The following is a 72,089-nucleotide window of genomic DNA, read 5'->3' as shown; positions in this document are numbered from 1 at the left end:
ATCATACTTCCAATTTTCAATTTGGCAAAAATTGTAATAACCGATGACCTTGGATGAAGAATTTCAATAATAATTTTGGCCAATTTGCTTCCAAATTTAAATCTATCTCCTTCTGAAGCCAAAAATGTCAATCTTGTTGTATCCAATACAAATTCTAAAAATGTAATCTGCTATAAATGTAATCATCTTGGCCATATCTCAAGTTGTTGTCCAATGGCAATACTCGCAAATGGAAGAAACCTACAACCCATCTCAATTATGTTGGAGCTAATGACACAATTGATGACATGGGATTTTGATAAAGTAGCATTTATGAGCAAAAATCCAAGCAAAGAAGATGATATTTCTAGTAAAATTTCCATTCATGCTTTATTGAAAATGAAATGTAAAATTCTGCATGACCATGAAATGATTGTTTTGCACGACAATGGTAGCACTCACAACTTTACTTCAAAAAAGGTAGTTAGGAAATTATACTTGACTACAGGTCCATCTACCTACAAAATCAAAGCTGCATTCTTAGGAACTCTATAATGGAATTAAAAAATGTGTGGGGGCTAGAAATTAACATTGGACCATATAAGGAAAAGCATAATTTTTTGGTTGCACCTTTATAATCTGTTGATATGATATTAGGCATGCCATGGAGACATCGATTTAATCTTGTATTGATTATGATACTCATTCGATGCATATCCAGCATGCATGTCAATCTCTTTTTCTAGAAGGACTAACCAAAAGTGAATTTCTTCCATTAATCAGTCACACTCAAGCTAAGTGTGCTATTTGTAAGCAATTAAAAGCATTTCTTGTGCTCATTAACGAAGTCAAAGCTGTTAAGTCTAATTTAACTACAATATTTAAAAAAATTATTAATAAAATTTTTTAATTGTTTTTCCTCTAACTTACCTCTTCAACGACCACCTTCACGACCCGAGGATCATTAAATAGATCTCATACCTGGCAGTCGACGTCCCTGTAAGGCTCAACCAAATAGAGCAAAAGAAATTCAAAAAGAAGTAGAGGAATTATTGAACCACAAATTAATCAAACCCGCCAGCTCTCCTTTTGGAGCACCTGTTCTTCTAGTGAAGAAAAAGGCAATCAACCTCCTTGTAAGGCTCCTTATAGTCACAACCAAATAGAGCAAAAAGAAATTCAAAATCAGGTACAGGAATTACTAAACCATAGATTAATCAAATCCACCAGCTCTCCTTTTGGAGCACCTGTTCTTTTGGTCAAGAAAAAGAGCCAAACTTATCGTATGTGCATTGACTACAAAGCTTTAAATAAAATCACTATCAAAAGTTGATATCCAATGCCTTGTGTAGATGATCTTTTAGATAAAATTCAAGGGGTAACTATCTTCAGCACAATCGATCTTAAGTCTGGCTATCACCAAGTTCACATGGCTCCAAAACTGACATTTATAAAAGTGCTTTTAAAACTCAATTTGGCCACTACAAATTTTTAGTAATGCCCTTTGGCCTTACTAATGCCCCCACAACTTTTAGTAGAATGATGATTCAAATATTTTTGAAATTTCAACATTGTGTTGTTTTATTTTTTGATGACATACTTGTGTTTAAAAAAAGTGAAAAAGAGCATGGAGAGCATTTATCTTTAGTTTTCCATTTGTCGAAACAAAATCCGTTATATGTAACCCAGAAAAGAGTGCATTTTTCCAATTAGAAATTGAATATTTAGGTCACATTAACTCTGCAAAAGGTATACAAGTTGATCCGAGGAAAATTGAAGCCATCAACACATGGCCTAAACCAAGAAATCAGCATGAAGTTCGATCATTTTTAGGTCTATTAAGTTTTTTATCGCAAGTTTGTTCGTAATTTTTCATTACTTGCTTTGCAACTGTCTATGTTATTGAAGAAATGTCTTGTTTTCTGTTGGGGTGAAAGCCAACGACGTTCTTTTAATTTGTTAAAGCATGCACTAACACATGCACCTATCTTACAACTTCTTGATTTCAATATACCATTTTTCCTGGTTGTTATTGACGCTACTGGTTCTAGTATTAGTGTTGTATTAATGCAAGATGATCATCCAATTGCACATTCTAGTTGCAAATTCAAACCATCTGAATTGAAGTATAGTACTTACGATAAAGAACTCTTGGTTGTCGTACATGCATTAAAAATCTAGAAACGTCATTTAATGGGTTCTGAATTTTTAATAAAGAACTCTTGGCTGTTGTACATGCATCAAAATTTTGGAAATATTATTTAATGGGTTGTGAATTTTTTATAAAACCAAATCAACAAAGTATTAAACATCTTCTATCTCAACCTCAAATTTCTAATAGACATATCTAATGGGTCTCTTTTATTCAGTCTTTTCATCCTTTAATTCAATACCACCTTGAATAAGAAAATATCATAGTTAATGCTTCCAGCCATAAACCTTCCATGAATAATATTTAAGTTCTTTCTATGTCTTCTCTATATCCTATGAAAAATACTTACTTACATAATCCTAATTTTCATTATGCTTGGTTGTGTTCATCACAAAACCAATGGATTCCTATTACTAAATTTTTCATCTTTGATGGATTCCTTTTCTATGAGAAACACTTATGTGTTACTCAGCCTTTTCACAATTTTGTCCTTCAAGAAATCCATATTCCACCTTACATGGCTCATCATGGTATAATTTCTCCTCTTTAAAATCTAACTAAAGATTTTTATTGGCCTTGTATGAATCCTAATGTTTCTTCCTTTGTTTTTGAGTGTCTTATTTGCCAATAGATTAAAAGACATCACGGTAAACAATATGGACTTTTAATGCCTTTGACTATCCTTAACTGCCCTTGGGAGCAAATCTTAATGCATTTTATTACATGTTTACCAACCATTTCTACTCAAAATAATATGCTTTGGATTGCTACTGATAGTTTTAGTAAACAAGCATGTTTTATTGCATGCAAGAAAACTCTCACTACTTCACAAGCTACCAATCTTTTTCTTAAGCATATCTTTGTACACCATGGTCTTTCTAAAGTCATTGTCTGTGATTGTGATCCCCATTTTTGTAATAATTAATGGGTGACTTTGTTTTCTAATCTTGATACTAAAATTGATTTCAGTTCAACCTTTCATCTTGATACTAATGGGGAAACTGAAGCTACCAATAGTACCATTCTTGATTTAATTCATGCCTACACTATCTCTTCACCAAGCACAATATGGGATCAACATTTACATCTATTACAAATTTGCATATTATAATACATCTCATTCTACCACACACAATGCACCATTTGAAATTATTTATGGTCGTAAAATGCCACACCGACATTTTGTTTAACTTAGAAAGTACCAATTGTTGATGATATGGTGCATAATCATTCCACTATGGACCATTTAGAGTTCTTCATTATATCAATGCTAATGCTTTCAAATTAGAATTACCTGCACATTGGAAATTTCTATAAGTCTTCTCCGACAATTTCAATGTTCACTTTTTGATCCTATTTATAACTCTCCACATTTGCTTGAAGATGAGCATGAAATTCTAATTCCTACATCTATTATTGATATTGACTATATGACCATCTGTACTAGCAATCCTTATCCCTGCTATCTTGTAAAATTTCAAAATCATCATGTTGAGATTGCTTAGTGGATGCCTACACGTGCTTTACGTGCTTATCCAAATTTGTTGACTCCACATCCACCCACTAGCAATCGAGGTCAATTGCTATCCCACCTTGGGGGTATGTTGCCAAGAGGCACCTACACGAGGGGATAAGCGCCTTAAATGGTTCTCCATCAGTGCATGGCACGTTCTTAAGAGTGAATCGTGCATGTTGATGGGATGAGTGCCTTAAATGGTTCTTCGTCAGTGCGGGGCACATCCTTAAGAGCGAATTATTTTCCTATTGGGCGAAAGGTCAATGGGGACACCTATCCTTCTCGGGCATGAGACTTGAAGGTGTGAACGTGGATGAAGCCGTCTGTGGGTGATGCCATGACATCCACATCACAAGTATTAATGTCTACGTGTTTTAATTAGTTAATGGAATTCCAACGATTTTATGCTTTATTATGGCTAGCTGCTTTAATTTAGTTAATTATTTTACTACATGATTTTTTGAATTTTTGACAACTGATGTGTAGAGCAGATAAAAATTGGATATGCACGGTACACCAAAAGTTAATCCAAATAATTCTTCCTTGATTTATTTAATAAGACACACTGCCATTTAGCCTATGGCGTGCACACAACCCTTTTGTAAATATTTATTGATATTCTAGATTTAAGAGAGATATGGTGAATATATTTCATAAATATTTTATGGCTCTAGATGCCAGTGGGTTAGGAACAACTTGCAACCATCAATTTAGTCAACTCAAACTCTTTTCACCTAAAGAGTGATGTAAAGGGCCAACTTTAGGCAAAGTAAGATTCAATTTAATATCATAAATATGTACATGGAAAAGCAGCCCACTCCATGTATGGGGGAAGATTACACCAAATTGTGTGTCGTTCAATTTTCTCCACTTTTTATTTTCTCTATTTTGAATTTTATTGAGTGGTGCAAGTCTTTTTGTGAGAAAAAGAGAGAGGGAGGGAGCTTCTTTTGTTTGCTGAGTGATTGCAGCTATGTGTGCATCTCACATCCGATCTGCACAATAATGTAGGTGATTCCACATTTGGGACATCTTTGGTCAACTTTATTCTCATGGGATTGATTCTATTTTTGAGAGCTTTGGGTGGATATGTGACTTCTCGCAAGTCAATAGGCAACAGTTTCTCAAGACTGAATCATGCCTCGCCCACTACCTCTTCCTAACATCATGATTGGTATTAGGTGTGATAGCCCATAAGGATTACATTCCCTTCTTTGTCATAAGAGATATATGAATTGGCGTAATCCTCTTCCTCAACTAGCTCTTCAACATAGGGCATTGGGGCATCATTAGGATGGTGAGTTATGATCAAGCTAGGTGGTTGTGGGATGTCAAATGGGTTGATATCGGCTTAAGGAGTTGCTAATATATGGTTTGGTGGAGCAAGTAAAGCCAACTACTACTTGTTGATTTGGTATACTTCCCATTCCAATCAATAGAGTTTGGGCTATCTAAACTCCTATACTAGTGAGCAAGTCTATGTGATCAAGGAGCTTGAGTTGGACAAGGTTTGTGACAGTGTCATGGGATGACCTTGATGTCCCCATGTTCAACAACATTGCTAAAAGTCTTAGTTCCTTGATCCTTGCGAGCCATGAGTTTTGCTTCCAATTTCTCATTTGTGAGTCTTGCATAGTCAAAGTGTCCTATTGTAACTTTCAAAGACTCCAAGACTTGTCATGGAAGAGTAGCAAGAAATGAAGCCTCATTCATTGTGCTTGGCTTGTGGTCTTATGTTTCTCAATTGACTAACTCAATCACTCGATCAATGAGAACCTTGAGTTGTGTGGTTTCGAGGATTGAGCTCCAACTATATTGGACTCACAGTTTGATGCAATAGTAGTTGGATTGGGCCTCAAGTTCCTCTCCTTTTTGGTAGTTGGGATCACCTTATTACTTCTCAAGCAAAGGTTGGTGTCTTATTATGTATACTAGTGCTAGGTAGTGAGTGTGGTGGATGATGGTGGATGCATGTGAATGATTGCAAGTTTGTGTATGTGTAGAAGAGGGTTAGTGAGTGTGCCCTAATAGGTGGGTGAACTAGAATTTGCACTAGGGTGAGTGATTGTGAGTGTGATAGCTAGTGTGCATGGTGCAGGATGTGTGCATGCAAAGGTTAATGCGGTGCGTGTAGGGAGTGGGAATGCTAGGGCTAGTGACTGCACAAGAGACCTATCTACGTCTTCAAGTGCAAATGAGGGCTCAAGCACAATAATTGATCCCAAATATGCTAACATGATGTGCACAAGTACCTAGTGCCCAAGAGGTTTTAGACATATGTGTGTGCGACTAACCTAATGTGTTTACATGACTAACCTAGTGTATATTTAACCTACAACAATAACCCAAGTGTATGTACTAGATAAGTGTGTGATTATCCTATTGTATGCGTGAAACTAACCTATTGTGAGTAAAAGATTAACTTATTTGTATGACTACCCTAAGTGTAATCTATCTTGTAGTGTGACTAACGTAACATAAGTGCGATCGTGACAATGTGTTTTACGGTGTGACTAAACTAATGTGTGGATCATGAACTTAAACGGTCAACTAACTTTAAAAAACGTGACTAGCCTAGCGTGTGTGCCTAATCCTATTTGTGACTAACCTAGTTGAGTGACTCACTAACCTTAGTTGTGTATTACTACCCTAATATGTGACTGACCCGGTTACCGACGACAAAATCCGACTTGAGGACGATAGTTGACTAGCACCAGTCAACGAAAAGTGGTTGACCAATTGGTAGCGACTCGACAGAGACTCGGTGATGGTGGTCTATCAACTCGACGATGATCATGGAGTCCGGACCCCACAATGGCTGAGGATAGATATACATAAGGGGCCCGCCATGCCCCTTTACGTGTAGGTCTTTCCAACCGGAAACGCCGGTTTTCAAAAGCGGGAAGTTTTTTCTCAATTTCTTGCATTAAAAATCTTAAGACACTCATACTTGTACAAAGACATACGTAGGCACAATGGAAGCATGGCTCAGAGCGGTGCAGCAACATGCATGATCGATACCCAAAGAGAGCAAGCCAGGCTACTATGAATCGCTCACTTTTAGGGGCCTTTTTGTTCTCAGGTTACCTATTCACATCACATCTCAGACCATCTAGATGCAATGATAGTTCCAAAGAGTGGGCGAGATTCACGCTGCTGCCAAGTAGCCTTAAGGAGTCGGGAAATATTGATGAGAAATTCTATGACAAAAATTATAGATTAGCTATTAGAGCAATTATTGCTTTTGAGTTATTGATGCAACGTGCTTGAAAGGGGTGTGGGAGGCCAGGGGGCCTCCCACTGTCAGAGTGTAACAACGGAAGCATCCAGAGAATGAGAATGAGAATGAATCAGAGACCAGAGATATGCGATGGACGATGATTATATATTTAGGAGAAGATACATGCTCTTAATAACAAGTGGTTCTCATGATATGAACCGGTACAAGTGGCTCTTCAATTTGGATTTTATGATCCATTTTACACCAACACCCCCCTTTGGATCAAAAAATCCATTAAAGGGGTGAGGTACATTATTGATCCTACTGCATTGCATGATGTAGTGCCTATATGGTATTGAAATGTACTTTTTTTTGTCTACTAAATAGTAGAGGTGCGAAAAGAAAAAGATTACAGTCGATAGCTTTATACAAGGTAGCTATGACTTTACATTGATTAGCTGGGATCGATAAAAAAATGATGGAATGTTGTGAGTTGTTGTAGGCTCTTCATTTTAAAGCGTGGCTTCAAGTCGTACACGCATGACTTGATGATCATTGTTGAATGTCAAGGTCGAACTTTTGCATCAACAGCATCACCAAATCTTCCCCCCTTTCGACCTTGACATGAGAAGAATGAATGGCTGCATGTAGAAGAATTCATTTGGGAAGGGTTGTCAAAAATGATCACCATCAAGGAGAAGATGTACGCCCATTCCACAAGTGGAGTAGTATAGCGAACATCCACTGCTACATGAGAGGCGAGATCGATGAGGGAAACCACATCAATAGGAACAGAGATGCCATAATCGTGATCAGCTTGAGAAGCAACATTCAAGACAGCAACAGCATTGTCATCATCCTTATGAATATCGGTAGCAGCAACAATTAGGTCAGAGTAAGAGGCACCAAGATCTGTATCAGCGTCTTGCACAAAATGATGCCAGGAGGCATATTCCACGGTGGATTCCGTGAGGTTTTACGGTGGATTCCGTAAACTTAGATGACCGGGGCTCATACGCAAAGAGGATTCTTTGTGCGAGAAGTTGATGGGGACGCCTGTCCTTTTCGGGCGTTTCATTAATTTAGTGTGTACATGGGTGATTCCATAGCGGATGATTCCGCAAAATGCATATTAAATTAATAAACGTTTATGAGTTTAGAGTGCGCACTCGTAATAAATTAAGGTTAGGATTTATTTCTAACCAGTTGATTTATTTATGTAGCTGAAGACTGCTAGGTATTCACTTTTATCGGTTTAATTGTGTTATTTTACTAACGATTGTGAATGCTTCAGTTGATGTGTAGAGATAGCAGCAGTGGCGGAGGAAAGCATTGGAGTCTAGTGGGTTTTCGACTTTTGGACTATATTTTGATAGGCGCCACGCCTATATTTTGTTATGTCTATAGAGACATCGATTATTTATTATTATTTTGTATGCGCTTATGCGCCTGGATATATTATTTCTATTTGGACATTGAGATTGGGCGTGCCAGACTCTTTGGGCACCGTCCATTAGCTTTATTTTCTTATTTTTGGTAGAAAGCAAACTCAAAAGCTAAAAGCTTGTCATATTTTTGTAATTGGGCTATTTTTGAGCGAAAAGATTGGAAATATATATTAAATACATGCTTTGTGAAGCGCTCACACAAGGCATGGGGGAGATTCAACCCAATTTGTCTCTTGTCTCATGTCGTGCTTGCTTTTACATTGGTTTTTGTGCTAAAAAGTAGAGTACTTTGTTCTTGGGGACCTTTGGGAATTCACTACGTGAGCTACCTGCGTCCGATCTGCGCACCAGTGGTATCAGAGCGGAGCAGAGATCAAGGGCTTCCAATCGCTACCAATCTCGGGCGAAGGCGGAGCTCCAGGAACAAACGGCCTCTACAGTCAATCTCGTCGCGAACCGTCGATACATGCAGACTTCTGGCGATCAAGAACCCCTGTTTCCACTCTCAGATCGCGAAGGACCACTCTCTGTCAGCGGAGGACCACTCCCTCAACTCCATGAACAAATCGTGATAAAACAGTGAGAAATCTCTAATCTTCTTCATTAAAAAGCTTAGTTTTAAGCTTGAGAAGCTTATAAGCTTCATAATCGTCAAATCGGTGGCAAGAGGAGGACCCCCGAAAAATCGCGCGAAGAAAAAAAACGGCCCCCCCCCCCTCACGATCAGAAAACGGCGCCTTCTTCTTAAGCTTATTAAGCTTAAGCTTAATAAATTAAGCTTAAGTCATCAAGCTACTCTCAAGTCAGACAAGGCAGAGAAGTCTGTAAACTCCGGGTCCTGCGCTCCAGAAGTCAAGTTCAGCAAGTCACTTGGAATCAAGTCCTGCAAGTTCTGCAAATCAGCTAAGTCTAGCAAGTTCACAACCCTGCAAGTCTGCTAAGTCTGCAACTCTGTAAGTCAGACTAAATCAGAACTGACTAACGCTCGAAACTCCTAGAAGACTTGTTCGTTTGCAAAAACTCAGAACTGGAAAGTTGTTCGCAGCAAGCTGTTTTACCTATTTGCAAGCTCGTTGAAGTACTTTCAGCAAACGGAGACAGAAATATTTTAGAATTTCTGAAAATTGAAGAAGAAAATACCCAAAAATACATAGCCTTGTAACCCCAAATTTGAGCTACGCTCATCCCGCTAACTGATTTTGAGTGAGAAAGGTTTGTTGAGTTTTACAGGATGACTACCCCACATATGGATGATCCTATGGCTGAAGACGATCTACCCGAGCCTACCATGGAACAAAAGCTGGATCTTATCATGCTGCAATTGGACGAAGAGCGAAGAGCTAGGCAAGCCTTGCAAGCGCAATTGACAAAGCTACAAGGAGCGTCCACTGATAAAGAAGAACCCCAAGCTGAAGATCTGATTCGCCGTACCATCGACGCCACTCTTGAAGCACAAACCATTCGCAAGGAATCCAAGATAAGTAAACGAAGTTTCAAGTTTCGCACTTTCAATGGCATAAGAGAAGGAAAGACTGTTTTATCATTCATTAGCCAGTTTGATGACTATTTCCATGAGGAAACTTATCCTGAGAATAAAATCAAGTGTGTTACTAATCATCTGATAGATAGAGCATCACTTTGGTGGACTGTAGTCCGCAAGAGCATAGAATGTCCTGCTACATGGGAAGATTTTAAGAAGAAGTTCATGCAAAATTTCCTTCCACCGCAATTTCATGAGAAGGCAATCAAGCAATGGGATTTACTTCAACAGCGCGATCGTGAGCCTATTCCACAGTATACAGAGCATTTTTGGAATGCACTCCTACAGTTACGCATGCTTGAAGACGTACCAGAGACGACACATAAGCGGAAGTACATGTCTGGACTTCTTGGACATTACTACGCTGAGGTGAACATGTTCAAGCCTGCTACCCTTGAAGATGCCATCTCCTTAGCTCACGACACTGAAGATAAGTTACGTGGAAGAGATCGACGACCACAGCCATTCCAAGCAAACGGTAATTATGGATCTAAACAATTCAATTCCAATTTCAGAAGGTTTAATCCAGGTCGTTTCTCATCACCATCTTTCCGCAAGAATTGGCCTAAACCACCTGCATTACCATCCACTGTCAATCCAAATCCTAAGCCTATTCCACAAGCAAATCCAAATATACCCAGACTCCCAGCCATTGCAAATAATGTGACCAAAGCTAAGCCCATCGTATGCTACAAGTGCCACCAGCCAGGCCATCTCGCAGCAAATTGTCATTCAAAGAAGCCATCAGCACATATCAACTACCTTGGAGCTATGGACGAGGACGAGCATGAGGATATGCCGGATTTCACTGAAGAAGAAGATGATCCTACTACTACTTCCGACACTTTACCAGGTATGCCTAATTCACATTCATTGTTGACTATGAAATGTATGGTGCATGGAAAAGAAAGAATTATATTGAATGATGACGGTAGTACGCATGATTTTATTTCAGCAAAATTGGTAAAGGAATTGAAATTGCATACTGTACCTACGCACTATCGCATAAAAGCTGCATTTTTAGGCACTAGGTACAATGGCACACAAGAAGTTCAAGATCTAGAAATTCAAATTGGTCCATATATTGAAAGAAGAAATTTCTTAGTTGTCCCATTACAGTCTAGCGACATTATTCTAGGAATGCCATGGAGACATCAACATAATCCCAATATAGATTATTCCACACACACAATGAATATTAATTTTCAAGGAAAATCTATTACATTATTTGGTATGCATGCATCTCATATGTTTCCACTGCTTTCGCATGCTCAAGCAAAACGTGCACTACGCAAGAATACTAAATCATATCTCATTTGGGTGAATGAATTGCACGCAAAAGAAACTCATATGCACCCTAGGCATAAGGAATTTCTTGCATATTTTAAGGACTGTTTTGCAGAAGACCTACCACCAGGTTTACCTCCATCACGTCCAGAAGACCATAAGATTGACCTAATACCTGGCACACAACCACCTTGCAAAGCCCCATATAGGCACAATCAAATAGAGCAAAAAGAAATCCAGACTCAAGTAGAAGAATTACTAAATAGAGGTTTAATTCGACCTAGCAGTTCTCCATTCGGTGCACCTGTGCTCCTAGTCAAGAAAAAGAATAATACTTATCGTATGTGTATTGACTACCGAGCATTAAACAAGATCACTGTAAAGAATAGGTATCCTATACCTAGAGTTGATGACCTTATGGACAAACTGCAAGGATCTTCTATATTTAGTAAAATTGACCTTAAATCTGGATATCATCAGGTGAGGTTAGATAGATCCGACATATTTAAGACTGCATTCAGGACACAGTTTGGCCATTACGAATTCTTAGTTATGCCATTTGGATTAACTAATGCACCTGCTACTTTCAGTAGAATGATGAACCGTATTTTTCTAAAATATCAATATTGTGTGATTGTTTTCTTTGATGATATTTTAGTGTTCAGTCAAAGTGAAAAAGAGCATTATGAGCATTTATCATTAGTTTTTCAATTACTGAAAGAAAATCAATTGTTTGCAAATCCTGACAAGAGTGAATTCTTTAAGACAGAAATAGAATATTTAGGTCATATTGTATCAAAAGAAGGAATTAAAGTTGATCCTAAGAAAATTGATGCAATATTGCATTGGCCTATTCCTAAAAATGTACATGAATTACGCTCATTCCTTGGTCTTGCTAGTTTCTATAGGAAGTTTGTACGTAATTTCTCATTACTTGCTTTACCACTGACCAAACTTCTTAAGAAAGGCATTGTTTATCAATGGACTGAAAACCAACAGAAATCCTTTGATTTACTCAAACGTGCATTGACCAATGCCCCTGTCCTACAATTGCCTGACTTTAACAGACCATTCTTTCTAGTTGTGACCGATGCTAGCGGATCAGGAATAGGAGCCGTGCTAATGCAAGACAACCATCCAATAGCATATTCTAGTTCTAAGCTGAAACCCTCTGAGCTCAAATATTCCACCTATGACAAGGAACTCTTAGCAGTTGTCCAAGCATTGAAACAATGGAAGCATTATTTAATGGGTTCAGAATTTATGATAAAGACTGACCAGCAAAGCATTAGACATCTACTTAGCCAACCCCAAATTTCTGACCGTCATATCAAATGGGCTTCATTCATTCAAAGTTTCCATCCTATCATTCAATACCAACCTGGAAAAGAAAATGTAGTTGCTGATGCATTGAGTAGAAGACCTGCAATTCATAACATTTCTATCATATCTTTTGATTCTTTGATTGCTATGAAAGACACATATCACCAGGATATTACTTTTCATTCTGATTGGCAAAAATTAGTTCAAAATAATTTCATTCCTGTTGATTCATTGTCATATAATGATGGATTCATGTTCTTTGAAAAGAGACTGTGTGTTACTATTCCATTCCGATCTTTTATCTTGAATGAAATTCATTGTCCTCCATATCAAGGTCATAGAGGTATCATTTCTACATTACGCATGTTAACTGAAGATTTTTATTGGCCGCATATGGATGCAGATGTATCTAATTTTGTTTCTGAATGTCTGATTTGTCAAAGAATAAAGAGACATCATGGTAAACAGTATGGATTATTAATGCCTTTATCTATTCCATCTAAACCTTGGGAACATATATCTATGGATTTCATTACTGGCTTACCAAATACTAAATCTAACCATGACATGATTTGGACAATTGTAGATAGATTTAGTAAGCAAGCATATTTCATTGCATGTAAGAAAACTTTAACAGCATCACAAGCAGCACAGTTATTTTTGAAAATAATTTTTACTAACCATGGATTGCCGAAAGTGATTATTTCAGATAGAGATTCTAGATTTTGTAATAATTTTTGGATTACACTGTTTGCAAATCTAGGCACAAAGATTGATTTTTCATCTGCATTTCATCCAGAAACAAATGGACAAACAGAAGCCACAAATAGCACTATTTTAGATCTTTTACGTGCATACACTATCTCTAAACCTCAAACATGGGATACTCATTTGCATTTATTACAATTTGCTTACAACAATACACCGCACACATCTACAAAGAAAGCACCTTTTGAAGTTATTTATGGACATAGATTATCTACACATGTTGCCTCTTTGTCTAATAGAATACAAAGTGCCGATGATATTGCTGTTATGCATAACACTATTTTTGATGAGGTAAAGGATATGATTGCTAAAGCCCAACAATCATATACCAAACAAGCCAACAAGAAAAGACAAGCCATGAATTTCAAAGTTGATGATTATGTTTGGCTTAGAATAGAAAAGCGTAGACTGCAAAGTGTAGATAGACATCCAGTAGTCAAATTAGCCCCTAGATTCTACGGACCATTTAGAATCATTCATAAGATTAATGACAATGCATTCAAGTTAGAACTGCCATCCCATTGGAAAATTCATAATACATTTCATATTAGTTTATTGAGACCATTTAGAGGACAATTACCTATCCACCCTGTCTATGAAAACCCACCTTTGCTAGAAGAAGAAACTGAAATACTTGAACCAGAAGCCATTATAGACACTGACTACATGACCACTAGAACTGGCCGAAGGTATTCTAGATATCTAGTAAAATTTAAGAACCATCCTGTAGAGGAAGCACAATGGATGCACGCTAGAGACCTAAATGCTTTCCCCACTCTGTTAGCTCCACATTGAGCTAATAGCAATTGAGGTCAATTGCTATCCCACCCCGGGGGTATGATGCCAGGAGGCATATTCCACGGTGGATTCCGTGAGGTTTTACGGTGGATTCCGTAAACTTAGATGACCGGGGCTCATACGCAAAGAGGATTCTTTGTGCGAGAAGTTGATGGGGACGCCTGTCCTTTTCGGGCGTTTCATTAATTTAGTGTGTACATGGGTGATTCCATAGCGGGTGATTCCGCAAAATGCATATTAAATTAATAAACGTTTATGAGTTTAGAGTGTGCACTCGTAATAAATTAAGGTTAGGATTTATTTCTAACCAGTTGATTTATTTATGTAGCTGAAGACTGCTAGGTATTCACTTTTGTCGGTTTAATTGTGTTATTTTACTAACGATTGTGAATGCTTCAGTTGATGTGTAGAGATAGCAGCAGTGGCGGAGGAAAGCATTGGAGTCTAGCGGATTTTCGACTTTTGGACTATATTTTGATAGGCGCCACGCCTATATTTTGTTATGTCTATAGAGACATCAATTATTTATTATTATTTTGTATGCGCTTATGCGCCTGGATATATTATTTCTATTTGGACATTGAGATTGGGCGTGCCAGACTCTTTGGGCACCGTCCATTAGCTTTATTTTCTTATTTTTGGTAGAAAGCAAACTCAAAAGCTAAAAGCTTGTCATATTTTTGTAATTGGGCTATTTTTGAGCAAAAAGATTGGAAATATATATTAAATACATGCTTTGTGAAGCGCTCACACAAGGCATGGGGGAGATTCAACCCAATTTGTCTCTTGTCTCATGTCGTGCTTGCTTTTACATTGGTTTTTGTGCTAAAAAGTAGAGTACTTTGTTCTTGGGGACCTTTGGGAATTCACTACGTGAGCTACCTGCGTCCGATCTGCGCACCACAAAAACAGCAACAATCATCAGGGCTGCAAGTGCAACATTAGCATCGTAATATTGATCATTATCAGATATTTCTTATTCTGCTTCATTTGTTGCAGTTACATTAGATGTCAGAGAGAAGGCATCAATCATGTGATCAGAGGGGTAGTTTGCATCTTCTTCGTCACCTTCTTTACTATGATAATTGATTGTGGTAGCATCAAAATTAAGAAAATTCAATTCATGATTAGAGCTAAACTAAATAGCAAAAAACTTGATGTGGAGCATGACATGCTTGAGGCCTTGGACACTTTAAAGGGGGGGATTGCAAAGAATTACCACATACAAAGGTTCACGTCATGGAGACACTAGTAAACAAGAAACTTAATGGACATTAGGAATGTTTTTGGAAAGCACCTATGGAGGAGATGCATGGTAGATGATGATACTGTGAGTAATAGCCTCCAACATGGACTTGCAACTTGCAAGAAGCAATTGAAGGTGCAAGATAGAAATAATATGTCCTAGCCAGTAGAGGAGATTAAAGAATTAATGATCCATGTAGAGCAAAAAACTAAATTATTCGAAGAAGTAGTCAAATAAATGAAGGCAAACACTAAAGAAAATACAAAATGGATAGAGGTGGTCAAAAACGAAAAGAAACTCCTACAAACAAGATAGAAGTTATGAATGAAACTTTGAAAGAAGAAGTTGGAATGCAAGCCTCGTCTTAGTTTGTGAGAACAAGGTCTTAGTAAGAGACGTGTGTGTTGGCTTTGGGGCTATGTAAATTGAGTATAAGAGCTTGAAGACATTGAAACGAGAGAATATGCATAAAACATGTTTTGATATTTAGTGCTTTGAGTCAAGTCCAACACAATAACTTGATCTCAATCATTTTATTTTAAATCAATAGAAACTAAGGCGTCTTTGGATTTTGGGCAATGACAGATTCGAACCACACAAACGAGGCACTCATCATCCTCCTTGCAAAGGTGATCTAATTTCTCTTGCATTTTCTCCTTCTTCTTCTTTTCAAGAACTAGATAAAGGATGTAGTGCTCTTTTGTATGCTCATGTTTGCCTTTGTGATTATGATAGCTACTACTTAATGAAGGGTTTTTCTTGCACCAAGAGTTGCCAAACCCATCATCGATCAGCTATAGCTGAGAGCATGGATGCATTGCCATGTCCATTTTGGAGACCCCCATTTGCTACAAGGCAACCAAAGTTTGGTGAGCCAAACGGAGGGCATGAGACTTCAAATGCACATCCAAGGGCTACAAAAATGATATCCATGATGCTAGAAAGAGTACTTACCACATATCTCTTGCACTTTTGTAAAAGTGGCAAACAATTCATTTGCATTATCTACCACGTGACCACTCTCATCGCCATCATGCAAGACAAAGTGAAAGTTAGGACGCAACACCAAACTGCGTCTATGAAAAACATCACATTGAAACTCACTTGGAGCAGGCTCATGTGATGGTGACATGGAAGTATCCAACATTGTGGGGTTGTGTCCGCCCACATTTACAAAGCCATGACCTGCATGAAACACCGTTAGTACCCTAATGCAACACTACAATTGTTGTGTAAAGGTGAATTCTCACTTGATGGCCTTGCATATGTGTGATTGCACATATCCAAAGATGCACCTAGCAATGTTGTAGGCTCAAGGACATGGGACATCAACATTCGCATTTGGTGTTTGCATATGTTTCCCTTCATTTACCCATGTGCACAAGCAACGTGCCCACTTGCAATCGGCATTGAGCATTGTATATCAAGCATTAGCCTTACTTTGGCTCTTGACCTTTGCATCATTCTTGTTATTGCCCCATACTATTACATGCTCCTTGGGAATCTTCTTTGCCCATTCATAATAGTTGACCACAACATCCATAATATTAAAGTTTTGCTTGAAACTTTGCCTCTTTGAGCATATATTAATACAATAAGAAAGAGTGACATGGATCAAGAAGCTATTGCAGGAGTCAATCCATGTGTCATCCATGCATTGTCTTCCTCCTAATTAAAAATTTGAGATTTCAAAATTCTCCGATAGGACTCGATGCTCTCATTAAGTATCTTAATTGGCATATGGAAGTAGTCTAGTGGCACAAACCCACATTTCTACAACTGCATAACCCAATGCATAAGGGTCAAAAAAACCATTTCCATGTTAGTATCACTATCACACTCAACATGTCACTTACTTACACATCCAAACCATTGCTCCTTAAAGCAAAGAATGAAGGCATCTTCAGATTTGTACTTCTCTATGAAAGAGAGAACAAGTGTAGAAGCTTCTTCCTAAATCGTGTTGGGCCCATCCCACATGCATGTGTTTGTGATGTTCCCCAAACTTTGAAACATCTCAACTCGAACTGATGGATCATGGATCTTTTTAATCGATTACTTTAGCCACCAATGTCATACATGCCATATGCAAAGATACCTCCCTACACGAATAACACTTTATGTCTTTAATGTGAAGTTTCAAAAGAAACAATAGAAGGAGATGGTAGCACTTACTTGATTGCTAGTATTTCTACTTGCACATCATCTACTATAAAGGCGTTTGGTTCCCAAGATTTGTTGTAGTCAAGGATTTCATTTCTAAGGGCCCTCAACCAAGCCTTTATGTCACTAGTACCCACATAACAAAGAGCATCATCAATCCAAATGCTCAACATACGTCATTGTTGCCATGGGTATTCAAGACCTCTAATTGCTAGGAGCAAATGGCATCTTTGTAGATGTTTCACAAGTGTAGTGCCAGCCATGGCACACATTGCCTTTTTGATCCACATGATGGATTTACACATGATTGATTCGACAAATTGTAGGCCATAAGTACAATTGTGAGACAATAAAGTGGCATTGGCAACCTACAAAACGACTCTCTAAAGAGACCCTTCTTTTTCTATATATGATAGATGGAGGACGTTCACATGCATCCTTGGGGTCAAAGGCACACCAATACTTGTGGATTTTCATTTATTTATAAGATACATGTTATACATGTACCTTCTTGATTAATATATTAGTGTAAAGAAACTTATGTGGTTCCGGTAAGGTAGCTATCAATGTTAGGTTGCAAGAGGCTTTGAGCTACATGATGCTTGGTCCATTGCTTCCAAAAATGCCACATTTCCCATTAAAGTTGTGCATCATCAATTTAACCGAGGGGCAGGTTTTGCTCTATCACATTTGTTTCTACCCACTTACACAATTTGTTTACCCCTTCACTTTCCAGTTTACCTCTTTATCTCACCTTCATCTTCTCCAACTTTACTCATTCGTCACCCTTACCTTAACCTATAGCTTTTCCTTCACCCTTTTGGGCACTCAATGATGTTTACTTGCATGTACTCCTCTTCCATTCCTAAAGGTGAAGGTCTATATTATGAGCCTTCTATGTTTGTGTTTTTTGTTTGGGTTATATTGTGTTTTTGTTGGAGTTTTTGTGTTTCTTCTAACTTGAAATTTTTTGTGTTTTATTATTCTATTCTACTTTTTCCAAAAAATCTCTATCTCTTGCTTCTCTTTTCCACAATGTTTTCTAACCTAGCCACATACATTTCAGAGCATGCAAGACATAAGTATGGATGATTGATCCCTAGATCAATCCAATCCATATTTTAGCATCAAGCATCTTATTCCATCACACAAGGAGAACCTCAACAATTGCACCATCCTTGGTCCCAACAACAAAACCAAAATGTTAGATGTTATTAGATAGACTTCTATCGTTTCAGAAGTTGCAACTCTTCATCAACTTGCTATTGGTCCAAAGGGGTAGTTCAACTTTGGGATGAATATTGAGAGTTAGTGTTGGAGATCAATGCTCCATCCCTTAGGTAAATACGTAGGTAATTATTGGCTCTTTGTGAGGCATCCATATGAGAAGAAGGTATTTATGACTAATATATTTACATAGTAGGTTGTGCTCTCAACACCATATGGTGGTGGAGTATAGCCAAATAGCTAGAGACAAACTTTAGAGGGCACTGATATATTGAGAGCATGGCTACATACATGTGTAGACTCATTACTACACTCTATTCTTATTTGGAGGGCTGCCACATCACAATTTGTCCCATTGGACTTCTTGGGAGTAGGTGAGAGAGGAGTGAAGCCTCGAATGAAGCGTATTTGAAAAAGCACACATGTAATGCTCTCTTTGTGGTAAGTTAGTTCCATGGCTTCTGCTAGTGTGATCCTTAGAAAGGTGGTTGCTTTAATGGATGGATATCATTGTCACAGTGGTAAGTTAGTTCCATGGTTTCTACTAGTGTGATCCTTAGAGAGGTGATTGCTCTATGGATGGATATCACTCACTCCATATCCCGGTTGTGCATGCTTCATGATCCCCTTCTCAATTTTTAAAAATGTAATACCACTTCTGGCAGTTTCTTAGACACCCTCACAACATTCCATATACGCAAATCTTAAGATCCATGAGTCGTCTCTCGGATTTGAACCTAATTTCTCTTGCAAACCACACACATACCTTAATGTACGCTACTTTAATCAATGTTGGACTCTTCCTTCTGTTATTGTAGTTCCATGTTCTTTTCTAGCCTTTTGGCTGCATGTGGTACTGGTCTCGGACATTAATTTTATTCACGGGGAGCGGGAAAAAAACATTTAAGCAGATGCCTCATGAGTCATCACCCAAAGGGATGCTGCTGCACGTGATGGTGCTTGGGGCCGAGTGGAAACCGCACGTGTGCGCAGCCTTCTTCGCCAGAGGCGCTTTGGCGCACCCGCTCACCATCACTCCTGCAGCTGCCCGTCTTGCCTCCTCGACCGCCGCATCTGAGTCCGCTTCGACGATCTCTTCAGAGGGCACTCGAAGGTCTGGACACTTGGTTGCTTTTGCGAGTATTTGTTTGTCTACAAGAAAGCAAACGCTTATACTTATCAGCCCCGCTGTAGGTATGCTATCTTGGGAGGTGGTTTCGCGGGCGTCTCGGTGGCATGGCACCTACTTCAGGTACTGTCGTTCTTAAAGTGCTCACTCATGGCTCATCGGATAAACAGTTTAGTGAACTTTTGAGAGAGAGAGAGAGAGCGCTACGTTGTCGTACGATTTCAAAAGGCCGGAGTGACCTGTAAGACCCAAAATATTGCTTACATGTCCATGAATGATGCTTAATTGAAATGAAAATGAAGTTGAACATGAAGCAACGCTTAGGGAGATATAAAAGAAAGAAAGGGCTGTGCTACTCTAGTATCACACGATGCCATCCAATCATGTTTCTCGTTTCTCATTTTTCACCAACTCGAAAAGCATGTTTCTTCAATGTTGTTGTGACTTTCAGCTTCCTCGCTTGGAGATCATCGTCCTCACACAGGCACCCATGATATCATTCTTACCAATTCGTCATATCGTTGAGACCAGTATGCTCTCCATCGTATGGGTATAGAGACCATCCATTACCAAGAAGAGTATGTTCATCGTCTCTCAAACCCTGCCCTACTCTTACTGTCAATAGCTTAGCCTCAAATGCTTGTGTTCTTCAAAATCCACATGCTCCATTCAATGACAAAAGATATTGTTAAAAGTGGGTGCAACGATGGAAGTGTGAGAATCTGCAGCACAAACATAAGAGGGAAGAGAAACACTATGAAGAAAGAAGAACATTGTAAAAGAACTGAGAATAGAGATGCTTGGGAAATGGAATCTATATACCAACACAAGAGATTGTATAGACCCAAGTTAGTGGTTTTGTGGGTACTAGCATTGGCTCCCTCTCTCCAACAAGATCTACAATAATGATGTATGTATACATAACTAGAGAAGAGAGCAATTGGCCAATTTATAAGCCAAAATCATGCATAGGTCAGCGAGCAATAATGATGTAAAAATGGTAGGTCGACCACCATATAAACGTTGGTTGGCCATAATAAACCAACGCCAAAAGTAGGTACAAGTAGGCCACATAATGCACAGACTTACACCTGGATTGAAAAATCTGTTAACACCCTCTCTTAGATCATGGGTAATCTTGTACAATACAAGAGACAATGATAAGGACTCATCATAGTACATGCAACAATGACCATCAAAATGAACCATGGATGCCCAAGTAGTGTGTGATCAAGCCACCATTAAGATGCCTCGGAGAGAACTTGATGCAATAGTATCATCATTGGGCTGATCACTAACAACATCAGGCACCAATTCCATTGATGTTTTGGGCTTATTTTTTTTAGAATCTCCTTGATTTTTTGATTTTCTAGCTTGTTGTCTATTGGGACAGTCCCTTGCAATGTGACCCTCCTATTTACAAATAAAACATTTATTTGTAGCCCATCAATTCCCTATGTTGTGCCAACGTTTTCGAGCCCTTTCTTTGCTATTTTGGTCTCTTTACAGGCTAATTTTTAAATTTGCCCCTTTTTTTAGCCTTAAATAACTTTTTATTTGGCCTCTTCCCACTCTCTAGGAATCCGAAATCCTTACCACGTAGCAAAGCATCGGTTGTAGCAGTAATCTCTATGAGTTGAGACATGCTAGGCATGGTGGATTTAATGCAAAAATCCCTACTTTCTTTGGATAGCCCACAAGCATTTATTTCCACTTGCTCGTGAAGGGATATGGAGCGATAAGAAGTAATAGGTAGCAATGCATCCCAAAACTTCTTATTATATTGCTCCAAATTCTTACATTTCTTAGCATCCAGCTTATTTCAAGCTGTCATGATGTCCACCTTAAAGGTACTTATCAACCAATTCGATGCAAACATTTGCTTGAATTGTACCCACGTTGATGATGCTTTATCTTGCATCAAAAGAGTGGACCACCACTGCAATGCATTCCCCTTCAAGAAAGTGACTGCCTTTCGAATCTTCCAGGACTTGTGAAGTTTCCCCCTAAACAGGCTGCATCAAACTGCTTAATGAAAGTCAAAGCTTTCAACCTATCTTGTGCACCATTGAAGGACTCAAACTTTACTGCTTTTCCACCCTTATCATAGTCTTTTGCTGTCCCTTTAGGTATCAAGTTGTTATATATTGGTTGCTACAATAACGGTGCATTTGCTGAATTTATATTAAAACCAACACCAAATGGAGCATTTGCATGACTAGCATTCATTCCTTGAGCTCCGTAAGCATTCGGAGGTACAGATACATTACCAAACATGCTACTTTGTGCCCTCGGCATTAGGCCAATGCTGCCATACATAGGGTTTTGCACATTTCTAGCCATACCCGAATACATTCGGCCTTGCACACCATGCATTGGTTGTTGTATACCATAGAGATTTGTGCCATACATTTCCATATGCGGTCCTTGTTCAACCATAATATGAAAAATCGTGCTTTCACCAAAGTATCCTGGTTGCCCATCAGCATGCCCGGCTGTTCAAAATCCATTGGATTGGCACTTCCATGATGGCCTTGCATTTGCATTCCTTGCCTTGTAGTTACCAACTGTTTTGTTTCATTAACATCTTTGGGAGCTTCAAGTGAAGGTTTTGGCATTTTCTTCGATGCATCTTGCTGTCTTGAAGGTGTAGAAGATGACTTTTTCTTATTGCCCTTGTTCTTCTTCGGAGCATTCGAAAATTGGGTAAATTGAGGATCCTTTGTTAGTTCAGCAAAGAGATTTGTTGCTGTCCTTATCCGATTCTTGAAGTGGTCATCAAATTCCTCTTCACTTTACTGGTTATCAGTCTCATTGTGCCTTGAAGGCCCTGCATCTTGCCCAAAAGCAAGATTTTCAGCTTGCTGTCCGTGGTCTGAGCCTTGTCCAAGGTCAAGCATTGCATTTTCTTCATTCCCATGTGAATGTTCATACTGAGGGGCATCATTGTAGGCCATCTCGTGTCTATGCGTTGATGCCCTTTGATCCATGATCTGGGATCCCTAGGCATATTAAGTGTCATTAAATGTAGTTGTTGCCCCTAGTGTCTTAGCTCCAAGTGACACTAGGGTTAGGGTTTATTTTAGGGTTTCCTATGACAGTTAAGCCGTTAGGGTTTCATATTTTTTTATTTAAAGACACTTCATGCCTCATTTTGCACGAGTGTGGCATTATTCAGTGTGATCGCCTAGACCGTTGTACTCTCTCTCTCTCTCATTAATTCATTACTTCCTATTGGTGATCGAGTATTGTTGTGTATCAATTAATTCTTTCATTCTCATTCATTTTCCATTAAATTAATCGCACAATCACTACACACTTAGGCCAACACTGGTATTAGAGCGAAGTTTGTTCATTGCCCTCGCCATCGCTCGCCATCATTCGCCACAAGCCATTGGCATTGAGCTTCTCCTACTCAGACGGTTGTTCTACAAGCCATTGCCGCTGTGCTGGCTCAAGCCTTCTCGCTGATTGCACTCTGTGTCACCATTGTCGTTGCTCTCTACAGACTACACCTATCATTGCATCATGACTCATTGTGTGGCATTTGGTGCCCTTGTGGACTTGTCGCTAGCCTATTGGCACATATTGAAGTGTCTCTTGCCAAACAATAGTGCTGACTAGGCTTGTCAACCTATTGTGTTGCCTTGTTAACACCTGTTGGTTGCTATGACAACACATCAATATGTTGCCTGTCTCGCAACCAGTCTACTGTGCCATTGTTGCTACCTCACACTTGAAACACCGCCAGTCCGACTACCTGTCACACCCCATTTTGTTCCCCATAGCGTGCCGCCTATCCCTCGATCCTACCACGCTGACTCGGATGCTACCGCCTACGAGTTGACACGGTCCCTGGAGTGCGCTATCTTTTCGCCACATCATCACCAAGTTGCCGCCCTATCCTCGACTGGTCAATATATTACCATTAAACTATTTATTTTCTTATTTCTCTATATTCAAGCCGACAAGTTCATACGCCCTTATTCTGATAGTGATTGGGCTAGATGTTCAGATTCTCGTATCTCTCATAGTGGCAACTGCTTCTTCTTGGGTATATCTCTTGTTTCCTAGCTTAGCAAGAAATAAACTACGGTTCCTACTTCTAGTTGTGAAGCTGAGTATAGAGCAGCATTCATAGCCACAGTGGAGTGTGTTTGGCTCTGCAAGTTACTTTGAGATCTTCATGTGTACTAGATGGCTCTGACACTTGTCTACACTGATAGCCAGAGTGCTTTGGCCACTGTGTAGAACCCAGTGTTCCATGTCTGCACAAAGCATATAGAAGTTCATTATCATTGTGTTCGTGAGTGGATGCCAGCTGGAGAAATAGAGTTGTCTTACATACCCACTGAAGATAACTTCGCAGTTCTTTTCACAAAGGCTCTTCCTTGACCAAAGTTCCAGGCTTTTCGGCAAGCCTTGAACTTGATTCCATTTGTTCCATATTTGTCATACTCTGTATTGTCATAGGTTGCTATATCCACTTGGATGAACTTGTGCAACCATGACCTTATATTTTCCTTCATTTTCTAGGAATTTGCTATTTTTTTCTAGATTAGTCTGCCCATTTCATGGAGGGTGGTTTGCAAGTCATCTCGTGGGCTATGCGGTGATGCCCTTCGATCCATGATCTGGGCTCCCCAGGTATTTAAATTGTCATTAAATGCAGTTGTTGCCCCTAGTGTCCTAGCACTAAGTGGCACTAGGGTTAGAGTTTATTTTAGGGTTTCCTATGATGGTTAAGCCGTTAGGGTTTTATATTTTATTATTTAAAGACACTTTGTGCCTCATTTTGCACAAGTGTGGTATTATTTAGTGTGATCGCCTAGAGCGCTGTACTCTCTCTCTCTCTCTCTATCATTAATTCATTGCTTCTTATTCGCGATCGAGTATTATTGTGTATTGATTAAAATTAATCACACAATCACTCCATGCATGGGCCAACAATCATCATTGCTTGACTGCATCTCATTGTATGAAGACATATTGCTGTAATTTCTCAATTAATAGGAAAAATCAGCACTAGTATAAAGCTTTGGCTTGCAATTAGGTGCCTTGAGCCCACCAAATCAAGGGATTGAGTGGTATCCCGACAATGGAACCATGAAACTAGCTTTCCTTCTTGGAAATGACGGTAATTCCTCGATTAAGGATATAACTACAGCAATTAGCAAATGAATATAACTTGAAATACATAAATTACCTTCATAATCTTGGACATTGGACACCCTGTTGGCCCCAAAACTGGTGCCTCTTTCGGTATTTCTTTAACTTGATTGCTAATGGATTGAGTACAAGCTGCGATTCACAATCTCCTTTGCTGTTCCAAAAAGCCTCTTTACTGTAGCAACAATCAACAATCAATTTGGGCCAATTGCCTCTTGATTTTTTACCCATGACTTGCACAAATGGAACCACCATCTAGCCAAATGCTGCCTCAAATTACAATGAATGGGTTGGCATTTGAATTCCCTGACAATTACACAAATTTCAGGTACTAAATTTAGTGTACGATGACTTCACCAATTGGCACAGGTCTTGAGGTGGTTGTCAAACCCTAATTTTTTCAAAAATTTAGGGTTTACAGTAGAGATTTCTCTGCTGTCCACCAAATTTGGTTGAGATATGCTCAAAATGGTTGAGAAATGCTGAGATCTCTTGAGAATGGATTGGAGAAGGTGAGAGAAAGCCAGCATGAGAGAGAAATCTGATTTTCTTTGTTGCGAGAAAACCTAAAATTCTACTTGCTGCTTGCTCTAGCCTGCATTTATGCTGTCATCTACTGCTAGGCACCTCCAAAATGTTTCACCTGATCAGCAATGTTGTTGCCAACCCTTGGAAGGTAGCTCCTTGCTGTCCTTTGCTTGTTGAGGCCCCCAGATGGCTGTCTTTTGTAGCAAATTGTTGTTCTCTGATCAGAAAATGGACCAACAGCTCTCTCTCTGTCTCTTCCAAGCTGTAAACTAACTAAATGGTTGAGACCCATCCCTCAAAAACGTTTTCTCAGTTTGCATGTGCATTTTTGTCAAGTGGCAGCCTTCCAAACCCATTTTTCAGTATTATCCAGCCATTTAATTAATTTCAGAATTAAATAATCTTGTCAAGCGTAACACAATAACTGGCACTTAAATTTATAGAATGTGGGCATGGTGGGCTATGAGATTACTTGCTGCACAAAATGGAAGTATTCCCATGGAGCTTGTTAAGGAACAATGTGACTTGATTGTGTAAGGACTTAGGAGCCCATGTGGTAGAGAACTCAGTAAGAAGTTGTCGATGCTCAGCCAACTTGACTTTCAAGTCATCGTGGTCAATGATTTTAAAGTTTTGAAGCTCATGGTCCAGATTTATGTGATGTGTCTTATCTCGAGCCGCATAATGGTCAATTAAGTGTGCCTAATGCTTTTGACGCTAAATCAAAATATTAAAGCTGAGAATGAAACTCAGGCAATAAGCCTTGCCTCAGCTCAACAATAGCAGAGGCACTCCTAGTCTTCCATGAGTGGAGAACCTTGTATGGAATAAGCATGGGATTAGGTTGGGATTGCAATCCCTATAGAATATCCCATAGGTTTTGGGAGTCAAGAACATGTCTTATTAGATCGAATCAAGTAGTGAAATTTGACTTGTTAAAAGGAGTCTTGTCAGTAAAGGCAGGTTTGGCCGATGAGGAAGAAGAACCATGAGGTGCTTGATAGGTGGGATAAGATGTATAAGGTGGATAAGAACAAGATGATGGAGGGGGATAAGTAGGAGGAAGAGGAGGAGGTGGGTAGGCACAAATATGTTGGAAGTGCCCAATGGGTGCCTATTGATGCAGAGGCATTGGAACATGAACGTGCCCAATGGGTGCCGATTGATGCGGAGGCTGTGGAACATGAATATTTCCATAGGGTGCCGGTAGAGGTGGAGGCATCGGGACACGTAAGCTGTGCCCAAATGTCGCATGGGGCACAACAAAATGACTAGAAGTCCCACTAGGTAATGCTATGATGGCAAACTGTGGAACCAAGTGATCCACACTCAATAATGGCTGGTTGGCATTTCCAGGCCATAAAAATCCTGAAAGTGTGTGGATGGGAGAACGAACCTCCATGAGAGATACACCACCCAACTGAGGAAAAAACGAGGTCCTAAATGTTGTTCCTAAGGGTAAAGGACCCCCCTGGTGTGATATGTGATGGCATGTGGTATGCACTTAATGGAGACATAAAGGAAGGTGTAGCGGAAGTAGAGGGTGGGATGGATTGGAGATTAAATGGATTGGTTGTTGTGGTTGTTGAAAACGATTTTAGTTCCTTTTGTCTAGCAAATGGATTTAATGAAAATGAAGATGGTTCGCCTACTTTAAAACGACCTTGAGAAGGAAAATTAAAGGAAAAGGAGAGAGAACTTACAAGTGTTTGAATTAATCTTTTGTACTCATCACCTTTCTTAGAGTTATGAATAAAAGTTCGACTTCTTTTGGACTTATTAACCAATATCATGATTGCATAGTCCCTCCTTTGTGAGAATCACCTACATCTTGCTGAAAAGAGGAAGTAGACTCAAAAGATGGAGAAGTGTAGTTTTGCGTACTTGGCATAGGAGTCAATGAAGGTGATGTAAATGGCATTGATGTAAGAGGTAGAGATGGAGATGAAAGTGATAAAGAGATGAAGGGTTTGTACTCCATGCCAATTTTCATGTCAAGATGGCTAGTCCTTTGTAGAGCTTTTGTCCTTCGTGAATCATTAGACCGGTGCACTGAATCTAAAGGGGAAAACTCAGATTTACCTTCAAGTTGTTGTTGAGCCCGGTACATGAGAATGAGGTCATACTTGGCTCTAGAAATCTTGTATGGTCTTTGGACTTCATGGTAGTCCAATGTCTCTTCGGCCATGTTGGATGTTGGAGGAGCAAGCTGTGGCCCACTCCCACTCATTTCTCAATGGATTTGGCTCGAGAGAATGAAGTAGTGATATTGTGTTTGAAGTCATCTTGCCCTCTTGTTGTTCTTGCTTCTTGCAGATGGCTTTCAGATCAAAGGCCTAGCTTTATTTAGAGAGATCCTAGCTCTGATGCCATGTAAAGAAATACCCTAATTTAAAAACACAAATACAATTGTACGACAAAGCACAAAATTGAATAGAACACAATTAGGGTTAGGGTAACTCAGAGACAATGAACACAACAAAGATTTGAATGAATGAATGAATTTGAATAATACAATGCTCATGCAGCAAACACACTATGTAGTGAATGAATACTGTATCCCGAACTATTGTGTTATCGAGCTAGAAGTAATGAGCTGAAGAGTGTGGTGTACTCTGATGGATCTTTAAATGCAGCAAGGTAGCCTCCAAAGATGTTTGGCAGTATCAAACACAATAATAGATGCCAGATCTGAGATGAAAGAGCAGTGAGGAGAGAAAAACTACAAAATGTAGCCTCTAGGAGATGGGTGTCAGCCAAAAGACCACTAGGATGAGCAAAATGCAAGGAAAGATAAAGGTGATAGCTGTTTAGATCAAAACACAGCCCCCTTAATGCAAATGCAGCATGTAGAAGCAGTTGCTACCAGTTGGAGGGAGTACAGGAGCAGTAAATACAGAATATGCTGGCCACTAGTCTGACATGCAGCCATCTGAAGGGTAGAGGACAACTGGCGACAGCTCTTGGGGGTGAGGATTGTGAAGGATAGGCTGGAAACAAATGCCAAATGGGTGTAGACAATGTTGGGCAGCTTCGGTTGAGATGTCCTTGGTGAATGGGGTGTGGGCAGTGAAGCCCTAGCACCTGAAACGTGCAAAAATGAGATTAAGCTGAATGGAAGGGCAAGTTATCTATTTATAGAAAGTTTGGGCCTCCCGAATTAGGGTTTACATGTGGGACACTGAAACTCTCTTGAACCGCTCCCGGTTTAAAATAATGGTTAAAATTCATTAATAACTTAAGTTTTGGGGCTGTTTAATGAAAGCTAATGGTAATTTAACTCAACAAGGGGATAGGCTATATGTAGCCAAATAACCCCAAAACTGGCTAATTGGTGTATAGGAGTCCAAAAAATTTGGATGACTCGATACAATAATGGAGAAAATGTAGTTGTCTATACTATGAGCTAATTGCTACAAAAAGTAGGTATAAATATACGCTCCAGTCATTGAAAATGAAAAAATGTAGGGCTGGAAATAAACCTTAGCCAATGTGAACACACCTAAAACTGATTGAAAAGAAGTGCACTGCAATGCATACTCTAGGTAGAGTTGCCTCCTCCATCAAAACATACGATAGATTGAACATTTGAGCTCCTAATATCCTTGTCTGACTCAAATTGAGGCTCACAAGTAGGAGATGGTGCATGACAAATTGCTAACAATCCCTTTGAGATCCTTGATGTGGCCGAAGGCTAAAGAAGGTGGAATGGATCGTAGGGTGGTAGAAAAAGCACAAAAGCTAATGAAGTTTGTCGATGAGAAGAAGCTCCTCATGATCTTGGGAATCCCCCTTTGAAACACAAGGGGCCAGGGAATCCATAGCCACATCATTGATATTGTTCCCATTTGAAAGGAATGGGAGGTATGAGGGAACTGCCAAAGGAGATGGTGGGGGATGGGATGGAACTTGTGAAATAGACAATGCACAATTGGGAGTGGGTGCAACAATAGACAATTGCTTGGGGGAAGTTAGGACCATGCGCAAAGAAAGGGGAATGGAGCTTGTATAGCCCTCTCTCCTACCAACCTATTACTAAAATGGCTCTTGAAGAAGAATCCTCAAATAAAATTGGCCTGGTTGGTGAAGACAACCCGGGTATTGAGTCTAGTAAGGCCATAAACCAAGAGGAGATGGAAGTTCAAGTCCGGAACATGTAGGGTCTTTATAACAGAGCTTGATGGATGGTCAAATAATAGAGACAAAGTGCCAACACCACTAATAGGCACCAAGGAAATGTTACCAACAGTGATTGTACCATGGAGATTTGGCAACAAATTGCCTTGAGAAGTCACATGACTTGAAGCAATGTTGTCAATAAGCCAAGGTTACTTTGAAGATGAGGCTGCTGGTAAAGAAGGCTACTTCATCTCATAGATATGAAGGAACACGGACTCCTGTAACAGCTATTGAAGAAGTAGAGGAGGGCTCAAATGATTTAGCACCATCCTTCACTCCTGGATGAAGATGAGGGTATTTTTGTCAATACTTCTCCTCCAAATGAGTGTCCTTTCCACAATGTGGGTAGTTAGGCTTGGTGGGCAAGGTCTTTGATGGTAGAGAGGCTAATTTTGTCCACACTTCCACTATGGTCGAAGTCTGCTCACATGGACAAGGATAGAAACTTGCAAGCTCATGAAAGGAAAGACCGGGCTCTAGAGTTGAGTTGATTCCATAGAGTGGCTTGGTCCATCATACAGGGGTTCTCCATTGGACGGAGGATAGGGGTGGTAACAAAATTCCAAAGGTCAAAGGTGTTGAGGATGCACTCCACTTTACATGGCCAAAGGAAGTAATTCGACCCATCAAGTTGTTGAGAAACATGGATCTTGAGCAAGGTTTAGCTATGAAGGATGGAAGTCAATGACAAGAAGCATGATGACTGAGACTAGACACACTGACTATTACTCAAGTGAATTAGGTTTCAAGATAGATTAGCTTGGACTCATAAATACAATCTTGAGTAGAGAGAGACAAGACTAAAAGTACAAAGTACAATAGCATTCATATTCAAATGATTATTAAGTATACTCTTTTATAGTTGCAGGATGGTACCTCTTTTCTTACAGTGCCTATAGGATAAATGCAACTTCTCCTAAGCTGTTGCATATCCCTTGCCCTACTGCTCTATACAAAGAGGTTGCCTTAGGAGTGTGTTTGCATAAATCTCAACACCCCTCCTTAATCACAACCATAAAAAGCATTGAGTATACAAAGGCTGTCATGAGTAGAACCTTGCTAAGTGTAGACATGGAAAAACCAACCACATAAAGCTAGAGGCTGTCACAAGGCCTCACTAAGTGTGTAGAGGTTGTAGTGCATAGGTTACATGAGGGTTACTAAGATCTTGCTTGGATGGAGAGATCCAGGAGCTCCAAGTGAGGTAGGTGATGGCTGGCTATGGCTGCCAAGAAGGGTAGAGTGAAAATCGAGTGAGAGATGAAGTCATTTATTGAACTTGAGTTGGATTGAGATCGAGAATGCTGAAAGAGCATTGAATTGAGCTAAATTGAGCTCGCCATGGCTCTGATACCATGTTGAGAAAGACGGATCTTGAGCAAGGTTTAGCTATGGAGGATGGAAGTCAATGACAAGAAGCATGATGACTAAGGCTAGACACACTAACTGTTACTCAAGTGAATTAGGTTCCAAGATAGATTATCTTGGACTCATAAACACACTATTGAGTAGAGAGAGACAAGACTGAAAGTACAAAGTACAATAGCATTTATACTCAAATGATTATCAAGTACACTCTTTTATAGTTGTAGGATGGTACCACTTTTCTCACTGTGCTTATGGGATAAAGGCAACTTCTCCTAAGTTGTTGCATGTCCCTTGCGCTATTGCTCCATACAAAGAGGCTGTCTTAGGAGTGATTGCGTAAATCTCAACACTAGTTGATCTTCTTTTGGTAAGGAATGAAGCACAAGGCTTTAAACAAGAGGGGCCATCACGGCTAGGTGAGGGTGAAAGAAGAGAATGGAAGGAGGAAATCTTCATTGAACTTTGAAAGAAAGCCGAGTACAATGCATGCAGCCCAAGGCTTCAGTGAGGGCATTGATTAGGTTGATGAGGGAAGGCAACACTGGAGAAGAATCCTTGTATGTCGGAGTGTGTTGAAACCTACAAAGGTGAATGACCAGCCAAGGGAAGGGGGCAGGCTATATATAGCCAAAAAATCCAAAACTAGCCAACTCATGTGTAGGAGTGCCAAAAAATCTGGTTAATTGCATAAAATAATGGAGAAAATGTAATTGCCTATAGTATGAGCTAATTGCCACAAAAAACATGTGTGAATACACTCTCCAGTCTCACGGAAAAAGAAAAAATGTAGGGCTAGAAATAAACCTCAGCCATTTTCAGAATTATTTAATTTTGAAAATTAATTCAATGGTTGGATAATGCTGAAAACTTGGTTTATGAGGCCGCCGCTTGGCAAAAATATCCATGCAAATTGAGAAAACGTCTTTTGGGCTTTTGGAGGGCATTTGGATCAGTTTTCAACCTAAGAGAGAGAGAGAGAGAGAGAGAGAAGGGGTTGCTGGTCCAATTTCTGTAGAGAATAGAGCCATTGGAGGCTGGGATAGCAGATAGGATTCATTTTGGAGTTGGTGACAGTTGGAGACCATCATTTGGAGCAAGCGACAACATTTAGTAGTAGGCGATAGTATTTAATGCTGATTGGTGTAGGCAAATTTGGTTTTCCTACATGGAAACTTTGAATTTTCTCTCTTTGGCATTCTCTCACCTATTCTAGCCCATTTTTCAGGAGATCTCACCTTATCTCAGCCATTTGAAGCAGATCTTAGCCAGATTTGGTGGATAGCAGGAGGAATTTTGCTATAAACCCTAAATTTTTGCAAAAATTAGGGTTTAGTAGCCACCTTGGGATCCATGCCAACAATAGAAGGCATCATATATTGAAATCAGCACTTGAAATTTGTTAAATTGTTAGATATTTTAGATGCGAGGCTATCCATTGTAAATTTGGGGTAATACTAGACTAGTAGGGGTTCCGTCAGAGCAAGTTCTTGGTGAAAATCAAGGGGCAATTTGCCCAATTTGTTTGCTGATTGTTGGTACAGCAAAGAGCTTTTGGATCAGCCAAAGAGATTGTGGAATCTCGGCTTGTACTCATTCCATTGGCAATTGAAGTTAAAGAAATACCTAAAGAGGTGCCAATTTTGGGACCAATAGGGTGTATATTGCCCAGGATTATTTAGGTAAAGTGTGCATTTTAGTTTAATTTTATTTATTGATTGCTGTAGCTAGGTGTTTGATCAGGGAACTGCCACCCTCTACGAGAAGGAAAGCTGGTTTCACCCATTACCTCGTTGGTACTAGCAAACCATGCAGGATTTGAGGATCCTTCCATCGAATTCCACTCTTTAGGGCCCTCAAAGATCTGCCCAGCTTGCACCTCAAGCTTCATTTGCGTCACTGTTTATAGTTGAGTATATAGTGTATTTTGAATTGAAAAGTTAGTAGGAGGCTCTTTAGTACCCCCAATGGCGAGATGCCATGGAAAAGGAGCTAGAGAATATTGATTGAAATGAGACTTGGACCTTGGTGAATCATCTAAGCCACAAGAAAGCCATCGGAATGAAGTGGATTTTTAGGACTAAGCTAAAAGCTGATGGGACTTTAGACAAGGCTTGCCTTGTGTTGCAAGGGTTTCAATAGAAGCAAGGTATTGACTATGAAGAGACCTTTGCTCGTGTACTGTGTGGTTGACATCCTTTCGTCTCTTGGTTGTGCTAGCCGCTCACTACGGTGGTCGATCTATCAGATGGATGCTAAAAGTGCCTTTTTGAACGGTTATCTGGAGGAGAAAGTCTATGGAGCAGCCTCTCGGATTTTTTCTTGTTGACTGGAAATATAAGTTATTTCACTTGCGGAAAGCTATTTATGGGTTGAAGCAAGCACCGTGGTCTTGGTTTCAGAGGATAAATGAGTTTCTTCAGACTCATGGATACCAATCTACCCCTTATGACCTGAACTTATATGTTTGTACTATTTTAGAGGGGATTAACTATATTGTGTTGCACACAGATGATTTACTTATCACTGGCTCAGATTTTATTCCCATAGTAGATATTGAGGTCCAACTTTGCTCTACTTTCGAGGTGATAGACCTTGGTTCGTTGTCTTGTTTTTTAGTGATGGAGATAGTTCGATATGAGGATAGTATTTTTGTGTCACAGTAGAAGTACACTCTTCAGTTAGTGGACTGGTATTGCATGGATCAAACACAGCCTACGGCCATGACTCTTGATCACATTGTCCATCTTTCTAAGGATACCCTAGGTCAGCTCTTCCACGGGCATAACTATAGATCTAGTAGGGAATCTTATTTGGTTGATTTACACTAGACAAGATTTAGCTTATTCAGCTTGCTTAGTCAGTATTTCATTGCTTTCTAAGGATACCCTAAGTCACCCTCTGACGAGGACAACTATGGATTTGTGGTAGGGAAGCTTCTTTGGTTGATTCATACTAGGCCAGATTTAGCTTACTCAATTAGTTTGCTTAGTCAGTATTTCATTGCACCTAGGGTATCACATTGGAATGCATGTCTTCGTGTTTTGAGATATTTGCCATGTATCTATTTTTATAGCTTAACTTATGATTTTGGTTTATGTTTACAGGTGTACGTTGACTTTGATTGGGCAGGAGATCCTAAGGTGGCTACCTCTTTACCTTGGACACAACACCCATCTCTTGGGCGAGTCGTAAGCAAGAGATAGTGGCGGCCTCCATGGCCAAGGTTGAGTATCAGACTCTGTTTGATGGTACCATGGAAGCCATTTATTTGAGGAGCTTATTGGTAGCACTTCACATTTTCCATGCGACTTTCCCTCCGTTGTCTACTGCGATAACCCAAGTGCCGTTGCCCTTGCAGGCAATTCGATCAGTACACCATAGACGCGGCATTTGGGGGTCCACTTCCATTTCACTAGAGAGTACGTCGAGTTAGGTACCATATGTCTAGAGTTTGTACATTCATTCGATATCTTTGCAGACATATTGACCAAGACGGTTAATTGATGGGTGCTGTAGTATATTAGCTTGGGTACATCCTTCCCCTAGTTATTCAAAGTGATGGGGAGAGGGTGATTTCCTGCAACTTTTCCTTCCAGTTTGAGAGGGGGTGGCTTTCTTCTCCTGGTGGTGATAGGATGTTGTTTGTAGTTTCTTTTTCAGACATTTTTGTATATTGTATATTGTATCTTCATCTCCATCATAAGGATGACATGATTGTAAAAGGATGCTTGGATAAGTGAACAATTCTCTTGCAAGGGCATTATCCAAGTAGCATCGTTACATAGCATTTTGCATGAGTATGCTCACACCTGCATTGTCTCTTGCATAACTCCAACGCATTGGCATTCTGTTCTATAAACATGCATCTGTGCATACTTATCTCTTTTCGGTCTTTCTGAGTGGTCGACTCTAGATTAACCATATTCGTGGCATTGCACATGGGGGTCTCCAAGGTAGTCTCCGTTGCTTGCTTTGCTTGCTCTCTGCATATCTTTTTTGCTTCTCCATATATCCACCATATTTGCTTCACACATCCTTAGCCTTTTCCTTCGTCATTAACATCTAGTAGTGGTAGGGATAGCTTGCTTATTTTGTGAAAGCTTTTGGGTCTCACTACTAGTCTACCCATCCATTACTTAATCGATCGCCATCTCCACTTTTGGAAATAATCATTATCAAACAAAAAAGAAAAAAAACAAACAAAGTTCATTGTGGTTCCATCTGCCGTGGCAAGACTTGGTAGGCCACTAGGAAGCCGACGTACGTTCTTTGTCCGATGCCCTAGCCTCTCTAAAGTAACCATTTGGACTTCTTTGGTAAGATAACCATTGCCTCTGTAGTCTTGGTAGGCCATTGGGCAACCACCGTGCACCCTTTGTCCGATGCTTGGCTACTTTGAAGTGGAATGCCTTGGGGTAAAAACACATAAAATTAAAAACATTTAAAAATTTGGGTTGGTCTTTCTATTTAGCTCCGTTTTTTGGGCCTGAGAGGGGTTGCTGAGCTAACATAAGCATTACATGTTGAATTAGCCACTTAAATATCTTAAAAAATGCTTAATTAATGAAAATTCTAAAATGGTGTATAGTTCAAGAGAGTTTCAAAATAGTGTGGAATATGAGGTCTTGAAACTTTTTATAAATAGGTATGTTTTTGTAGGTTCTAGGCCCTTTAGCTTCGTTGCCCACATCCCGTTTGCAGAGGACATCTTAGTCGAAGCTACTCATTGCTGTCTACATTCATCAAGCACTTGTTTTCAGTCTCTATCGTAGAGTCTATACCGATTTTTGTTGTGTTTGTTGGTCAACCATATCGTCTACGATTGGCGAACTGTTGAACTATTGTATTTGTGATCTGTGGTTGATGTACGAATTGCCATGTTATCATACTTAACGTTTTTATTGCTGTCAACTTGCCATGTTGTCATACTTGGATTTTTGCTATCGTTAGTGTGCCATGTCACCATACTTGCATTTTTATTGCCGTCAGCCTGCCATGTCATCATACTTGTGTTTTTACTATTGTCAGTGTGCCATGCCATCCTATTGTTGGGTATGGAGCTTCTGTGTGTGACTAGCAAGCTATGGCGGATGGAACTCCATGAAAGAGAGAGAGAGAGAGAGAGAGAGAGAGAGAGAGAGAGAGAGAGAGAGAATGCACAAATTAATAGTACAAGTGATAGGGCTTGAATATATAGGCTAAGGTATCCGCCCATGCCTTTGACCCTTATTAAATGCTAAGTGGTGTAAAAGGTGTTCATAACTAAACATGTACTTTTATACATAATAATGTGCATTCACACATGGTGATAAATAAATCTAACAAATCTCCCCTTCAAGTCATGGGTGGTCGAATCCGTGATACGAAAACATAGAGGCAATGCCTAATCCTGTACAATTATTCTGCAAAAGGAGATACATAAGTAAGAGAGATATAACACGAGGTAGGTCATGACATGGTCTATCGACAAGCTTAGGGACCTGATGTAAGACATGGTTCAGAGGTTGATCAAAAGCCAATGTCACTCAGAGACACTGGGAACATGACTAGAGACCAAATACACAGGTATAGCTTTCAAGATCAACTCAGAGGTCATGTGTAAAGTGGTTACAATCCCTCTTGAAAAATAACTCCTTTGTGAATCGGGAGGAAAGGAATAGAAAGAAAAACAATTTGTTGTGCATTAAAATCCGGGCAGAGAACCCCACACAATTATTTAATAAGTGATGGAAAGGTCTTAGTGCATGCAAGAGCATGACCAGTGCCTAATTTCAACCACGTTTTTAATATTTTAATATTATTAATTTTAATCTATTCTAAATATAAAAATAATTTTATGGGATTAAAATTCCCCCTCGATGTTGATCTCAATGTTGACCGCTTGGGATGGCATTGCTAAGTGTTGGACGCTTGATGGGTTCATTTTTTGACTAATGTCAAAGGCGCTACTCTAGTGGTTTTTGACATGTTGATGGAAGCTCCGATTCGATGGTTAAGCACTCGAACGTGAAAAGCCCCAACGTTTGACGAAGAAATTTGGAAAGATTTGCATGAAAATCGAAGTGTCTCAAATTGCATGTGAACTGCCCCTAAAAGTAAAATGTTTACTTTGAGTAACTAAAATAAACCTTATTTCTACAATGTTGAATGGTCGAGACAAATTGTGTAGTGACGGGCTGGGGTTGACGAGTCGATGTTGCTGATGATGAGCAGCTAATGTAGAGTAGTTAAGTTGATGATGTGGTGTAGGGCCGGAGATTGACGGCGTGGACAGACTGTGACGTGGCGCACAACATGTGGCAGCAGGTGCAGGAAAGACCTGACAAACAGCATAAGGCAGCAGGTCAATGTGTCAAGCGGTGCACATCAGATTAGGTAATTGATGCGATGACAACTGGTGCCGTTTCTTGATTGGGCACACGCTTGTCTGACGAGTATGCAGGGAACTCAGAGTGATAGCCTACAGGTAGGGGCTCGATGGCCAGGATAGTACACGTCTGAAGAACGTTGACAGGACAGGCTCAGTGTTGACAGGATAGGCCAGGTGGTAGGTACAGGTCAGAGATCCTCTTCTCCTTCTTTTTTTTCTTCTTCTTTTGATGTATCAAGCTCATGAAGATGGACCGGTAGAATATTGGGCAGCCACAGGTGTAGCTCAAGGAAGGCAAACCTGCTTTGACACCACTTTTGGGTATGGAGCTCCCGTGTGTGATCAGTAGGCTATGGCAGATGGAACTCCATGGAACTCCACGGAGAGAGAGAGAGAGAGAGAGAGAGAGAGAGAGAGAGAGAGAGAGAGTACACACAAATTGAAAGATAGATTGATAATAATAAGTGAGGTACGAGAGATAATAGTACAAGTGATAGGACCTGAATATATAGACTAAGGTATCCACCTACACCTTTGACCCTTATTAAATGCTAAGTGGTGCAAAAGGTGTTCATACCTAAACACACACTTTTACACACAATAATGTGTGTTCACACACAGGGATAAATAAATCTAACATATACCTGTGTTTTTATTGTGGTCAACCTGCCACATCAATTAGCTTGTTGCGTTTGCAGTTTTCTCTCTCCTCTGCTTGTTCAACACTAATTTGGCACCACAGATTGCTGCATTTGCTACTGTACGGCATCGGGAGGCTGCTTGTGCTATGTTTCAGGATCTATTAGGAGTATGACACACTCGCTGAGTACCTCTTCCTCGGTCCACGAGACACCAGAGTTCGGGGTGCAATTTTCATTCTTGCACGGTTTGTTTGCTGCATGAGCATTGTATGTTCATTATTCAGTTATTCATTTAGATTTCCACTGTGTTCATTGTTTTTGAGTTACCCTAACCCTAATCGTGTTCTTTTGAGTTTATGCTTTGTCATATGCTTTCATTTATGTTTTAGCGTTAGGGTATTTCTTCACACCATTCTCCTTCTTCTAGATCTCATCAGGATTCTTTTGTCGAAGTCTTTTAAGCTCCTTGTTTAGTGTTTAATCTAGAATTTGTTCATGGTTTGGCACAACTAGGGACTCGTGTGGCTTTCACCCAAGATATTGTTATTGTTGGAGATGCATCCATTGGAGCTATGCTTTTGATAGGTTCATAAGGGTGAGCTCTACAAGCTCATAGCCCTTGCTGCTCTGTCTCCATCGGCTCTTCGGATACTTTGCTATGCTTGTTATGGGCATTGGAAGTTCTTGAGGTGACTATCAAACTCTAATTTTTGTTGTAAATTAGGGTTCACAGTAGAGATTCCTGAAAATCTCCACCTCCAATGGTTGAATCTACTGGAAATTACTGAGGAAGAATGAGAATAGGTTGGAGGATGAGAGAGAATGTTGAGGAGGGAGAAAATTTTGAGTTTCTTTGTGAGAGAATGGCAGAAATCAGTTGCTGCCCTGCTGAAACAGCCTGCACAGCATTTGTCCAATTCCAAGAGCTTACAATTTGACTGTTGCCTAGTTTCTAGGGGCCTCTCCTTGCTGTTGCTTGGTTTTGGAGCTGATTCCCTTGGTTGGAAACCATCTTGATCAGTTGGTAATGGCTGTAATAGCTTCCTCCTTGTTCCACCTCTAGAATGACTCTTCTCTCTCTCTCTCCTAGCCTCCACCAGCCTTCCCTTACTTGCATGGGCAAGTTTTGCCAATTGGCAGCCTTCCAAATCCAAATTCCAGCATTTTTCGGCTTTATTAAATTAATTTTCAGAATACTAATTTTGAAACTTATTTAATAATTAGTTATTGCTCAAAAAAATAATTTGATCAGCCAACATTCGACAATGCTAGGCCAATTTATGACCCAAGTAATGTTGAGCACTCATTAGCTTTGGAACTAGCATTAATTAATTAATTAATACAAATTCCCTAGTGTCACCATTGATACTTCTTGCTAATTAAATGCTAATGGTCAATTTTCGACACCAAGTACCGATGCGGTATAATTTGTTACAACTTTTGCATTTGGCACTGGTTGATATCTCGGTCCCACACGTGGAGCTAAATTATCATTAGCTTTCATCAAACAACCTCAAAACTCAAGTCAATTAATGAATTTTAACCATTTCTTTTAAATAGACGTGGTTTGAGAGAGTGTCAGTGTCCCACATGTAAACCCTAATTTAGGAGGCCCCAAACTTTCTATGAATAGACATTTGCCCTCCCACTCAGTCTAATCTTGTTTTTGTAGTTTGTAGGTGCTAGATGCTCACACCTTGTTCACGGAGGACATTTTAGCTAAAGTTGCCCATCATTGTCTACCATATTTTGGTGCTTGTTTCCAGCCTTCCTCACTTAGTTCTTACCCTCTACTATTGCTGCTAGCTGGCGCCCACACCTAGGAGGTTGCGTTTACAGCTTGGCAGCCTATTGAGGCTGCGTTTGCTGCACCATCACCATCCTCAACTGGAGGCGACCCACACACATGCTGTGTTTTTCACTTTGGGAGCTGTGCTTGATCTTCATAGCCGTTGCCATCATCATCTGTCTATGTTTTGATATTCTTGAGTCATCCTTCTTGTCACCTACACTCTAGTGACTGCTTTTGCAGATTTTCTTTCTCCCCTCTGTGCTTGACACAGATCCAGGCATTGAAAACTTCCTCGTTTGCTATTGCTAGACATCTTTGGAGGCTGCCTTGCTGCGTTTTGGGATCCGTTGAAGTACGATATACTCTCCAATTCATTACGTTTGCTTGGTCTTTGGGAAATGAGAGTTCGAGGTTCAATATTTATTCACTATATAGTGTGTTTACTGCATGAGCATTGTATTGTTTAGATTCATTGATTCTTGATTATTCATTTTGTTCATTGTCTCTAAGTTACCCTAACCCCTAACCGTGCAGCCTGATCTGAATCATTGTAAGCATGTAGATGCAAGTCTCCCCCCTTGGAAAATAATAATGCATGTCATTGAGTACCTTGCAAATATTTGAAGATTCGCTTAACAACTTGTCAATGTATGGTCCGTGGGCTATGCATATACTTGCTCACCTGAGATATTGCATATTGAATATCAGGGCATGTGTTGCAAAGATAAATAAGACAGTAAACAGCTTACCTGTAAATTGCAACATTAGACATCTCTTCACCATCATGCATAGACAACTTTAAGCTTGGCTCCATAGGAGTGCACATATGTTTGTAATCTTGCATTTTAAACCTATGTAACATCTTATCCACATATTGCGATTGTGACATGCTAATACCATGCTGATTTTAGGTGAATTGAATCCCTAATATTTGAGATAGCAAATGCATGTTTTAATTCAACCTTAAAATCTATAATTTTTTTCTCTATAAGTCTAGTGAGTAGCATGTCATCTACATGAAGAATGATAATCAAAAAGTCCCGCTCCCCTTCATTCTCAATGTATAGAGTGGAAGCAGTCCGACTATTTTTGAATCCTTTGCTGGCCAAATAAGCATCAATTTAAGAGTACCGTGCATGAGGAGCTTGTTTGAGACCATAAAGAGCCTTATATAGCTTGCGTACCATGTCCTTTTTCCTTTTAACCACAAACCTTGGAGATTGTGACACACAAACATTCTCATGCAAATCTCCATTCAAGAATGCTGTCTTAATGCAACTGATGTACTTTCCAGCCATAGCAATCACACATCTCATCATACGCATATGGGAAGGTTTCCTCATAATCTATGCAATTTTTCTATGCATAGCCTTTTGTTACCAACTGTGTTTTGTACTTGTCAATAGTGCTATCAGCCTTGTGTTTGAGTTTAAAAATCCATTTTGTGCCAATGGCCTTCTTACCAGGTGGTAAATCCACAAGATCCCACCTAGAGTTAGTGGCAATAGAGTCTAACTCCTCTTGCATGGTCTATATCCAATGTATATCTTGTTGAGCTTCGTCCAAGGAAGTAGGCTCATCATCATCCAATAGTGAGCTCATAAACACATGCTCATCACAATCATCTATTTCCATTATATCAGCCAAGTGTGCCCCCCTTGCATCATGTGCTGCATGCTTGGTAGGCCTTCTAGTGTGCTGAGGTAATGGGGCATCTATTTTACTCTCTTGGAGAGTTTGTAGCAGCCATCTCGGGATTGTTTTTGCTGCATCTATAGCAGCCCTTTCATGCTGAACTGCTGCCTCCACTGCATACATCAAACCCTCATCAACACCCTGTTGTTTTGGAGCATATGGAGCAGCAGCTTGCCGTAAGAGGTCTGTCCTTCCATTTACAGTAGGCGTGGACTCCAAAGAAAGTGGTAAAAGGCCTTAAAAAACATCACCAATGTCATGTGTAGCCGGCATTTAAAATTGGTCATGTGAAAATGCTGCATTTTTAGCAAATATGACATCCTTACTTACGAAGAAGGTCCCTCAAGTGCACATGTCCTCATGGGATCACAAACATTAGAGTGAATAAGTTGCATTTTTCGGACAGCATGCATTGCGCCATTCTTTTTGAAGATAAACTTATGTATCTTGCCGAAAATACATCCCTTACATGCAGGAGGAGGTAGAGTCTCCACTAGAGGCAATGCATCCACTATATGATACCTCTGAAGGGCCATCAAACTCCCAAAGCTCATATGTCCATAATGGGTAGGCCAAAGCTCCGCATTTTGTATAGCGGGTGTAAGACTAGTGATTGCTAGAGCATCATGAGACTATCGGTCATAAGTGTCTAACAAAAATATTTGTCATCCTCAAAGATGATTTGAAAGCTATGTTTATTGAAAGCAACGATAGATAACAAGTTCTTTGTAATGCTAGGTACAAACAAGACATCTAGAAGTATGAAATCAAAACCATCTACAGTAGTAATAGTGGCTGCCCCAATGCTACATATATCATAATTGCTGTTGTTCACACGTGACACGCTTCCTAGTAGGGGCTGAATGCAAAGAGGTAAACAAGCACTTCCTAGAAGTGATGTGCTTTGATGGATCACTGTCCAAATAGCGTGTTTGCTGCATTTCAGTAGCATTAAATGTTGAATCAGCCGTAGAAGAATCATAATTGCATATGAGAAATACATAATCCTTCTCCACAAAGTTGGCTGAAGCACCACTATCTGCTGATTTGTTGGTTGATACCCCTTGGATAGCCAAACCAAAGTCTTTCTTCTTCTCTTTGGCCAATCTCTTTCTGCATTCATCAATATAGTGATCGGGCTAATTAGGGATAGGTCTAACTTACTATGAACAATAGGTCTTAAGTAGTGTGAACAAATCATATTCCAATCTGTATAAGCATTAAATTAATTTGAATAATTGAACCAATACATCTTGATAATAGTTGATATATAAAAACTTGGTCATGTGGTCATTGCTGAAGAGTAGAAGGGAAAATCTTGGCCAATGTGTGGGCAATCACCATCACCTTCTAGTTCTTGGATGGTGTGGGCTTTCTTTCTAGTTGTTGGATGTCATGGGGTCTTCTGGTCTCTGGTTGATACGATGGTGTTGGTTGCCCAATTGGATGGCAATCCCTTGCATATGGCTGTATTAAACACCTTGTTGGTAGCTCAATTGGGTGGTAACCCTTGTATGTGGCAATATTAAATATTTTTGCTATAGTAGGGGATTAAGTCCCTTGCATGTGCAATATGCCAAAAAGAAAGAATCTGTCACAATTTTAACCTTGACCATTTTGGAAGCAGATCAATAATAGTTTTAGGCTGATTAGGATTCTAGTGTTCTGATGGAGGTCGTGTGGTAGTGCTCTTAGCCTCCTTGCAGTCATGGCCCAAAAAAGTTGGTCAAATTCCCAAAACACAAACCAAAAACCACCCTATATGTATTTACCTTAATTAGTCCTAACATTCATTCAACTGGTTCTTCTTTCTTGTAGCCTCTTATATATCCTGTGATTGTGTTGGCATGGATACATAAGTACATTCATTCAATGGGTTCTTCTTTCTTGTAGCCTCCTAGATATCCTATGATTGTGTTGGCATGGCACACTTATGTGTCCACTTAAGCATCTTGATATGCCACTTGGCCAGTCTAAATATATACCTGTTAGTGTAGTGAACCAGTTTTGTATTCACTGAACCTCCATACTACAATCTGACATATAAGAAATGAACATTCAACACGTATCCATGCCTATGTACTTAATTAGTCCTAACATTTATTCAATGGGTTGTTCTTTCTTGTAGCCTCTTAGATATCCTGCGATTGTGTTGGTGTGGCACACTTACGTGTCCAGTAAACCATCTTGATATGCCACTTGGCCAGTCTAAATATATACCTCTTAGTGTAGTGCACGAGCCTTGTATTCACTGAACCTCCATACTACAATGGAATTCTGACATATATTTCGAATGAACATTCAACATGTGTCCATTTGTATTGAAGTCAATGCACCATTTTCTTTAGCATTTTGTTAATATTTTGCTGGATGAATGGCTACTTTCATTATTATACTTGAAATTTGTATCAATGGCTCTCAATCTGCATTTACCCAACAAAGAAATCATTCTAGGGTTGTTGAAAGGGTGATGATGGTTCTCATTCTATGTTATTCTATTATTTCAAATAAGTGTTCAGTCATGCAACAAAGTGGGAATGATGATGGTTCTTGTTGTATGTTTTTAGTTCTCTTCAAAAACTCTTCAAATAAGTGTGGAGCTATATGATGAAGTGGGAATAGGTGGAGCAGCTTCTGGAGTTTCAGGAGGGCTTCTACACCCTTACACCCCAAAAGGTGGATCTTTTTTAGAGAGACACTCACAAATGCACACTGTTACATGGATGTATGCTGTCTTCTCTTTTACACCACATTACCACATGTGCTTTGTATATTGCTGTGCCTGAAATATATATATAGTACAACTTCAATTGCCTCTGGCTACATGTGCTTTATATATATTGTGGGGCCTTAACTGTTTTATGTATATTACAATATTAATTGCCTCTGGTTGTCAATGCATTTATGTTTGCACTGTTTTATCGATATTACGATGTCAATTGCCTCTGGTTGTCAATGAATTTATGTCTGCACTGTTTTTGTGAGTGGAACAAGGGGTTGATTTTACTTTGTTACACCTAATAATGATGAATGTTATAATGGCAAATTGATGGACACATAACAATCTCAAGAATAATAACTACAGTTCTCAATTTGAGAAAACAAGAAAGTAGAGGTACTAGCTCATCTAAGTATAGAAGTTGGCATCCCTTTGTCTACCAGCCTTAATGTAATAGCAAATCCTTGATAAGAATCTGGAAGGTCTGCAAGTACTGTGTACACAAGCCTGTGTAGACAAGCTGAAAAAAATGCCTAATTCTGAATATACTAGATAGGTGCAAGTGTACTGGAAGCGCTATTAAACAGTTTCACTGAATCCAACTATTTATGTAAATGCCTCATACTAAATCTACTAGATAGATGCAAGTGCATCTGAAGCACTATTGGAAAAATATACACGAATGATATGTAATTGCACGCTTCAATGATAAAGAGCATGTGCCTGAGCATTCCATCCTTACCGTCCAGTGCGATTGCTATGCAGCAGTGGGGGTAGTAGTGGCTCTAGATGAACCAATGAATGCATTGCCGTTGCCTCTGCAAGCCTTCATACAATGAAAATGACCACATCCCAAAAGCCTCTTTGCCACTAATACATGTTGTATTATGTATGCTTACATAGGACAGTTTAACCCATCCAACTTATGTCTTGCAAACGACATACCAAATAAATCATTATTGTTTCCAACCATCAGATAACTGCTCATACAGAGGTACCACCAAAAAGTGCAGAAGCATCCCCAAGTTTGGGCCCAATTTGTTGCTGTTCAGAGCATATGTAATAAAAAGTAAGGCATCAAGTGGAAAAGGAGCAATTCTTGTCAAATGGGATACCAAATAGATGAATGGGTTGTGCATAGGGAAGCGGACTTCTATAACATGGATAGGTTGGAGTGGTGCCTTGTGGGTTTGCATATATGAGTTCTGGCAATCCTTGATCTCGATTCTCCTCTACCACAACATCTATTCTCCTCCAGTGCCGTTGTGGCATGGAGTGAGCATGCCCTTGTCCTATAATAGTGATCTTCACATATCCTTGGGCCAATTAGGGGTGATTGTGAGAGGATGGAGGTTAGGGAAAGCTGATGCCTCCCATACATCTATTTGATGCAAGCGGTCTGTGAGGGAGGCTTTTCACATGCATTGACACAATTTGATGGTTCAAGCTGTGGAGTGGGTTTGATTTTCAGGTCCATGATGGGATGGTTCGGCACAAAGAGTTGTTTGCTTCTAGTGAGTTCCCACATGGTGGGACATTTTAGCGGTTTGGCTGAGTTTGGGAAATCCAGATTCCATGGCCATGGTGTGATTTTTGCAGTGCTGTTCATGATGAACATATTTCCACTTTTTGTGATTGGGATTTGAGTATGGTCGATATTGACTTGGTGCTGCTTCTTTAGATGCTTCTAAACTGCGTGTCATGATCCAAAGCTGGAATCTTGGAGTATTTCTGGTGGTGAATTTGAGTACTTTGAGCATCTTCTTCAAGCATCACTTGTGATTGCTATATGCTCTATGATTTTGCAGATTTCTGGCACATGTTTATTGTTGGTATGGGCCTGGGTGTGTGAGGGGGGCATGATTTATTTTTGTGGTATCAATCATCCATGATAGGTGCCATTATGGATAGTTGGGCAGCTCATTTGTCTTGGGTCTTGTCATTAGGCCTATATATGCTCCACTTCTCCTCCACTCTTGTCGTATTGGATCACATCCATTACTAGAGCTACTACTGGTCACCACATGTGCCATCAATTGTGTGGTTTGTATAGTACATCTCATGTCTTGTGTTATGGACTCCATTGCCTATTCATTATTCTTTGTACTTGTACTCTCTCTTTCATTGTTCATTCTTCTCAATGTTCAGAAGTGGTGTCTCACTTTTGGCACTTATTCTCAAAAAATTTGATGTAGGCATACTAGGTAGCAATAATGGCAATGTAGGTAGCTTTGATAAAACTAGCCTGCCTTCTTGGAGAGGGTCGCCTGATCAAGCACTTAATTACAACAATTAACAAATGAGCATAAACTGAAATGTACACATTACCATCATAATCTTGGACATTGGATACCTTGTTGGCCCCAAAATTGGAGCCCCTTGCGGTATTTCTTTAACTTGAATTACTAATGGATTGGATACAAGCTGAGATTCCATAGTCTCCTCTACTGATCTGTAAGCCCTTTTCTGTACAATTGATTAGCAAGCAATTCGGGCCAATTGTTCCTTGATCTTCACCTAGGACTTGTACAAATGGAACCACAAACTAGCCAAATGCTAGCTCAAATCAATTGGGGTTGGCATCTGAAATCCTTGACAATTCCTTGAATTTCAGCTTTTGACTTCAGTATATGATGCCTTCATTGATGGCGTGGGTCCCAAGGTGGCCAATAAACTCTAATTTTTGTAGAGAATTAGGGTTTATAGCACAATTCTCATTGCTCTCCACCAAATCTAACTGAGAACACCTTCAATTGGATGAGAAATGGTGAGATCTTTAGAAATTAAGATGGAGAAGGTGAGAGAATGTTGAGATGAGAGAGAAATCTGAGATTTTTCAAGTCCCAAAACTGATTGCTGCCCTATCAATTCTGCATTTAATGCAGTCGCCTGCTGTCCTAAGGTCCCATAAATATTGTCGCCTAATCAACAATGCTATTGCCAGCCCTTGGTGAGAGTCTCCTTGCTATCACTTGCCTTCTAGAGGTCTCTAGCGGCTATCGCCTACTACTAAGGTTGAATTCCGCATAGGGAAATGACCAGCAACATCTCTCTCTCCCTCTCTCTCTCTCTCTCTCTCTCTCTCTCTTTGAGGTTGAATACACTGAATGGCTCTCTCTCAACCTCAAATAGCCTTCTCCCCCATTGCATGGGCATTTTGGCCAAGTGGTAGCTTTCTAATCCCATTTTTCAACAATTTCTAGCCAATTGACTAATTTTTAAAATTAATTTATTTTGAAAATTAATTTTAGCCTTTCTGACCTTGCTCAAAAGTAATTGTGCCCATCCACAATTTGATTGGCTAGGCCATTTGCAACTTCAAGTGGTTCCTAGTCTTTATTGATCCTTAGACTAGCATTAATTAATTAATTAATTAATGCCTAGTCCCTAGTGTTACCATTGATACTTAATGGCCAAATAACTATCTTAGGGTCAAAACTGACACCAACCGATAGCCAAAGCCCACTAGGCATAACTTGTCACAACTTTTGCCTTTGTTATCTACTAATTCCTTGGGGTCCTTGGCCTATAACCATGAAATTAGTGCCATGTGTATCACATGTGCCTTATAGCCTTGTATATTTGATTTTTAAATTAATCAAATGTTACTAGCTAGATTAAAGCATCTAAAAAATTTCACGACCCTGTGGCAAACCTCCCCCTTGAAATTGTTGCAATAGTCCTCGACGATTGCATTGTATTGTGTGAAAATTTTCAGCTAGCATAAATATGACAAATTTGAAAAACAATTTAGAATTGTTACTAGAGACCCATTGGATACATCCATAACTTATGTTTCTCAACTGTTTTGAACACACAACCACACTAAAGCATATACTTAGCATAAACCATGGCTGAATTGTCAATAGCATTCAATCATCATGGTGCTGTCCATTGAGCTGGCTGATAACCATTGAAAACCGAGCATAAACTGATCATAAACTTATCTGAAAATTGATCACTAACTGTTGCAAATGTGATCCCAAATTGATTACAACATGCTGAATACAACGGAGATCCACTAGTTATGAGAGTTGCCTATAATTGGTGGAGTGGAAGTGCTACCTCCTCCTTGAGCATCTAGCACTGCTCTGGACCCTTGCTTTACTGGACCTGATTGAGCTCGATCTAATGTTGGCTCTAACTGAAAGGCATCTAGGTAAAGTTGCAACGATCGAGAGGATGGTCTTCCAAGTCATCCTCTTCCATTCACTTTGTATCCATTGGTGAATAGTTCTGAAACTTCACCAAATATTTTCTAGAAACTTTTACCTTGACTTTTCTTTCTTTATGTTCCAAGATTTGCTCAAGTACCAAGATCTCATCTTGCTCCTCAACCTTAGGTTGACCGTTGAATTTCAACAGATATATCCTCTGGCACATCACCATGAAAAGGCCTCAATAAATTGACAAGAAAGGCATTGTGTATCTACCAATGCGGAGGTAATTTCAGCCTACATACAACATTGCCGATCTTCTCCAACACTTGGAAGGGCCCATAGTATCTCATAGTTAACTTCAGATATAACCTCTCTTTTCCTTTCATCTTTTTCAACCTTGCCTTTTCACAATGCAACACCACATAATCACCCTCTGCAAACTGCAAAGCATGTCTATGGCGATCGACTACATTTTTTTGCTTTTCCTGTGATCTTTGAAGTGCATACTTCATCTTTGCATAGGTTGCATCCAAGTTTTCCACACAACGATTAGCCTCAAAGATCTTATCTTTAGTGTGCAAGATAGGTGGTACTTTCTTGCCACCTTCAACAATCTCAAATGGAGCTTTGCTAGTGGAACTATGCATTATGTTGTTGTATGCAAACTTAACCAATGGCAAATATTGCTCCCACTATGTCTTATGGTTTGGTACATAGTACCTCAGAAGATCCAACATTGGAATTGCCTCTTCGGATTGACCATCTGTATGCGGATGGAAGGATGATGAGAATTTCAGCATGGTATTCATATTCTCAAACAACTCCTTCCAAAATAAATAAGTCATTTGAGGATCTCGATCATTGACGATCGACTCTGGCATATCATGATATTTAAGATGTGTTGCAAAAATATTAGAAATCCATCTCTTAGCACAAAGTACTCATGCCTGTGGCCATGGGAAAGTTGATTGTAAACATTAGCAAAATTCGAATTAGCAATATATTTTTCTTTCGTGGCATCCAACTCTATGTGACAAACCATGCTGATGGTTGAAATTTGTGGCTTACATGACAATGCATTAGCCACAACATTCTTCTTACCGTCAACGTATACAATATGAAAATGAAATAGAGAGAGAAAATTTACCTATCTCATATGCTTCTGTGATAACTTTGTCTATGTTAAAAAGTACCTCAATGTCAGATGATCTATTTGCACTGTAAAATCAACCCTTAACAAGTAATGTTTCCACGTAGATAGTGCATGAATTACAACTAAGAGCTTTTTCTCATAGACTTGCAAATTTCTCTTTACATCATGGAAAAGATGACTCTCATAAGCCACAACTTGGCCATCCTACATTAAAATAGTCCCAATGCTGTTTCACTTGCATCACACTAAACCATGAATGACTTCCTTGGATCGGGCAACATAAGCACAGGATTTGAAGTCATCTTTTCCTTAACTTTTCAAATACTGAAATTTCCACAGGTGTCCATCTAAATGGCAAATTTTTCTTTTGCAAAGCATACAATAGAGATGCAATTTCAACAAACCCGCGTACATACTTCATGTAATAAGAATATAAATCCAAGAAGCTATGGATCTTATGGATATACTTCAGTGGTGGCCATGATCATATTGCCTCAATCTTTGCAAGGTCCATATGAATATCATCATCTGCCGATACAATATGCCCCAAAAAGTGGATTTCATGCAAAAAGAATTCACTTTTCTTATCATTTATGACTAGTCTATGCTTATGTAGCTCATTGAACACAATATCCGAATGCTTTCTATGCTCTGCCTCATTCTTTGAGTAGATAATCATGTCATCAAGGAAAGTGTCCATAAATCCTCCATGTGGTATGAAGATGTAATCCATCATTCAATTAAAAGTGGAAGGAGTATTGGTAAGTCCAAAAAGCATGACAAGAAACTCATATAACCCAAAAGATGACTTGAAAGCTGTTTTAGGCACATTCTCCGATCTAATGCATATTTGATGATGCGAACTTTTCAAATCGATACAGTTGGCCCTTGCAATATATCCATAACATCATCGATTGGAGGGATCGGAAATGGATTTTTTATCGTGATTTTGTTTAAAGTACGATAGTCAATGCACATATACCATGGACCATTCTTTTTCTATACCAAAAGCACTGAAGAATAAAAAGGAGATGACTTGGACTGAATTAGCTCTTTTTCTAATAGTTCATTCAATTGGTTCATAGTCTCCTCTTGTTGGGCTGCATTGATTTTGTAGGGTGGCTTATTAGGTGGGCTATTTCCAAGAATAAGATCTATGCCATGATCTTTAGGCCATTCAAGTGCAGTAGTTGCTGCAAAAGTGACTGAGAGAAGCAATCAGCATACATTTTCATAAATGAAACGTGATCCTTCTTTAACTTTGACATGTTCTCAACATTTTCATTATCAAGCTTATCCTTAGTTTAAACCAAGTATATTGAAAGGTGTTTTTCATTACTTTTGAAATGGCAGTAGCCGATACAATAGGGACAGATTTCCCTTTTACCTTACATTAAGTGTATGGGTCTTGCTTTTATGCTGAATAGTGATCACTTTGGCATGTGAGTCAATCACTGTATGTAGGCGGTGGTACCATGGCATACCGAGCAAGACATCACAACCGTCAAGTGGAGCAATAAAAAACTCTTCGCTCTCCACATACCCTTGAATGTGCAACCAAATTTTTCCAATGAGCTGTGTAACAAGCTTTGCATGGCCTTTGTACGCCATTTCAACTTTCCCCATGGGTTCCATCTCATCCTCTCTGATGCTTAGATGGGTTATTCCATCAAGCTTATTTGCATTAAGCTTATTCCAAGTTGTCATGATGTTCACCTCAAGAATGCTTGTTAACCAATTCGATGCACACATTTGCTTGAATTGCATCCATATTGATGGTGCTCTTTCTTGCATTAAGAGCGTGGACCTCCATAGCAATGTATTCCCTTTCAAGCCAATGACTGCCTTTTAACTTTCAGAGGATTCAATGAAGTTTCCCCTTGAATAGGCTGCACCAAACTTTTGAATGAAAGTCAAAGCTTTTAGCCTATCTTGTTCACCATTGAAGGACCCAAACTTCACTTCTTTTCCACTTTCATCATAGTCTTTTGTTGCCTCTTTGGGAGTCAAGTTGTCATACAATGGCTGTTGCAAAAAGGGTGCATGTGCTATATTTACATCATGTCCAAGCCCAAACGAAGCATTTGCATGACCAACACTTATTCCTTGAGCTCTGTAAGCATTGGGGGAGGCAAATCCATTACCAAACATACTACTGTGTGCCCAAGGTATCAAACCAATGTTGCTATACATAGGATTATGAACATTTCCAGCCATACCCAAATACATTGGGCCTTGCACACCATGTGTTGGCTGCTGCATACCATAGGGAGTGTGATATACATTCCCATATGCAGTCCTTGTCCAACCATTGCATGAAAAATCGTGCTACCACCAAAGTATCTTGGTTGCCCCAACATTGCATGCATGCACGGCTGCCCAAAACCATTGGATTGGCACTTCCATGATGGCCTTGCATTTGCACACCTTGCCCCATAGGTACCAACTGTTTTTTCTTCATTGGCTTCTTTGGGTGCTTCAAGTGAAGGCATTGACACTATCTGTTGAGCTAAGAAATGCATTCCATGCTGATTAGTCACTTAAATAGCCCCAAAACAAGCTAATGAAAACCCTAAAATGGGGAGCGGTTCAAGAGAGTTCAATGAAACCCTAATTTGGAAGGGTCCATCCTTATCTATAAATAGATAGGCTGCTCCCATTCAGTCTCAATCCTTTTTGTGCAGGTTTCTCACCCTTGAGTGCAGATTTCAGCCATCAGTCCATACACATGTGGTTGTCTAGCCCCAACGACTTTTGCCACACCTTTCTCTCTATCTAGCGCTCCTTCATCGGCAGTGGCGACAGTTTTCTGACCCTCCTCTGCTTGCATTTACAATTGCTGTACCTTGGTGGCTGCATCGTCAGCTTTCATTTGGTGTTTTCTCTCCAAGCAATAGGTGTAGGTGCTCCTCCACATCAAGCGACAGCTTCCTCCATTAGGCGACAACTTCCTCCACAGTAGGCGACAATTGCTAGCCCTCCTCCACACCTGTCTTGCTTGCGTTTGGTGCTCTAGGCCCTTGTGACACTTGCGTTTGCAACATCCTTTTCATCCTACACTCCGACTAGCAGTCATAGACTTGGGATCCGTCTTCGATAGATGTCACTCTTCGACACATTGCTCTGCTTTTTTGCACACTGTATACTCTTACATTCATCTATAGTATTTGTTCACTTCAGAGTTGTGTTGTTTTTATTCCTTCTTCTGTTTGTGTTTGAGTTTTGAGTTTTGCGCTTAGGGTTTGAGTTTTGCTTTCTGTGTCTATGTTAGTCTCGTCGTGCTTTTGTCGTGGTCGTATACTCTGTGTTTTCTTAGTGCAAACCCTAGCAGTGCCTCCACAATCTTCTTCACATGGTATCAGAGTTGGTGCTCTTATAAAGAGTATCTTGCGGGTATTGTAGAGTGCTAGTCTTTGCTCGAGGCACACAATATGACTTGTAATTGAATCACAATGTCATAGACACATCTTTTTCCATTGGGATGGTTGTGATGGGCATCCCCCTTACTATCCCTAGCTACAAACACATCTTGATCTCTTAGATGCAGGGATTTCCATCCTTTGCTTATGTTGCATCATCACACTTTCCATGGGTCACTTCTATGAAGGGATTTCCATCCTTTGCTCCATGTCTCCCTATCCCTCCACCATGGGGTCCTCATGCGGCGACATTGCCTATGCCTAGTCATCCCATGTACACATTTGGATCCACTGTGGACACTTCTTGTACACCAGGTGGGCACTTTGGGACCCATTCCCAAGTGTGCTCCTTTCCACCGCACTACATATCCTATCCACCTTATTCAACCACTGCCACTATATTTGCATTGGCCAAGAATGCCTTCACGGACAAGACTCGTTTCAACATGTCAAATTTTACCACTTGGTTGAACTATATGCAGTAAGTGCTTGAGTCTTATCTTTGGGACCTCATTGTTGGTCTCGAGTCTATGCCTGATCCTCACCTAGCCCACGCTGATTACATCCGTCAATGGAGAGCTTGCAATGCCACAGCCAATGTTGAGTTGATGTAGGGTTTGCTTCTCGAGTTTCACTCTCAGTTATTACAGTACTTCCCTCTCGCATAGAAATATTGGAGTCATCTCATTGATCGCTATGCGGCTAGAGATCCTACTCGGCATATAAACATCGATTTTGAGCTTCAAGAGTTTTTCATCTAGGAAGGGGATGATTTGAAAGTCAAGTTGACTGAATATCGGCAGTTACTAGCTGAGTTTGCCACTACTAGCTCTTCGAAGTCAGATGACGATCGGTTTATATTCTTCTTGAACAAGTTGCCCGACAAATACTTCCATTTTATCTAGCATATTATCTCATTGCCTAGATTGCCGACCTTCTATGAGTTTGAGTGTCAATTCTTGTGTTATGCGAGGTTGCATGATCAAGTCCACAAGAAGTCCTCCACTCACATCTATTCAGAGGGGCGAGGGTTGGTTGCCTCTTCTTCGGGAGGAAAAACCAGCAGTGGCAAGAACTCGCAAGATTTAAAGGCGAGCCAAAACAAGGGTGATACCACTTCCTTTGACGGAAATAAAAAAACACGACCCCTTTGGCAGCAAATTTCCAGGAAAAATAGGTTTTGCACACACTATCAGAGGTTGGGCCAAGTGGACAAGGAGTGTTGTACCAAAGCGCAAGGTCTTCCTTCTAGACAACCACAATAGACTACTACTACTACACAGTCTAGTGGGGCTACGCCTCCCGTTGCTTCCCCATCTGTTCCTTCAGCCCCCATGGTTATTGGACATGTGGTACACGCACAACCTCAGCAGCCATCCTTCTCTACTCTTAACCGGTTGACTGATTGGTTTGCTAGCATTGATCCCATTGCATTTTATGCATCCACATCACATTTGCCTTCATCTAGGACTACCTCACCACCTCGTCAAACTTGCTCATGGGCGAATGTGATGGTGGCCACCCTATTAGCTTTTTCTCATTATCGCACTATTAGGATTTTAGGTGATAGAGTTGGGCCCATAGGTGTTTTGTCTTTTTTCCTTTTATTTTTAAGTCTTTTGCTGCATTTACACACACATACACCTTTGCATTCTTGCACTTGTTCATTTTGTTAATTTTTCTATTTCAGTTTTGTTTTTAGAGCATCTCACTATTGACATATGTGATTGCAGATCTTGCTCTCTTTTGCAGAATTTGTTTTCACTACAAGGCTAACATACAAGTTTGTCTAGTCCTACTTGGGTTGGAGACATGGGATGCGCACCGTTCCCTTCATGGTTTTATCTTCTTAGGAGTTTTACTCTTCTCCCAGCATGGAGGCTTCTTCTCCTCTCGAGGCAGATTGTATAGCATCTCTCTTGATGCTATCATGGCGGTAACTTCTACCTAGCTTTTTCAGTTGGGATGCTTCTTCTCATCATGGTTCTCGGTATCACACGAAGACCGACATTTGGCTCCTCTTCCTTCTCCATCATCGACATTCAAGGTTGGGAGGGGTCTTCTATCCTTCTTGGTATTCTACAAGTTTCGGCTCTTGTCCTCGACATTAACTTTCCTTGGCTTGGTAGGCCATTGGGTAGCTGATGAGCACCCTTTGTCCGATGCCTGTCCTCTCTGGGGTGATTCCTTGGGCTCCCTTGGTAAGATAACCATTGCCTCTGTAGTCTTGGTAGGCTAGTGGGGGCAGCCACCTTACACCCTTTGTCTGATGTCCTAGCTACTTTGGGGTGGGATGTCTCGGGAAAAATGAGCGGGCCTTTCTTTCTCACCCTGTTTTGGGCCTTAGAGGGGGTGTTGAGCTAAGAAATGCATTCCATGCTGATTAGCCACTTAAACACTCCCAAAACAAGCTTAATTTAATGAAAACCCTAAAAAAAGGAGCGATTTGAGAGAGTTTAGTGAAACTCTAATTTGGGAGGGTCCATCCTTATCTATAAATAGACATGTTGCTCCCATTCAGTCTCAATTTTTTCTGTGCAGGTTTCACACCCTTGAGTGCAGATTTTAGCTATTAATCCATATACATGTGACTGGCCAACTCAAGCGAGTGTTGTGACACCTTCCTCTACATCTAGCGCTCCTCCATTAGCATTGGCAATAATTTTCTGACCCTCGTCTACTTGCATTTACAGCTGCTACACCTTGGCGATTGCATCTTCAACTTGTGTTTGGTGTTTTTTCCCTAGGCGAGAGGTGCTAGTGCTCCTCCACATCAGGTGACAGCTTCCTCCACAATAAGCAACTACTGCTAGCCCTCCTCCACACCTGTCCTGCTTACATTTGGTGCTCCAGGCCCTTGTGACACTTGGGTTTGCAGCTTCCTCTTCATCCTACACTTCGACTGGTGGTCAAAGACTTGGGATCTGTCTCCGGTGGACGTCACTCTTCGACACACTACTCTACCCTTGGGCACATTGTATACTGTTACTTTCATTTACAACATTCATTCACTTCAGAGTTGTGTTCTTTCTATCCCTTCTTTTGTTTGTGTTTGAGTTTCTGTGCTTGAGTTTTGAGTTTTTCGTTTAAGGTTTGAGTTTTGCTTTTTGTGTTTGTCTCGTTGCGCTTTTGTCATTGTCGTTTACATTGTGTTTCCTCAGTGCAGACCCTAGTAGTGCCTCCACAGTCTTCTTCACAATATCTTCGGTGCACCTTGCTGTCCCGAAGGTGTAGAGAATGACTTCTTCTTCTTGTCTTTGTCCTTAGGAGCATTCAAGAATTGAACAAATTGAGGATCCTTTGCCAATTTCGCAAAGAGATTTGTTGCTGCTGTCATCCAATTCTTGAATTGGTCATCAAATTTCTCTTTCTCTTGGTGGTCATTAGTCTCATTTTGCCTTCAAGGCCCAACAATAACGTTTTTAGCTTGTTGTCCATCACGTGTGCCCTCCCTATTCTCTCTCTCTCTATCTCTCAGGCTGAATACATTGAATGGTTCTCTCTCAGCCCCAAATAGCCTTCTTTCCCATTGCATGGGCATTTTTGCCAAGTGGCAGCCCTCTAATTCCATTTTCCAGCCAATTAATTGATTTTGATTCTGAAAATTAATTTCAGTCCTTTTGACACTGCCCAAAATTAATTGTGCCTATTCACAATTTGATTGGCTAGGCCGTTTGCAAACCCAAGTGGTTCCCAACGTTCGTTGACCCTTAGACTAGCATTAATTAATTGATTAATGCCTAGTCCCTAGTGTCACCATTGACACTTAATGGCCAAATAACTATCCTAGGGTTAGAACTGGCATCAATTGACAACCAAAACCTAGTTGACATAACTTGTCGCAACTTTTGCCATTGACATCCATTGCCTCCTCAAGGTCCTTGGCCTATACCCATGAAATAATTGCCATGTGCTTCACATGTGCCTTTTAACCTTGCACATTTGATTATTACAATAATCAAATGTTACTAGCAAGATTGAAGCATCTAAAAAATTTCACATCCTCATGACAACTTCGTGCTGTAGTTCATGATGTGTGATCATGCTACCAAGACAAAGTAAGGTAGGTGGAGCAACAGAGCACAACAACTTGATGGCAACGAGGTAGGCTAAGGTAAAAACCGAGCATCATGAGGGCAATGGCCAGTTGTATTGCTGGTATGGCTGCAAAACACAGCCTTCTTTCTTTGGGTTGCTCTACGACTGGGAGCCAAAATGGTGGTAGTGTTGCTGCAGTCTGGAGCAAAACACAGCTAGTCTAGATTATGATGAGTTATGGAAAAGGAATTGCTTGGTAGTGGGGGTGATCACGAGCAGTATTGGAAAATTATGGCAATGGAACAATAGAGAGGTGCTGATGGCTGGAGGTTGATGACAGTGATGAGATGGCAAAGGCTGAGGGCAATTGGTGAAGACAAGGAGGGGATGAGGAATGATTGGCCCATGATGTCCTTTTAAATAACTTCAAAGCTAGAAACATGTATGTAAGAGAACTTTAAGAAAAGTCTTGGACGTTGTGCATGAGAGAACTTTAAGAAAAGTCATGGATGTTGTCCATAAAAGACTTTACTAAGGACCTTTTTTTGGCTTTGTACAAGAGTCAAAGAAAATTAGTCAATAAACGTGGCACTTATTTGAGATAGCTTAGCACCACCTCTGAGACCCAAAAAGGGAGCCCAAATGGAATGATAGGAAGGCTCTTGCTCTTCTTTTCTTTTTTTACAAATAATGCCACGTGTGAGGAAACACTAGGGTTTGTAGGGAAAATATAATATGTATGAGGTGTGATGTGATGGATGCTCACAAAGAGCCCTTACAACCACTCATGCGGGTGGGTTGAAGGGGAGTTTTGTCCTCTAGAGTGGATAACTAGTGCAGCAAAGCCCTGATGCTTGATGCTAGATGCTGAAGAAGAGGCATGGCAAAACAATGACAGTAGAGGACTACCAGATGCATCATGTCTGAGGCTGGAGAAGGGTTGCTTGGTGGCAGCAGAGGCTTAAATGCAGCAGACTTTATGGTGCAGCAGCCCAACGCAGCAGATAGAGACTGAAATGAAGGCAGCGAGGCTGAAATGCAATATGTATGGCAGAGATGAAAACACAGCTGTGTATGAGGGAGACAACAACAAGGTATGCAAGCTGAATAAAGTCTTGTATGGTTTAAAATAGATGCCACATGCTTGGTACTTCATGCATTTTTTATATGTTGCTCATAGGACCAAATGAGGGAAAAATTGCAAATGATTGAATTGAAGTCTATCTTTGATATGCCAAATACAAGGCTGCTTCACTACTTTTTGGGAAGAAAATTTCTCATGGACTCAATCATGCAAGTGTGGATGATAGAAAAGCTAAAACTTAAGCTCATATAAGGTTGGCTAGTTGGGCAAAGAAAAATTTTGCTACTTAAAAGTGAAATACTCAGGGCAGCAACAATTTGTGCGGTAAAACACAACAGTCTGGGGGCTGTTCTAGGGGCTGAGAGCTGAAATACAGCTGATGGGATTAGGGGTGACAGTGCTGGAATAAAACATAGTTAGTCTAGATGATGATAATGTCAAATAACATGTATGCTATGATACATGTCAAAATATGACTACTGTGAAAGCAAACAAGAGAGACAGTAGGATTTGTGGGGAGAAACATAGTGTATATGGAAAACACAAAGAAAAAAGAGAAATTCAGAAAACACAAAAGAAGAGGATGAATGATGAATCATTGAATAATGCTAAGTGAATGAAGTTGATATAGCAGAGCCGAAGCTCTGAAGATAATTGCACTGTCCCATCTGAATCAGGGAGCAACACCCATAGGGAATCTGCACAGTAAAGGGAGCGAAATGCAGTCCTTTGGTTGTAGGATATCGAAGGTAAATGCTGAAGTGCAAAGGAAAGGACAGCTGGTGGTAGAGGGAGTGAAATGTAGTCCTCAAAACTTGTTAGAGATGAAGGATATGCTGAAATTTCTCCGAGATGATGATTGCTATCAAGGCGATTGATGGACAGCCGGTTGGAGAAGAAAACACAAGAATATTTGATGATCTTGTTGTACATGGCTGCAGACAGGGGACTACTGGGTAGCCCTTTAGGAGTGAAGAAAACACAAAAAACGCAGGTATCTGATGTAGGGCTAATAAAGAGAGTGTAACCTGTTGCAAACGGCCTGAACTTGCTGCAAATGAAGCTTGATAATGATGCCAAGTGAAGAGGACTGACACTAGATGATGTAGTCTGAAAAATGCGAAGTGGAGTGGATGTAGGAGCTGCGAACGATAATATCCTCCTCGTTGGGTGTGAACTGCAGTGGAGAGGATGGAGAAAGGAGAGAAGAATATTGAAGCGAGTACCAGAGTGTCGGAAGGAATGAATGTGTGGGATAAAGAACGAGGGAAGTCAGTGCCATATTTTCAGGTACAGACTGTCTCGAGTGGTGCTCCGACTCTCTCGAGTGGTGCCCACTGAAGTCTCTCGGGTGGCACCCCAGCTCTGTCGGGTGGTGCCATGACAATGATCCAAATATAGCCTTTTTGGGGCTGTAAATGGAACTCAAAATAGGAATGGAGGGGGGGAAAATATACTGAATGACTTGGTTTCTCAATAGATAAGTAGTGTAAGGAGTTGTCTGCAGCAGAGATGACCACCAATAGCAGCAGTCAGCTCCTATTTGAGGAGGGATCAGATAATGGTGACAGTGCAGGAAAGAGGGCACTAATGAAGGCTGGCAACAGATGATGGCAATGAGGAGATGGTAACTGCGAAGGGCTGATGGCAACGGGTGAAGATGAGAAGAAGGGGATGAGGAATGACATGCCCATGTTTTATACGTCAGACAGAAAAGTCTTGGATGCTGTACGTGAGAGAACTCTAAGAAGGTCTTGGATGTCATACTCCAGAGAATTTTATTGAGACTTTCTTTCTGGGGCTGTACAGGTTCCCATGGGGCTCCTTCTAATCTCAAGGGGGCCACTCACATCTTCACTTATGTTCCAGAGGGGGACTGCCTCCTTTCAGGTCCTTGAGTGGGCTAATCTAACCCCACACACGACTCCCACGTTTCTGGTTTCTTTTTTCAGCTTCCAGATGTTGAGACACCTGTTTCTTCAGCCCTGAAATATCTTTCCCCAGGCTTCATTAGATGTCGAGGATCTTCTTGTGTTCGACATTGATATTGCCATTCTGAGGGCTTGGGGAACATTCTGAGGATCTTCAGCAGCAGCACTCTACTGCCGTAGAGTCTTTGCACAAACTTCAAAGTGGGGGTTGGACCTCTGCCAGTTGTCTTTTCTTTGGTTAGAGGGAGTGGCATGTCTTTACCCCTCCTTCCTTTGTACATGTTCACATGTGACCCCTCAGCATATTCAGGTTTGTGTTTCCTATTATCTGCTCGAGAGATGTCGAAGAGAGGGAGTCATTTTCCAGCTGTTGGGCACGTAGGTTGTATATGGACAGGGCACATTTTCTGCCACGCATCATCTCCCAGTCGACCTAACTTTAGGTCGCTACTGTTGGCTTTTTTGGATCAACTTCACTGATTCTGTTATTTAGTTCTCAGCTAGGGCTCTTGGCCTTCATCATTTTCTACCTTTTTGCCTTTATGGTGTTCATCCATCTCCATCGCTATCCACTCCTCATTGCATCTCTTTTTCCATTAAACCAAAGTGTGAGAAAAGTGCTTGGAAGGCCTCCAGGACGAGCTCAATCAATTCTACTCTTCACATTAATATTGGTTGCCTTAGCTATGTCACAAACACCAGATCTGTATCACATCTTTCTCATTTGAGCTTCATTTTGTACTGCTGTTTGAACACGGGGGTGCTGGCTAGTGAAATAGCTCTATTGAAATTTTATTGGAAGCTTTCATTCTTTTGAACTAATTGTCTCAGCTTAAGTGCCTCTGTGGTAGAATTGTAGTAGTGAAACTCTGTAAGGACTGTAATATAGCCAATGACGGGGACCGATGAGGACCGGCACTTAGAGATGCTTGCTGTGAGAGGTTCTTTGTATTATGAGGAGCTTTATCCTAAGAAGTCTCACTGCAGTAGTAGGGTTACCATGGATCGAGAGAAAACGAGCAACCTCAGTAAGCTGGTTTTTACAGCATAAGGGCTTTATGGGCCTTTCGTGTGGGTCAAAGCTTGAAGGGCTTAATTTTTATGAGTGCTTTATCCTATCATCCTTAGAACCCTAGGTAATGTTATTTTACTCGGGATGACTTTTGATACTTTGCCCCTGCAGGATTCCAACAAGAAAGCTTTTATGCACTGGCACATTGGAGTGAAGTAGGTTTCAGTATGTCAGTTTCACCTTTAGCGCTTGGCCTTTGGAGCGAGCGGGGTTTTTTAATCCTTTTAACTTTGTACATGATGGTGGGTTTTAACCTTATTTCGGGGTTTCTCACAGTAATTTGAACTATTTAGAAAAGATGCACGTGTCAATTGTCACTTAAAGCGGGACCTGGCATACACACTCATCATTAGGGGACATTCTGATCAAAGCTCATCATTCTGTCCTGTTTTTATCTGTGATTAATTTTCCCCTGAAGTTTTACCTAGTGTTAGCTCACACAGTCAGAGACTGCTTTCCGAAAGTACACCATAGATGTTGAAGTTATGATTCTGAAATATGATAATCTTCTTGACATATGTAGGCAAGCTAGCTTGGCGTGGTCTTGAAGGATGGACTTCTGCATTGGAGTTGCTTGCTGTTGCGAAAAGAGCTAGTGAGAGCTCCATACAGATGGACAGTGAGCTGGAGTCAGAGCTACCACCTTTAGCTTGGAGGAGGCAAGAAGGTTTTTATGTATTAAAGCATGTCTAAAGAAGTTGTTCTGTTCCTAGCACATGCACGTACACAGCCAAAGGAGGCGTGGATGGTTTTCATGTTCACTTGTTTTGACTTCTGATCAAAGGTGTAAACGAGAATGCATGCTTCCCTGTAATATGCTGTATTCCAAGTCGATAAATAAATATAGTGAAAACTGCATTGTGTCATTGTGAGCAGAGGTATACTGAGGCCACCAGCATCTCGGAAACACTGCAATGATTTTAGAAAGGTATAAAGGTTCACATATGCTTTTGTGATGTAAAACCTTTTCTGTGTTGATACAGATCATGAAATGTGATTTGGATACAGTTTGCTTCAGGTGAGCACCAGAGAGTTGCAGGACTTTCATGCATAGATGGAGCCATGGCAAATAAGCTTTTGCCTGGTTTGGCTCTTTCTTTAGATGACCTTGCTTTACACATCTCTGATGGTCTCAACATCGACTCCACACGCTATCTTAAGGTTTGGGTTCAGTTTCAATACTGTATATCCTGTAAGGACTCTTTTCTTTTGCTGAGTAGTGCTGATTTGACTGGTTGGAGTTTAAAGGCCTTATGGAGAGCATGCGAGCTGCATAAGTGTTCACACCAAACTTCAGATTCTTATGCCATACTGAAGAAGCAGCATGTTGATTCTCTTTCATGCATTGCAGGTACATATTTTATAGTAGACACTCAATTTGTATGAAAACATACCTTCCTGCTCCTAGTGATCAACATGACAGACTCAAATAACATGTTATAAACTGTCTTTAATTGGGACATTTCGGTTATTGTTGGGGTCTGTAGTAAGAGGAAGTCAGTCCTCAGCTCAATCAGTTTTATGGGTCTGTCCTTAAATCACCGTGCACACTAGAATGTAGTTGTCAAGACCTCAAACTAAATCGTAGCAGAGATCTTTTTCATTTTCATTACACTTGCCATAAATTTACTACCTTACTCTTGTGATAATACTTCCTTGAGATGGCACTGACACCTATATCTTGTTGAATGCATGCAACACATGCTTTATTGAGCTGCAGATGATTATGATGCAGTTGTTATTTGCTTGGGAGCTAATGTTACCAAACTTCCTGAGCTTTCTGACAAGCTACCAATCACACACTGTCGTGGGGTTGTGCTGCACCTTGATCTGCCATGTGACAGAAAGTAAGATGAATGCTTGCAAACTGCACAATATGTATTGAGATTCGGTGGATCATGACTAACACTACTAAAACATAGGGGACAAGACTCGTTCCATGGTCCTTCTGTTGTGGGAGATACATGGCTGGCTGCACAAGGGCCATGCAAGTTAATACTTGGAGCAACAAAAGAATGGGACAACAGCAACACTTCAGCCACAGTAACAGATGCAGAAGCTAGGATTGCTGCTGATGAGATGGTAACAAAGGCTGCAGCTTTTTATCCTCCAATAAGACATTGGCATTTTCGAGAAGCGCGTGCAGGAGTGAGAGCTATGACGCCTCGGACTCCATATGGGAAGATTCCACTTGTCGGGTGCATTGATGATATGGTCAGAGGCTCTTATCCCAGAAAGGTGATCTCTCCAAGGTTTTGGATTTTTGGAGGGCTTGGCTCCAGAGGGCTTATCTACCATGGCTGGCTGGGCAAAAAGTTGGCAGAGGCTGTTGTGACTCGAACTGAAGCATGCCTGCCATGGGAACTATTGCAGTGGAAAACATGATAAACAGTTTGTCTACATAACTTGAGGCCAAGCAGAAGAGCTTTCAGGGGTTCTAGTTCCTCCCCAATTTTTGGCATTCATAAGCATCCTCTTTGATAGAAGATTCAGCTGATCAACTGGCTTATCTATTCCCTTTGCAGGGGCTGCTGTTTAGTAAGAACTAAGCATGTTTGCATGACACGTGAACTCGAATCTATTTAGGATGTGCACTCTCAGGCTCGACATATTTTTAAATAATGAATACACTAAACTTTCAAAGGAGTCTTGTCAATTATTTACATAATTTTAATCATATATGTGTATGTTAGAATTTGCCTTTAGCATTCTTGAGTTTAAAACAAGAAAGTAACATATCTGCCTCAAGTGTTTCAAGACTTTGAAAGAGAAGGTATACATGTAGGTGTACAAGAGCTTCTTACTTCCCTACTATTTTAGCAAATCCAATAAAAGCCGTTATGGAGGGTTTTCACTACATTATATGATGTCATCTCTTTAGGTGAGGTTGGTTGATGATAGTACTGAGAAGTAAGAACCTATCGCATTACTAAGATTCCCTTTAAAAGATTAAGTTCAAAATGTGAACCCTAATTTAAAAATCCTACAAATATATAAAAATTCCTTCTTTTTTGGCTTGTGGTACTTATGATCACCTAGACTAACGTTTGTGGTGCTCACAACCACCTAGACATAATTTGTGTCTAGATTTTAAAAAAGCTAGATATGCATTTTAGTAAAACTAATCCCACAGTTATTGGAACCTTTTATGATGGTGTTTTAGAATCAATAGTTTGAGCTTGTGTAATCGAAACTACAATGACCTTTTGGAGTGTTGTCCTAGGTCTCTTTATAGCATATGATTGAAATCATATTGATACAAGGTTGACACTCAAATTTCAAGCTTGTAGGTTAGTTTTCCTTGTGGATTAAGTTGTCTTGAAGCCCTTATGGATATCTATAAGCTTGGTTGAGATATCTTCAATCTAGCTATATAAAATGCACCTAAAGTAGCTTGTTGCAATGTTGACAAAGTCTCCCTAAACCAAAGTTCTTGTGTGTGTGTACATGCATGTGTGTGCGCAGAGAGAGAGAGAGAGAGAGAGAGAGAGAGAGAGAGAGAGAGTTGTATTGACACTTTTAAATGTTTGAAGGGCGTATAGGGAAAAGAGACACATCAACATTTTAGTTACAATCTACTTTGGGATGTCATTGTGACACAAAAACGAAATCAATTGCTACACTATAAAGTTACCAAATACATTATACTCCTAAAGTAACTAGGTATTTACGCTTTTTGAATCCTCTTATTAGGACCTTTCCACCTCGATAAATTGACCATTTACCCTCCTTTCTAGTTGCCTTCATCTTGGTGATTTCACCTACTTGTGTTGGTGTACGTTCATCTATTATCCGTCTTTTGGTTCCCTTGAAACTTTTTATTACTCTAATACTTCAACTTTAGCTTGCAAGTTTTCAAACTCCTCCAAAGTTACTTGGTTCTTTCCTTGGTGATTTTCCATGGTATCATCTAATTGAACCCTTCTTCTTTTGAAATTGGCTTTAGTTTGGTCTCTAACATGTATGACCTTGAGTATCCTTAGTTGTCTTCATCATCTAGATCCTTTTATGTTTCTTCATGCCATCCATCAAGGTGGTCTCCTAAATGTGCATCAAACAATCTACCTTTGCAATGTAGCATCACTAACTATTAAAAAATTATACCATACCTTATTTATCTATGTCCTTGTTTCAATTTCCTTTTGTACTTCCTATTTCACTTTGGCTATCATTTCCTTGACTCTATCTTTAATCTTCTTATAGTTGTAGCTACCTCTATTGCTAGCTTTCCCTCTTGCTCCACCTTGTGTATAAGCACTTTGGCAAGTGAGTCTTTCAAAGCCACATTCTCTACTTCCAAGTTGTAAATTCATTGACAAGGTATTCTTTCCATGGGATTGGCTCTTGATTTGGCTTTGGCGATGGTGCCAATATTGCTTAGAAAGTCTTTGGATATAAAGTGTTGTTGGAGCAAGAGCTCTTGTTCGGCCCTCACCCTTATGTGCTTCCCTTGTTTTGTAGGTTGACGTGATTAGGACGAATGAGAGCGGATTTTTGAGCTTGGGATGTGCTTAAAATTTGCCAAAAAATCTGGAAGTTAGGGGAAAAATATTTAACATCTAAGGCGGCGGCTTCAGCTAGGACGATTTTAAGCACCAAGTGAAATACGACTTTTAAAAGGTGTTCGAGCGACACTTGTTGATTTTTGATAATTTTTCAGACTGCTGTGCGGGGTGTTAGGAGTTGCCAGTCAGTGCGGGATGTCAAGCTGGATGCGCAGAAATTTACAGCACTCGAATCGGAGCCCGGACGGGGAAATGACCAAGAAACCGGTCAAGATATGAAGAGGTGGACTTGTTTTGGCCAAGTGGAGTAGTGCCTTTTGGGAGTTAGGGGGCCCAAATTTTATGAGGCATTAAACAAAAAAACATGGGGAGAGAATGATGAAGAAATCGTGAGGAAGAGGGCGCCATCTTCACGCCCGAAATTTGCGCCAACATGGGAATGGATGGAGATTGCAGCTTGCAAATAACCCACCTAATCGATCATACCCCCGATCTTCTCCTTTCTTGCTGATCATATCGCCGTTCTTCGCCCGCCCAATGGTGGCTTGAATAAAGAGAGCCAATTCTAGTCTTTCTCTCTTCTCCCTCTCTCTCCCTTAAGGGACTGTTCTTGTGTGCAAGAGGAAAATGAAGAATGGTGAAGGAAAGCTTGTTCGGTTGGAACCGGATTGTTTCCGGATCGATGAAGACATGAAGAATGCTGATTATGAAGATGCTGGACATTGAATGTGGGCTAACCCGCAGTCCCGTAGCAAAACCGAGATCCCGAGATACGGAGCCTAAGCGGTAATTCAATTTTTATGAAGAAAAAATGAGTTTTTATGCTATTTGGTTGATGAAACTTTGTTCCCATGGACTGGTTATACATCATGATGTTGTTTTCTATGAGTTTCAACAGTTTATGATCAGAAAATCATAAGTGATATGATTGAAATTAATGGTATAAAACTCGTAAAACATGCGTTTAAGAGGTAAAATTGGATTTTTTTGTAAAATAAATGAAAAATATGAGACATAATGCCAACAAAACCTGAAATTTTGCTATCAAGGAACCTAAGGGCCACAGCCCACAATCAATCGTAATTTTTAGTAAATTTTTATTAAATAAAATAGATAAAAAACCAAAAAATGGTAAAAATGGATTTTAAATGGGAGAAAATTAGGAAACGGTAAAAGGAAAATTTCAAAAAATTACATGTGTGTTTGTGCAATGTATAATGAAGGTAGAGCACGAGGTTGGTCTCTATTTACCCTCATTTTTATGTTTTCGTCCGTGTTTATTGCTTTCTTTATAAAGAAATACACATAAAATGACTCTTTCACCTATCAATGAATGCAAAACATTAAATGGTAGGGTTTGAGGGGAGGTTGAGCGTCAAAATACGAATTTAAATCTGATTTATGTGTTGCATTATACTGATAGGACGTTGTTTTAAAAGAAAGGGAAAGGCAACATGAGCGTAAGGCTCGGTGTCTGTTCTCTTTGCAATACATAAACGCTAGCATGGAAATCATGAAAAGATTGGTTTTCCACGATGCATAATGCTGATTTTTTTCTGTTTGTGCACTAAACCATTCACATTATGCACTATGCATGATTCATGGTATAAAAGGAAAAGCTCCTAGACTGCATAGCAATTGTTTTCTTAGGAATTTGACCCACGATTGAGAGTGTGAGGTTATCCCTTGCCGTAGGATAGAGGGTGGGTTTCCTAAGGGACTGTTAAGTGAGGACACATGGTATATCTCCTAAAAATACAAGAAATATGAAATAGAGAAGTTTGTGTTCATTTGTGTTATATGTTGAGCAGTGCATCAAGGGGCCAATCCCTGCGATGTAGGAGAGCTGCCGTGGGGCTGCGGTGTTTCTACCGAGAGGTTGCCTCCATGTGCGTGATCGTGGCATTGCCAATGTGTGTGGGTTCTCCCTCTGAGGAGTTTATTAAAAAGGGAAATGTTGGACTATAAACTATAAACGCAATAGATTAAGCTCTAGGGCAGTTTGTCCTTTAGCATTAGATTGACGCTCTTGGTCCGCGAGGCTGTGAGGGTGTTTGTGTGTCATAAGCATGAGGTCCGACTAGTGCCATAGCCAGTGCCGGCCCATTTCAGGTTCCATCTTTCTCTAAACTTGCACATTTAGAATGATGTAAAAAGGATGGGAATAGAGTATAGAAGGGGGAGAAGAAGGGGGGATTAATGTTGAGAAAATAGAATATGTAGCTAAGACTTCTGAGACTTGTTGGTTAAGAGAGGGTTGTGAGCTATTAGAGAGAGGGCTGGCTAGAGGAAGGATGAGAGAGGAGTGAACTATATTTTTGTGGATAAGAGAGAGGGAAGTGGATTGAACATGTTAATGCGGGTTTAGTACCTGGAGGCAATCTACCATTGACAAATGGAAGTCAAGGGATGCCTATGACTAACCCTAATGGGAGAGGAAGCATGGTTCAAAATGTACGTTTGTTACCAGCCCCTCCTAGTGTGACTATGCCTATGGCAAGTCAGTTGGCTCCACCAAATGTTGGAGGCCAAGTTTCGAACCCTAATGTTGTTTCTGTGAGTCAACAATCAATGCCAAATCAAATTGTTAGGCCAATGGAACGGCGGGTAGACAATTGAGGCTGAGTCGAGTGCATCTAATGTCCTTGGCGAAGTTAAGGATATGATGAAGCATTATACCGATATGATTTTTGAACAATATCGGCAAATAGCTGTTGACGTCAATTTCTTGAAGAATCAACAGAATTTGATAGGGAGTCGACGCCCTAAAGAGAGTGGACCCTCAAGATTTAGCTGTAAGTGGTGTGGCGGACAACATTTCCCTAGAAACTGTCAAAATGTTAAATGTGATATTTGTGGGAAGTCGGGCCATTTAGCTGCTACCTGTTGGAGTAAGATTAGTTCCCTCCAACAAGGGAGTAAACATCCATGTCCAGTTAATCATAGAGCGTAAGGTAATAACCTACAGCAAAATGATGTACCAAGACAAATATTGCAAAGGGGAAAGACCACTGTAGAAGAGTTGCCACAAGGCAATGGAGTCAGCCTTATTGAGGCTGTACGAGTCAATGACGCTGAAACCTCTAACCTAAGAGCCGTGACAAGAGGCCAAAAGGCTAAAGAGGGTGATAAAGATAATGCAAAACCGGTTGAGGGAAACCCTAAGCAAGGGGATAAGGGGACGCAAGTTCTGAATCCTGGCGTGGAAGGTGGACCTCTAAGACCTGTTGACAAAAAAGTAGATCCTAAGAAGGATGAGGAAGTGCCAAGAAAGAAGGCAAGAGCTAAAAAAGAAGCACCAAAACCGGTCCAGAGACCAAAAGAGAGGATGGTTTGGCGAGAAAAGGGAGCTTTGGCTACCTATCATGACTTTGATTTAGCAAGTTCTCTTTGCGAAGTCAAACCACATGTAAATCTCTTACAGTTGATTAAATTATCTCCAGGAGTACGCAAGGAATTCAAGAAGATCCTGCGTATTGGGTATATTGTAGAACCTTTGGGCATCGCACGAGTAGGGGAAGATTGGTTTGATCATGCTGAAAAGAATTGCACTAGGGTTCTAGCATACGTAGATGGAATATTAGTGGAACATGCTATTATAGGCACTCGGTCCTCCGTCAATATCATGAGTTCAGAGTTGATGGAGAGGTTGGGTCTAGGCATCCAAAAAGATAGCTCCACCCTTCTTAGAATGGCTGATGATAGTGTAAGACAACCAGAAGGTTGTGTAACTAGAGTCCATGTTACAGTTGCAAGTGTAGAATACTTCTTGGACTTTAGGGTGATCAGATTTATAGGACGTCCTAGCTATTGAGTTTTTGCTAGGGAGGCCTTGGATCTTACGAACAGACTGTCAAGTCGATATACCCGCCGGTCGAGTGGTTCTAGGTAGAGGTGCTAATCGAGTAATAGTCGATGCTTACCCTGAGTCTCCTCAAAGTGAGAGAGCTCATTTATCCTCTACTGAATTAGAGATAGCAGATGATCCATCTGGTAGTGAGACATCATCTAGTGATGAATCTAAAGAGGGGTCCACTACAGAGGATATTTATCAAATAACTCTAAATGAGCCGATAGAGCTGCAAGACAGGATAAGAGATGCAGATGTGATTGAGTTGGACCTTGGCACGCCGAATGATTCGCGGCCAATTAAATTAGGTTCCATGCTCAGTTCAGCAGAAAGGGAGGACTATATGTCCTTGATCCAAGAATTATGCGATATCTTTGCTTGGAGTTATGATGAGCTGAGAGGCATTCCTCCTAGCCTGGCTCTTCATACTATTCCTGTAAAAGAAGGCAGTCGTCATGTGCGTCAGAAGGTAAGGTGTATGCCTTTTGAGTTGAGGGACGGGTTGTTTGAGGAGTTACAGAAGTTACAAAAAGCTGGTTTAATCTTCTGTGTACAACACACGGAATGGTGTTCACCAGTTGTTATCAGAAAGAAGAAAAACAACAAGATCCGGCTATGTGTAGATTTTAGAGAGCTGAATAAGCAGATGGTTAAGGATTACTACCCGTTGCCATTTATTGACCAGATTTTGGATCAATTAGTGGGGAGGGAAATATATTCGTTTATGGATTGCTTTGCGGGATATAACCAGATGGAAATTGCAGAAGAGGACATGGCCTTTGGTACTTTTGCGTACCATGTGATGGCCTTTGGTTTGTGCAATGCACCTGGATCATGGCAACGAACCGCAGATAAGACCTTTGGTGACATCTCCCCAGATGAGTTGAAAGTATTTATCGATGACCTAGGGGCAGCCACTGTAAGGGAAAGGATGTTGATTATTTTAAGAAAGTGCTTTGAGCGCTACAGACAATTTTGTATCGCTCTTAATCCACGGAAGTGTGTCTTTGGAGTGCCTTATGGGCTATTGCTAGGCCATGTGGTCAGTTCAGTAGGGATCACAACTGATCCTAAAAAGATCAAGACCATAGTCGCCATGAGTCCACCATGCACTCCGAAAGAGGTACATAGCTTTCTGTCATCAATAGGGTACTATTGGAGGTTTATAAATGCCTTGGCAGAAAGGACGTTGCCATTAACAAACTTATTATCCTTTAGCTGTCTATTTGTACGGAGCGACCCTTGTAAGATAGCTTTTGAGGATGTGAAATAGGAGCTAGTAAAAACACCAATTTTAAAAGTACCTAAAAGAGGCGAGGTATTTTATATATTTTCAGTCGTCACCATGCATAGTATTAGTTGCTGTTTAGCCCAAATCTAGGAGGAAAAGTGGTATCATCCGATAGCTTTTGCTAGTCGAAAATTAGGCATTTCAGAGATCAACTATACCTACATGGAGAAGTTGTGCCTTGCGATGGTCTTTGGGACTAAGAAATTTAGGCACTACATCCTCTATGAGAAGGTAGTTTTCCATACGAAGGCAGAAGGGCTTATGTTTCTTATGAACAAGCTACAGCCGCCTGATCGTCTGGCAAAGTGGTTAATCACTTTGCAGGAGTTCGATTATGAGATTAAGAGTAAGCCACCGAGGTTGCAGGGTATTGTGGAATGCCTTGTGGATTTCGGGGAGCCGAAAGAGACTTTGGCTAAAGGAAGTGATATTGAAGAAATGTTTAAAATTGATACAGCTTCCATTCCATCTTGGTATGTTGCTATTACGCATTATCTATCAACAAGAGAGACTTGAGCTGGTCTATCAAAATCAGAAAAGAGGAAAATCAAACAACAGGCTTTGAAGTTTTCCTTGATCGCAAGAACACTATATCTGCAGGCTGTTGATGATATCTATCACCGATGTGTGATGCATGACGAGGTTCCTTTTATCTTGGAAGAGTGTCATGACTCTGCATGTGGAGGGCACTTTGTGGGACGGTTGACGGCACAGAAAGCTTTAAGAGCTGGATATTGGTGGCCGTCCATCTTCCAAGATTCCTTTGAGTATGTTAAGAGATGTGATACCTGTCAAAGACATGACAACAGAGAGAATAGGAAATGCCCACTTACGCCTATCATGGCTACGCTTCCATTTGAGAAGTGGGGAATTGACTTTGTGGGTCCTATCACCCCATTGTCTACTACCCAGAAGAGGTACATTATAGTAGCAATTGATTATTTTACAAAATGGTCAGAAGCGCAGGCGATGAGGCAAGACAATGCAAAAGAGATTGCAAGTTTCCTTTTAGAGCAGATTATTTGCCGTTTCACTCCATCGAAGGGACTAGTGTCGGACAGTGGAACCCATTTTTTGAATAAGGTGATCAAAAGCCTGACTGAAGCTTGGCACTTAGGGAGCTGTTTCCAGGGAAGTTGGAACCTAGATGGGATGGCCCCTACAAGATTATTAGGATAGGAAAAAATAGGTCTACGGCTCTACTAGCTAATCTACAGGGAGTAGAGTTTAAAAATAAGGTTAATCTTAATAAGATTAAACCTTATTATTTCTGAGTATGCTAATACAGAAAAATGCATTGCAGGTCCATGTTGGGGATGATTTGAGACC

At 40.3% G+C, this 72,089-nt stretch overlaps 1 protein-coding gene across 3 annotated transcripts; it reads left to right on the top strand.

The window, feature by feature from the left end:
- The first annotated feature begins 19,550 nt into the window (after window positions 1-19,550).
- On the top strand, window positions 19,551-63,756 carry LOC148031820 (FAD-dependent oxidoreductase family protein). 3 transcript variants are annotated; one of them, XM_087685495.1, is made up of 11 exons: window positions 19,552-19,781; window positions 19,862-19,919; window positions 20,248-20,374; window positions 34,145-34,263; window positions 44,106-44,214; window positions 61,638-61,773; window positions 61,991-62,042; window positions 62,123-62,275; window positions 62,363-62,465; window positions 62,835-62,961; window positions 63,037-63,756. In XM_087685495.1, exons 4-11 carry the CDS (start codon window positions 34,255-34,257, stop codon window positions 63,497-63,499), a joined length of 1,152 nt encoding a protein of 383 aa, XP_087541621.1. In that variant the 5' UTR covers window positions 19,552-19,781; window positions 19,862-19,919; window positions 20,248-20,374; window positions 34,145-34,254; the 3' UTR covers window positions 63,500-63,756. The 3 variants fall into 3 exon arrangements, with proteins under 3 accessions (XP_087541620.1, XP_087541621.1, XP_087541622.1); XM_087685496.1 differs by lacking the exon at window positions 20,248-20,374; XM_087685494.1 differs by lacking the exons at window positions 20,248-20,374; window positions 34,145-34,263 and having other exon boundaries at window positions 19,551-19,781.
- The last annotated feature ends 8,333 nt before the right edge of the window (window positions 63,757-72,089 follow it).

The sequence above is a fragment of the Lygodium microphyllum genome, chromosome 9, assembly GCF_053477565.2.
Source record: "Lygodium microphyllum isolate KBCC chromosome 9, Lygodium_microphyllum_v1.1.10, whole genome shotgun sequence".
NCBI classification, from domain to species: Eukaryota; Viridiplantae; Streptophyta; class Polypodiopsida; order Schizaeales; family Lygodiaceae; genus Lygodium; species Lygodium microphyllum.
This window is presented reverse-complemented; position numbering and strand designations above follow the sequence as displayed.

What these genes read in the sequence shown, in the direction of transcription:
- LOC148031820 (XM_087685494.1), top strand. Translation starts at nt 19,579, where the DNA reads ATGCCTCATGAGTCATCACCCAAAGGGATGCTGCTGCACGTGATGGTG. An exon ending in ACACCCTTACACCCCAAAAG is followed by an intron (nt 44,215 to 61,637) that starts GTGGATCTTTTT and finishes TGACATATGTAG; the next exon opens with GCAAGCTAGCTTGGCGTGGT. An exon ending in ACTCCACACGCTATCTTAAG is followed by an intron (nt 62,276 to 62,362) that starts GTTTGGGTTCAG and finishes TGGAGTTTAAAG; the next exon opens with GCCTTATGGAGAGCATGCGA.